Source organism: Petaurus breviceps, unplaced genomic scaffold, assembly GCF_028583685.1.
Source record: "Petaurus breviceps papuanus isolate PSGF00001 unplaced genomic scaffold, PetGlider_PUasm1.0 90579, whole genome shotgun sequence".
In the NCBI taxonomy this organism is placed as follows: domain Eukaryota; kingdom Metazoa; phylum Chordata; class Mammalia; order Diprotodontia; family Petauridae; genus Petaurus; species Petaurus breviceps.
The window spans coordinates 2,970,973-3,043,061 of NW_027187278.1; positions in this window are offsets into that span (position 1 = coordinate 2,970,973).

Below are 72,089 nucleotides of genomic sequence, written 5' to 3' on the forward strand. Positions count from 1 at the left end.
GTGCCCATCATTGCTAAGCACTATTGGGGCATCTAAGTAATCTCATGACTGTCATTACCTGGTTTTTAAGCATCTTACTTATCCTCTCTGGGCCTCAATTTTCTCAAATGTAAAATGTGGGAGTCAGAAAATAAAATAATGTCTGATATCTATTCCACCTCTGAATCTTTAAACCAGTTCTAACATTAAGGAAGCACTTTTGGGCACAAGGTGTGGGGTTTTGCTCTCTAAGGGACTTCTCTGCTCTTGACCTATGAAGGAGGTGCACAGTGGGCTCATTTCTGAGGGATCGTACCCTTTAGTGACAAAGAAGGGATTTTTTTCTCACATATTTTGGTTCATAATTCATCACACACAGGGGTCCCAGGGAAAATTTGGTGAAGTCATTCAGAATGAAACTATTAAGAACTTATTATATTTGACACAGAGTGCTAAGCATAAGGGATACAAAGAAAGATAAAAACTGTCCCTGTTCTCATGAAGCAGGTAATTCTAATTGGGGCCAGGAGAAGAAAAATGTAAAAATAACTGGGTATGTAAAAGCAGTACACAAAATACATGGGAAGTAATTTCAGAGGGGTAGGTACTAATAGCTGGCAGTAGTGGGAAAGGTCTCTTGTAGCGGTTTGGATTTGAGGTCAATCAATCAATCAATCAGTGCATTATTAAGTGCCTACCAGCTCTGAGGATTCAAAAAGAGCCAAAACGCAGTCTTCTCCCTCATGGAGTTTACAATCTAATGGGGGAGGTAGCATGCAAGCAAATTTATTTAATGTAAACTTTATACAGGATAAATAGGAAATAATTAAGAGAGAGGTCACTGGAATTAACATGTCTTGAGGAAGGCTTCCTGTAAAAGGTAGAATTTTACTTGGGTCTTAAAGGAAGCCTAAGAAGTCAGTAGTCAGAGAGGGAGAGAACATTACAGTCTCGGGCGACAGGCAGCAGGAATATCCAGAACCAAGAGATGGGAGAACCTTGTGTGGGACAGTCAGGAGTCTAGTGTTACTGAATTCATTGAAGAGTACATGTTGGGAAGTAAAGTATAACAAGACTGGAAAGAAGAAGGGGGCTAGGTTATGAAGGGCTTGAATGACAAAGAGAGCATTTCTGTTTTCTCCTGGAAACAATAGCAAGCCACAAGAGTTTACTGAGGAGGGGGTTTGTGATATGATTAGTCCTGCATTTTAGGAAAATCACTTTAGTGGCTGAATGGAAGATGGATTTGAGTAGGAAGGAAACTTGACACAGGCAGACCTCCTAGCAGGTTACTGCAATAGTCCAGTAGTGAGATGATGAGGGCCTGCCCTAGAGTGGTAGCAGTAATGGAGTAGAGAAGGGGGCATATTTGACAGATGATATAAAGGTGAAATCAACATGCCTTGAGTCTTGAAGGCAACTAAGAGGTAGAGGTGAGCAAGGAAGGAGAAAAGTTGATGCATGAGAATCAGCCAGGGCAAAGACATGGAGACTGAAGGAAAGTGTTGTTGGATCATACAGTGTCTGGAAGAGTTAAGCTTAATAAAACTGAAAAAGTAGGAAGAGTCTTTAAAAGAACTTTAAATGCCAAACATGGAAGCTGATCCTGAAAGCATATAAAGCAAATGAAATTTACTGAGTAGAGTGATAACATGATCAAGTGTAAATATTAAGATAATAGGCCACAGCAGAGAGATGCACAAAACAGGTCAACAATTAGAATGTTTTGCATTAATCCAGGCAAGAAGAGATAAGGGGCAGAACCAGGGCAAGAATGGCTTAGTAGATAGAAGGGTATATATACAAAAGCTGTTGTTAAATTAGAAACAATATTTGGCAATGGATTGGATATGTGGGATAAGTGAGAATGAGGAGTCAAGGATGATATTGACGTTGCCAACATGGGTATCTGGGAGAATGATGCGTTTGATGGTAACAGAGAAGTACAGAAGAAGAGACAATTTTGGGGAAAAGATAATGAGTTTTATTTCAGACATGTTGTGTTTATGATGCCTTTGTGGATATCAAAGTCAAGATGTTCAGTTGAAGACTCCAGACAGGAACTCAGGAATGACAGCAGAAGTGAATACATATATCCACAAATGACCTGCATAGAGATGATAATTTAATCCACAGAAGCTCCTGAGATTACTGACATAATTCAAAGTGAAAAGAGAAAAATGTGGGGGGCCAAGTCTAATAGATTCATGAGCTTGTGTCTGAGTCCAGAGACTTGTGACTTGCTCTGAGATCAAGGACTCGTTGAGCTATGTCCTTGTCCGGACTTGTTGACTGGTTCGAATCTGGGAGGGTGCAAAGTCCCCGCTGGACAGGTGTGCCATATCTTTCCCCAAGAAGAATATCTGGCAATCAGTATCAAGAAATATTGCTTTGTCTGCTTCAAGCAGTCTGGGTATGCCAGAAGCCGCTTGGTAGTCAAGGTCTTTTGCTGATATCTATATTTAGCTGAGTGCATCTGTGAGAAAGTGGTGATTCTAAGTTCACTGTAAAACTTTCCATGTATAAACAAGAGAGATATATAATCAACCACACTACTCCAATAAACTAGCATTGTTGCCTAAGCATGCTCGCCTAGCCTGACTTTTTTGTTCACAGTCTGTCCTACAACGTTAGTTGCTGGCAGAAAAAGGCCCAGTAAAGAACTTTCAGGAACACCTAGAATTAGTGGGAATAAGATAGATGTACTAAGACTCTTTAGAACACTCTAAGTACAGATGAACCAGGAGAGGACAGTATCATGAAAACCTAGAAATGAGGGAGTATACTGGAGGGGAAGGTGGTCATCACTGTCAAATGATGTAGAGGTCAAGAAGGATGAGGACTCATATCTAAGCTTTCTCAAAGAGAAAAATAAAAAGGTACACAATGTAGATAAGTGCATGATAGATAGGTGAGACATTTATTAAGCTCTTACTCTGTGCCAAGATGAATGCTAAACACTGAGGATTTTTTTTTAAGCCTAGAGTTTAAATTCCAGTGTAAGATGATAAGATATAAAAGGAAACTAAAAAGCATAAAGTTTACATTTTGGTTGGTTGTTGTTCTTTGTATTCAAAGAGTATCAAAATGACACCACTATGTTGGGGGTAAGGTATAGAGTATCCATCTGTGGCTGATGCGACCAATGCAAGCTCAGAAGGCTTTAACGACCAATCAGACAAAAACAAAAGTCAAACAGACAAACAAACCAAAAATTCCACATGAACATTTGGAGTAGATAATTTTTGCATCTCATGTTTGTTTGAGCTGATGTGATTACATTCTAATGAGAGAAGATAAGTCATGAAAGGGAGCAAGAGGGGAGGGATAGGGAGAGAGGTAGAAAATCCAGAGAATCAGGAGAGGAATCAGGGAAGAAGTGAGCCAAGGCTAACCCAGTCACATCTTCAAATGGAGTTTCTAGGCAGTAACTCACAGATGGAAGGTGGGGACTGATTGAAGAAAAGTTATCTCCAGAAGGAGACAGCTAAGGCAGAATCAAGCCAGGATGCAATACAAATTATATGAAGAATAAATATTTATTTCCTATAAAAAAGAAATAATAAGGAACATACAAGACTCACTGCAGATGACTTAAATAAGATTTAGTAACAATTATAACTAGTGTTATAATTTCTTACAAATCTTATACTTCAATCTCATCAATACATGAAACAGTTAAAATAAATACATGGCTATATTTCACCTGACTAATGCACTATCCACATAACTCGTTCATCCTTCTGCCAATGGTCATCTTCTCCAACAGAGAAACTTCCTTAATCAATCACATGATCCACCTCCCCCAAGCCTGTACACATTTTACCTTAAGAATATTTGATTACCTACTAAAAAAGAAAGCACAAAGCAAAAAAAAAGCCGTGGTGGAGGAGGGCAGGGGACCCCAATTGTGAACTACTTATTTGAACCCCTTGCTCTAGCTGACAATTGGGTGTAGTTGGAATGAATCAAATCTCAAAATTGCATGGAACCACCAAGAGATTTGCCGGAGGAGAGCTAGATCTCCTTTTATTAACTAATTTTTGCTTCCTTCAGAGAAAACAAGCAATTCCTATACAACAGCAAAATTTGCTATTTAAAATTATATATGTCTTTCATTGCTAAGCCAAAATATGCTTAGATAGAGAGTTATCCTCTCCAAATTGTTCAAATGTTGAACTAGCTCAAGTGTTGATCAGCCAGAACTAGGAAGATCAACTCTGAACATACTCTATAGGATGGCCTTCATTCCACAATATTTGATCCAATTGTAGCTAAATATAATCTGAAAAATCCAGTCTAAACAATTTATTGTATTGGTGAGCAAACCTTTGTTCATGGAGGTTTAAGGGCCTGACCTAGTTCAAGTAGTGCTAGAAATTGGATTACTCCTTCCTAGATCTTAGAAGTGCTGGGCTCATAGTGTTAGAATTCATTTTCAAATAAAAGTCCATTTACTCTCATTTCCCCTACTGCTTCTACTGAACCAGGCTCCCAGATTAACATGTGTGAAATTGAACATTTTGATATACCAAATCTTAGGTTTTTAACTTCACATGTGTGATGGACTTTTATGGTTTTCTGATGAATGCTATGGACCCCTTCTCACTATAATGTTTGTAAATACATTATAAAATATGCAAAAAACCAATCATACTGAAATATAGCTAAAGTATTTTAATTAATATAGTGCTGTATCTTGTAGTAAAATTGAAAACCAGTCATTTCAAAGAAGTGATGAGTACAAAATATATTTTGAGATATCTACAATGATATAGCATGATCTGAAAATATTTCATTTGACAACAAAGTAATGGGTATTGTTAATATTAATGTTCTTTGTTGCCTGAATTCATAATTGAAAGAAATGCTGAATTCCAGTTAGATTTTAATGAAAATAAGGCTCTCCTTTTTCCCATTCAAACTCATGGACCCATGAAATCTATCCATGAAACCAAGGAGTCCTTGAACTCTGGGTTAGGAAACCTTACAGAAAATAACTTAGTAAGAGATTGTATGTTGATAAAGGGAGAGAATGAAGGAAAGCTAAGCATGGGCTAAACAGTGAAAATATCTTACAGTATAAAGAGCAAAATTATCTGGATCCTCAGTATATGATGGCAAGGCAATAGCATTTGCTTCTGATTAATAGCGTGCAGAGAAAGGTTAAAAAAGCAAATAAATAGAAGCCATGGTCTCTGTCTTAAAAAAATTTACAATGCATTCGGGAAGATATAAAAAAAAAAACACACAGACACAGTCACACAATACATTTATATAAAGTATGATCATTTGCCAAATAATTTATCCATGAGTTCCAAATTAATATCAATATAAATTTATTTGGCAGATATATATGACTGCTGACCAGCAAGAATAGAAATAAATGATCATTATTATCTGATGTTGGCATGACATTGGTAAAGATAGGGAGGACAGTACAAAAATTGTAGGTCATTCTATATTTATGAAGCCCCTGATACATGCAAGGTGGTAGGTGATAATATATTTTCCTTCACATGAATTCACTTTTTCTTTAAATGTCATTCCCCCCACACCTGCCAGTCAGACATATACCTTCTTAGCATGTAGGCTGTATACTCCAGAATCGCATTTAATTTTTCTGCCTTGTTATTTCATAAACTCTCAGTCAAAATATTTTGTGGCCTCTACTTTACAAAATCATTACACACTCTTTTATGTTTCAAATGTCACCACCCTATTTTAGACTGTTGTTGCTTGGAGCATTCTAGTAATATCCTAAATGGCATCCTTACCTGTGATCTGTGTTCTAATATATCTTACATGAATAATCTTCCTAAAATCCTGTTATAATGTAATTACTTCTCAGATCAAAAAATAATGCCATTGACTGCCCATTGCCTACTGAGTATTATCTAATTTTCTTCGCTAAAACATAAAATTCTCTATTATCTTGCTCGAGCCCAATTTTCCAACTTTATTTTCCATGACTTTCTTTTTATGCAGTCTGTACTTCAAACAAGTTGGTCTGCTAATATTTCTTAATTAAATCCCAAGTTTCAATGTCTACATAGTATTCCCTCTACCTGGAAACCTTTTTCTGTCATTGTCTCCTTCATGGTCATAACTCAAGTGATTCTTCCTTCATGAAACTTTCCCTTTTAGGTCCATATGGAGATAACAGGAAATTACTTGTTCTTAAAAAAAAAAGTTCTAGTCTAGTCAAGGTAAGGCAAGATTGATATACCGATACTATAAGGCAGAATGTGATGATAACTTAAGAAAAGTAGAAAGTACTATGAGAATTTAGAAATTGAATTTAGCCCTGAAATAAAAGCAGCCATTATATTTTTATGTAAACTTTGTTTTTTCCCAATACCTAGCAGTCTGCATATTTAAGCATTTACTAACAATATGCTTATTGAATAAATGAATAGATGAGTGAATAAAAATGAGTTTAACCAATCTTTTTTATTATCAAGCAAATATTGAGTCCTAAGACTAGCCAAAATTGGTTTTTCATTGAACACAAATATTTAAGGGAAAAATATAATTTATTAGAATATATTCAAATATTAGATGAAAATAAAATCATGACAAAAGTATGTTTTATGTTACCAAGTAAGATCTCTATGATTTCACTAAATGTTTACTATGTTCCAATCACTGTGCTAAGTATTAGGAATAAAAAGCAAGACACTTCCTGTTGTCAAGGAACTCATATTACAATTAGGGGAGACTATATATATATTAGCTTTCAGCTTCAGGGCAGATAGAAAGACCCTGGAATCCATATTGTAAAGAAGGAGTATATATAAAAAGGCTTAGTATGCTTTGGGGAAAAATGGTGTATCAGATGGTTTTTGCCCAATGACTTTTGGAAAGGGCTAATGGGCTTGGAAGGTTGGAGTAGAACAGAGCACTGGAACATGCTTTATCAGTTACCTAATAAAAGATAAATTTTAAATAGACAAGCCTATTTCTTCAGCACTTATATTCTCGTCTTCCTAATTCTGGCAGTCTTTTTTTTTTTTCTCCCCTGCTTTCCTAATTATGTCTTCTGGGAAAGGAAATATATATCATTCTGGCTTCCAATTTGCATCATCACACTGCCTTCTTCTCTTTAGTTTCTAAAATTACTATAGTAGGGAAGATTTTTACATAGCTACTTCTTTTTAACCTCAAATTTAAGAAAAATCCCAGAGGTTCTAAGTTAGAAGTGCTGGAACATTTATTTCTAGGACAGAGGACAGAAATTAAATGGAGTTGACTGTTCAGGGGACCTAGCTGCGACTGCCATGGGAATCCCCAGTGATCAGTAACAATTTTGGTCATTACAATGTGTAAATTGCCAGCACAGTGCTCAATAAGTCAAGTTTATTTCAGATAGATAATGGAAGAAACCCTCATCCATTGGAGATTTACTTCTTATTCCTCTGGGAATGGAAACAGTCTATGAACATATAACTGATGACTGTCCACTTAACATCTATTAAATTGGACATGCTAGAGTGATGATATTCAGTTTATAAAGAACAATATATTACATTTTAAAATATACCAAGATTCACTGAAGCATCTTTATACAAAAGTGGTCAAATGGGTTAGTAGAATTAAAATTAGATACTAATCACTTAGATCACCTAGCCTTTTCATATCTTTAAATTTGCATAATAGATTGCTTTTTTCCATTTTTATTAGCTAATAATACTCTTATACATTGTCTTTGCCTTCTAAAGTGTACATTCTCAATTTACAGAGTTTTCATGACAAGCATTTCAATAATTTAGTTTATGTAGCAACTAGGAAGTTTTTTTTAAAAGTCAAGAATGGCCATCTAAATCAACATTTCAATCACAGTATATCATGAAAGCTTAATGAAAGGATATCACTCACTTTTGCTACGTAAAACTTTTTACAATAAACCTTTTTAAATTATCTCAAGTATACTAAAAATTGAAAACTGGCCAAATCACCAAGGAGAGGTGGTCAAGGAATAGCCCAATCTTGAAGAAACCAGACTGTGAAACTAAAGTACGATGGAAGATAGACCTTTAAGAGAATGTGTTATTTTTCAATCAATAGCAATGAGCCAATTAGAAGTGAGACTTAAGGACTTATATAATATTAATAAAAATTGGTAAATACAGAAATGGAGGAAAACAACAAGAGCAAGAATAAGAAGAGGAAGAGGAAGGATCAGGAGGAGGAGGAGAAGGAGGAAGAAGAGGCAATAGGAATGCTATTTCTTGGAGGCAAAAGGAAGCTTCAACCTCAAATCCCATTCTTTACCCTCAAAATGACCTCCCTCCCTTTGACCACTAAGTTCTTTACTATGTCATTAACCCTGCACTGGCTTCTTCTGCCTTCCTCATCTTCATGCCTTAGTGAACCAGTTCAACCCTATATTGTAATCTTCTCTTGAATCATTTGCCCTCTTACCCTACAGAGATAGATCTTTCCCTATCAATCCTCATCCCTCACACCATCCATCCTCTGCCTTCACTCCAGCTCACACAATGAGAAATAGAGCTGGGGAAAAACACAAAACTATTTCCAGTCTTCTCACACCTTACACGGTCCTCACATACTATCAAATCCAGTGATAGTGATCTCCTTGCTGATACTCAAACTGGACATTCAGTTTCTCAGATCTAAGTATGTTCACCAGCAACCCTCCATGTCTGGAATTCTCTCCCTCATCTCTGCTTTCCTGGCTTCCCTTACTTTCTCTAATTTTCAACTAAAATCTGACCTTCTATAGGAAACCATTCCTGATTCCCTTTATTTCTTATTCTTTCCTTTAGCTAATTATCTTCATCCTTATATATATTACATCAATGTATATTTATTATTTATACATATGTATCAGCAATGCAATATTCACAATGCCTATGGCAATTATAAATATGCTGATATGGTTATTAATCGCAAAATATACCAGGCTCTCTATATGGGGGATAAAGCTAGAAAATTTATCAAAATACCAAATAACTGAGTCCCAAAAACAGAAAGTCAAAGCCATCAGAGAAGTTATGAAATTGGCACAGGTAGATAAAGTAGAAAGCACCCACATTCTCAAGACTTTAAAACAGAACAGGCCACTTCAGGCAAAGGTCCTCCTCTCCCCACTCACAGCAACTACTCAGCATCCAGGAAGCATGCTCCCAGCAGCTCTGGCCTCTCCTCAGCAGGAGTCCTTAGCAGAAATTCTGGCTGGTTCAAAAACGGGTTCATGCCTCCACCTTGGCCGCTACCACTGCCGCTGCCTCTGCTGCTGCTGGTGCTGCTGCCACGGCCACTGCCAGTCACTGCAGGAACTCTAGCTTGGCTTCTGCTTCCTCTTGCCCCACCCCTTCCTGCTACATCAGCAAGTCCAATGGGGCATGGAAGGTCTTTAAATCCCATAACCCTTACAACATAGTTTCTCACATGATGTCTCTCTCCCATTAGACTTTGAACTCATTAGAGCAGGGACAATGTTTTGTCTTCATTGATATCCTCAGCTTTTATCACAGTGCCTAGCACATAGTAGGTGCTTAACAAATATTTATTGATAATCTAACTTACAGTAAAATTTTCCTTAAAGAGATTAAATGTGAAATCATGATGGTAATTTTTAAATATGTAAATATATTTAAAAACCTCTATTTTCCTTCAAATTTTTCTCACCATCCCATTTTTTCTGGAATATTTTATAATGACAATGATGATGATAATGACAGCTAGTATTTAAATAGGGCTTTAAGGTTTGTAAAGTGCTTTACAAATATTTCCTCATTTAATCCTTACAAATACCCTGGGAGACAGATGGCATTATTATACCCATTTTATAGATGAGTAAACTGAGGAAGATAGAGGCTGGTAAATTGCCTAGGGTCACACAACTAGTAAGTGTCTGAGGTCAGAACTGAAATCAATTCTTGCTGATTCCATGTGCAGAGCTGTATCCGCTGAGACACCTAGCTTCCTATGCCCTTTAATCCTACAATTAAAATCCTTAGTTTGTAATTCATAAATTCCTGTCAACATATTTCAATCCCAAAGAGAACCAAATTTATTTGAAAATATGTTATTCTTATCTGGACATGATGAAGGTTTTTAATTTTATCACATGCATTTTAATTGTATTACCTACATATGTATATATTGTGCTCAGTGAATGTTTTTTTTTAATTGACAGAGTAATGGTAATTCATATTGATTAGGATAGTTTGTCTTCATTTGATAACTCACAGTCTTCTACTTTACATTAGGGGCATCCATAGTTAAAGGGGAGTCCCTTAACTGATATCCCTTAATTTTGGCCAAAGTCAGTAGATAACTGTTCAATGACACTAAATATGGGATGAGAAGTATTGCATGTAAGGGGGATATGTATGTATGGGAGAGAATAGTACTATTCTACTTAACAAAGAGATGAGACAACATAGCATAGAAGATTAGATAACTGGTCTAAGAATTAAAACCAACAACAATCACCTTGGTTTAAGACCACCTTTAGTCACATACTGGCTATTTGACATGAGTAAGTCATACTCTCAGACAATTCTTTAAGACTAAGAGTTGTAAAAAAGATACCAACTGGCATTGGTAGAGGAATATCTTTGCTCTAACTATGAAATCATAATACTCAGGGTGCAAAGAAGAGAAAGGCAGAGAGAGTAGTATCCTGCATTAGCTTAACAAAAGACTTCTATTATATTTAGCATTTCTAAGGAAGAAAAAAAGAGAAATAAGAAATCATGGTGTAAGGAAAGCTATCATAAAGTGTCTGACCTAATTTCATATTACTTCTTTTTAAATCACAGGTTTCCAGCTTTGCTTTATGGTCTTGTTAAAAATAAGAAAATATAATTGATCACAAAACAAAAAATATTTAATTTGCTCAATTAAAAGAAAAAAAACACCTACAAAATGTGTCAATAACCTCTGAGAGTTACACTCATAAGCATTTTAATATGATAATATGTTGCTTGCCCCAAGTCACAAAACATAAAATAGAAAATAGATAATTTATTGGTATGTTATTATTAGAGCTAGGTATCTGAGTATTAAATAATTTACATACCTATTTATCTAATTTATAATATAGATATAGCTATGTAGATATGTAATCAGGAAAATAGAAACTTTTTTTTTCCTTACTAGTACTTTATCAGTCTTAGTGAATAAATCTAGTATATCCTGAATCGTAGCTTTTAAGTTACTTGACCAAAAATTAGCGGGAAGCCTTAGGCAATAAAGTGAACGCTATATCTCCCTCTCTGAACATTGTGATGCCCTAGAGATTTTCTGGTTGTAATGAGTTCATAAAGTCAGCATAAAGACCCACTTTCATTAAGTGATTAAATTAAGGTCTGTACTAATTTTTTCCTGTGTCTTATAATTACTTCAGTATCTTAGATGACAGGTTTTGCTGACTCTTTCTAGTTAGTTTATCCAATATTTTGTTTAAATAAACATTACCACCATGCTTATAAAGATTTTATTATTTTTATATAAAAACGACACATGCCCTCAAGAAACTTGCATTCTGTGGGATAAAATTCCTTCTCATGATAAGTTTCACTTTTATTTTCCAAGCTGTCAAGTGTAACACTTTCTCTATAACATGCTCTTAGTACACTGAGTACATTTTGTATTATATGTTCCTATCTGAAGATGAAGGAAGTAGAAATGGGTAAAGCAGTCACTTAAATGAGAAATTTAAAGTGTTGACAAATAAATATCACTTAGTTGGTTGGCAAGGAAAGGGTACAGGTGATTGATGTTTATATGTGTATATAAATATATGTATAGATAATCCATCTTATAAAGTTTATTATATTTTATTTTGAATTAACAAATATTTATTTTCTTATCCTCCCATCCCACCCCCATCCCTTGCAGGAAATATTAAGAAAGAAAATAAAAGAAAGAAAATACTTTTAACAAGTAGAACTAGAAAATAATGACAGTGAAATTGTTTGGTTTTGTTTGGTTTGACTCAAAGACTCCCCAATAATTTCTGAACATCATTGTTTCCCCTATCAGTCATGATAATGTGAGGATGTTACATGGAAATTAGTAATAGTTATGTTGTTCCTTTCTATAGGAAGCTATAGAGTCACAGTGGGGGAAAAAATAGCATCTACATTAAGTGCATTCAAAAAAACCTTCGAGTCTCAAAATTATCGGTTTTTCTAGTAAACAGATTGCCTCTGGAGAATGGGGGAATCACAGAAGAAGTCACAGACACATGCAATATGAATTGAGAGGTTTTTGATGGGATTGTAATGTCCATTGAATATCTAATCAATATATTATACATTCCAGTTCTTTCTTCTTTTGTTTCAAATTAATTTAAAGAATAAAAAGAAAAAGGATCTGTGAATCCACTCTGTGGTTTTTTTCTTTCATATCTCCATAAAGGGTACGATGGCTTATACTTGCCTTTTGTACATAAAAATCTATAATTCTCATGTGTATTTACAATCTTAAAACCATGATGAAACAGTCAATTTTAATCTATAAAATTATAACTATTATATATGAAATATTTATTGGTCCGAATCTCTGCAATGTTTCCCTTTTGAAACACGCTTTATTGCCCATCAGCCTTTCTATGTCAATACTTTCACTATTTAATGTGTTTTCAAAAACATTTTAATAAAGTTTGGGTTCAACTGAGACCTATCTTTTTCTTTAATGCATGGCAACATTCATAATTGATTTCTTCTGTTGAACAGAAAAATTGGTTACTTAATATCTAGGATGAGGCCTGAAAACTTCTCAAAGAACAGCTCCGTTCTCTTTAGGTTAACACAAGAGCACTAGCAAGTATTCACTAATTGGTAAATGGATGGATGGCCTGGACATGGACTTTGGCCTACAGCTATGAGAGAGAAAGAACACTCCTTTCATTTGCTCCCTACATTATTTATAGTCATTTGTTTTCTCTCCGTGCTGGCTGCATTGCAAGCTCCCATTACCACACTGCTGACTTAGGAACACTGAAGTGCCTGAGCCTCTACATCAGATGAAATGGCCCCAAGTAGCTCAATTTAACAGTCTCTGCAAAGCTGGTGTAACTTGGATATTGTTATGGGCTAATGAACAAGAGTTCTTAAAATTAGATTGAATTAAAAGTTCCATGAGGTCTTCCTCTTCCCCTTTTCAAGGTCTTTTCCAAAATGTAATTTATGTAAATGCCAACTTCCTAATGCAAATACTGTGTCAAAATGAAATAAAGAATTAAGGTAGATTGTGGGGACCCTGAATTATCCAGAAAAAAAGTATATTCTCAGTATCGTTTAGCCTGAATAGAAATGAAAAATATCGATAAATCAAAAATGATTCTAGCAAAATTCAAGCCAGCTTACTATTAAGGAGGTATAATGCAAACTATTACTCTCATAAATTTATCATTATCTTGCTCCATAGTAAAACTTCAAATTCTCTTAATTATTCTCTTTGGGTACCTTGGACACTCTTCAAAGTATTGAACTTGAAACAGCATATTCAAAAGAACCAAATGTAAAGAAACTGGCAATGAAATACTGTTGTAAGCAGCTTGTTTCACCTGAAACTCATTGAAAGTGTCTGACTTAATCTACTTAATAAGTGCATAGACAGGTTTAGTAAAGCTGAGGTCATAGGATGAAAATCACAGGGGGTGATTAAGGGATTGGCTTTCTTTCACTCTTATCTCTTCCTTATCCATCAGCTGGTCTGGCAAGCTCAACCAAACAATAGATTTTGCATATGACAAAATCCTGTGTGTTACTTAACATAAAAGACATATATTACACTTAATGCATTTACAATTTGTTACAGAGTATGCTGATTTAAAAAATCATATGATAAGAGACATGGCCAAATAGGTTAAATTTCAAAACATAAATGTTTTAGGCCACACTCCACCCCCCCACACTTGTACACACAGGTCCCCAACTTGCTATCCCAGACACTAGATACTTTGTGGGTCAGAATCCTCCCCAAACCATAGCTCACAAAACCTACCAATATAGTTATTTTTATTGGTCATCCAGAGCCCCATTTAGCTCAAAGCAAAGTCATTTATTTGCGTTGAACAGCAATAAAAGTAATAACAGTCTGGTACTCCCACCAATACACACATGATCACTGGGAGGAGTAAGTGTGCATAGGGATCATGGGTTGAGTATATATAGATAAGAACCATGAGTGGCCAGGGCACTGATGTCTGGGGGTGATTCAGTTATCCAATACTGCAAAACTGTCAATGTCCTCTGAAGATGTCATTATGTCACTCTGTGCTTGGACTGCTTCCTTTTGGATATTGTTCTCCATTATGCCATGCCAGGAATGCTATTTCTAGCAAAGCTTAGGTATTGAGCTATCTAATTCCCTTCATCACAATCTCTTTAAGTCACAGAATATCTTGAAGACCTGCCTGAACCACCTCTAATCCATCCCCCACATCAAATTAATATTTCTAAAACACCAGACTGACATAAAATTTCATCCATTCCAAAAAGATTATACCTATTATACCTAGATAAAATACAAACTGCTAGTCCACAATTTGGCTCCCACCTACGTTTCAGACATTTCTTATCACTCTCCTTCTTACAGTCATCACTCCAGTCAAAATGTCCTTCTACTTCCCACACATAAGGCTTCATCCTCCATATCTGTACCCTTGCCCCAGTGGTTCCTCCATGTCTAAAATGTACTCCCTACTCCTCTCTACCTCTAAGAATTCTGAACTTCCTTCATGGTGCAATTGCCAAATATTTCCTACAGAAAGCTTTTTCTTATCTCTCTCCTACTCCCCTCCAATTATTAGAACACTCCTCACCTCTTGTTAGAGGCCTATTTCATGTTGCACAGGCTAAGTTCCTATCCTTTACTTTCCCGAATGAAAATTGTTCTCATATGAAGAATATAGGGAGCTTAGAATCTTGTGATTATAATTGCATCCTTATAATTACAGACTCTGATTTGGGTTCTATTCATAGATCACCAATATTTTTTTTTATTTGTCTATGTGTTGGGGTTAGGGGAAAATGTTGAACACAAATATAGCTGCTCCCCTACCTCACCCTCTCATACTTGTGTCAAATACATGTTAATACACAAAGGGTCTAATTCTCCATGCTTAATGAATATTGGTGTTGTCACAGATTGCATTTCTCCTCAAGATTTCAAAAATCCCTCATACAAACCAATACCGTATCAAATTACTCTTTCTGATTCTCTCTCTTGTTCACTCTGTTCATTTCATTCCACCTTTTTACTCTTGAACCACATCCTCATCTATCTTTTACTTTGCTCCTAGATGCTGATGCTATTTTCTGCCAGAAATGTAAAGGAACACGATAAGATCATATCTCAATGTTCCTTAAGTAGGCAAGAACAATGACTGGTAGGCTCAAATACACAATTATGTCTTTGATAGCATCTTCAATGTCTGTCAATTCCAAAAAGCTAAAAAGAGCATTATAGGATGCACTGAAAGAAGTGTATGTTCTGGAAGAGAAATTGATAATCTTATTTTACGATGTCCTATTCTGATGACTTTAGAATAAAGAGTCAAATTCTTGGGTCAAATTTCAGGTGCGATATTTTAGAAAGGATAGCAATAAATCTGAAAACATCCAAAGGAGAATCACCAGTATAAGGGTAGTTGAGATGTTTCCATTGAAAGATTGGCTGCAGGAATTGTGTTCCACCCCACCCCGGAGAAACAAAGACGGAGAAAGCACATAATATGTCTTCAAATATTTGAAGGCATCAAGAATCATAATATCTCCAAATTTGAATGTATGCTGGAAGCTATTTAGCACAAATCTTACTTAACTGAAAATCTCTTCTGCAATGTTTTCATTAGGTGGCCTTCCAGACTTTGCTTGAACATATCAGTGAGAGGGCAACATGTACTTCCCAAGGCAGCTTATTCCAATTTTGCATATCTCTAATCACTGGGATTTTTGTTCCTCAAGTGTGCCTAAAATTATTTTCCTGAAATCTCTGCCCATTGTTCTTGTTCACTGAGATAAAAAAAAAAACCTACTCCCCTTTCTGCATGAAATTTCTAAGCTACTTGAAGACAAATATTATGTTCCCCTTAAACCTTCTCTGATTCAACTAAACATCCCAGTCCATTAATTCTGTATGGTATGGGTGCCATTCCAGTCAATAGTATGATCACTCTCCTCTGCATACCTTCTAATACACCAGCTCCCATACTAAAATGTGCCCACTATCTTACAATACTATTTTCTCTCAATTAAGTATAAGGTGACATTCTTTTGCTTGTTTGTTTTAGTTGTCATATATCACTATCTATTAATTTTAATTTTCAGCATACTAAATTCCCTCAGATTTTTAAAAATAAATTTCTTTCCAAGTATAGCTCTCCTGTATTATAACTATAAAGTTGTTTTATTTTTTGTAATACAAATATAAAATTTAATTCACTAATATTGAATTTCACCTAATTAGATTTATCCCAATACTCCAGCTTGTTGAAATCTTTTTGGATCCCAAATCTATCATGCAACTTGTCAACTGGCCCTCCCAGCTGTGTATCATCTGAAAATTGTCCATTCCTGTCATCTATATTTATGTGTATAAATAAATTTATGTGTATGAATAAAGGCACTGATAGAAAAGTTAAATTGTACTTCTTTGTTCTGGATACCACTTCTGACTTAATGGCCTGAAATAACATTAATTTTTGGTTGTCATTTTTTTTTCTGCTGAATTTAGATTCAGTGTGTAATCCATTGAAGTCCCTACAGAGCCTCTTAGCAAAAAGAATTTTGAACTTCAACTCTCTGATCTTGGACTTGTGAAGTCGTTTTTTTTTAACCACAATTTATAATATCATAGTGACTTAAGTCAGGAGGACTTGAGTTAGAAACCTGCCTATGAAATTTAATAGCTGCCTGTCTCTGAGTCACTTAACCTCTGTTAGTATCAAGGTCTTCATCTTTAAAATGGGAATGATAACACTGTTTACCTGCCAGACAATTCAGCAATTCAGATTTTTCAATATCTCTCTCTTTTCTCTTTCACTTCTTTCTCTTTTTTCTTTCTATATGATCTGTCTCTTTCTTTGTCTCTCTTTTATCCTACCCCTAAAATTATCTCATGTATGACTCATTTCTCATTGCTTTCCATTTGTTATTCAAATACTAGAACAGATGTCACAGCTCTTGACTTACACTGACATGGTCCTGTGTGTGCCTAGTCTACCTTGACATATAGCTTCCATGAGTAAAGTTTTCTTTCATTGTGTTAACAGTCCTGAGGTTTTCACATATTTTTTACTCTTAATTTTTTGCTTAATCATTACTTGATTAAGATTTAATATTTCTGTGATTTCCTAAGAGAATGGCCTCATACCATTGAATAAATAATATTTAATATTTTCTTCAAAGTCCTGTCTTCTGTTATGTTCCTGAAGATAAAATGTACATATCCTATAGATAAAAATGAAACTATCAAAGGACCTGTCTTTGTACCTGAGGCTGCTGTCCAAGTTTTCCCCATTCCCTCACACTCAAATCCCCACCATCCTTTTTTTTTTTTTACTACTTTCACCTTCTTTTATTCTGAGCATATGGATTCTGTGGTTCTAAACCTGTAAAGTTCATCATTAATAACTGACAATCCTTGACTATTCTCACTGATGAAGATCCAACCATCACTAAGCCTTGTTGAGTTTATATGTTATTATTACAATTAATTTAAGGACTGTCTCAATTCTAGGACCATCTCACTGTTAAAATTGAATGCTATTTTCCTTTAGTCTAGTCCTATGTCACAATTTTACAGCTGATGTTTAAAAGTATTTCTTTGTATACCCTATTTGTTGTCATATCACTCACCTTATCACATTTCGCATTTCTTATTTATATGTGTAATGCCTAGCAATATTTTGTTGCAATGAGAATGACTTCAATGATGATGATGATATTTTACAAATTTTAACTTACTACTGAAAATGTAGGGTGCGAAGATCCAGTGATTAAAATGTACGAGTAGTCCAATGTCACATCTATGGTAAGTCTACATCTGGAGCTGCAGGGAAAAATGGTGGGTAAATAGTTGGGTCTAGAGATTGATGCTATGTTGCTACAAAGCTCACTTGTCACATTTGTGGAGGACAACAGTCTGAGCGAGATGGTTAAGAGCTCAGATAACAAGATTTGAAATGATCTTGGCAGTATGGCATGATGGACTTAAAGCAATAAGATGGAATGTAATGGGGATAAATTTGAAGGCCTCTGTTTGGGTGCAAAAAAAAAATCAATTTGTACTAATACCAGAAGGGTGACTTGTTTTGTCAGTTCATGTTGATCACAAAACACAGTCTTTGATTCCATTAATAGAAATGCAGTGCCTGTGTCACAGATAATAATAGTCCCAGTATATTCAGTGGAATTGCTACTCAATCCATATTTAAGGTATTATATTTAATTGTAGGGGCTATATGTTATAGAAGACATTGACAGAGAGGGCACACACAGAGGATAATGACCAAGATAATAAGATGGTTGGGAAAGTCTATGAAGCATGGGAAAAGGGAATATTCAGTTCAGACAACTGAGAACCAAGGGGATGCTTTATAATTCTTTTCAAATATTTGAAAGACTGGCTAAAAGGAGAAGCAGGTTTGTATTGTGTGACTCCAAAGAACTTAGACCAATACTTGTAAGTCTGTGATGTTGTATTCTTTGGTTCCTCAGCAGCCAGAGCAGGAGGCAGCCAATGGTGTTGACAGTGGCAAAGGCTAGGCAGTCATTTGTTACTCAGGCAGCATGCAAGCTCTGTATTCTGTCAAGTTTTTTTTCTGGCTACCTCAATAGTGTTGGGCCATTCCATTGGTGCCTCCTCCTCATTGGATCCTGACCAGGAGTGGGGAGGTTAGGCTGGCATGGGGAACTGAACTAGGCAAACTCTATGAAGAGATTTTATATCACTGGAAATATTCCAGCAGAGGCTAGATCACCACCAGTCAGAGATTTTGACTAAGGATTCCCACACAGAAAGGCAGGCAGAGAGTTGAGCTAGATCACTTCTAACATCCTTTCCAATCCTAAAATGGTATGATTTCCTGCTATCTTCTTCTGTCTGAATAACATTCAAAGGTCATACTTAACTTCCAAATTCGAATTGTTCATTATCCTCTCCAGAACTTTGTTCTATCTATAAACTGTCTCTCTTTCATCTACCATATAATTCTCCAATGTGTCTTTTTCTCTTTGGTCTACAGACATGTATAAATCTCCCTTATCTTTTAAAAAGAAAAAAAAATGACCTTGATGTCTTTTCAAGGTACTATCCTATCTCCCCTTCCCGTGTCTGCCGTAGTTGTTCTAAAGGATTGTCTAAAATCTGTCTTTATATTTTTTTACCTCCCACTTACTACTCGAACCATTATAACATGTTTCCTGTCCCAGCATCTTACTGACCCTGTTCATGAAGGTACAATGTTCAGTTGTTGTCTTTTGGTTTTTTCCATTTTTTCATCCTACCAATCACTGCACTATTTGTTAAACTCTCCGTCTCCATGAGGAGCGATCTTCTGCCCCTGCTTCACACGTACCTAATTCACTTATCTGTTCTTCATTTGCTCCTCTTCCTTTCCAACACCATAAAAGTGTGTTCTTTCTTTGTTTATTTCTTTTGCTTTCTCTGTATTCTTTCCCATGGCTATCACATCCATTTCCACAGCATCAACTGTTGCCTATCTGCAAATATCTCCCAAATCTCAATCTCTAGCCTTGATTTTTCTCTTAAGTACTGGACTCAAATTTTCAACTATCTGCTTTTCTAGACATGGTCATTTGAATGTCACCACTGGTACCTGAAACATATATTCAAAATGGAACTCATAATCTTCCCCAAAATTTATTTTTGGCAATAGAAATACTCTTTCAGAACAAGTCAACAGACAGGTCATACGTCATCAATATAAATTATATTCACTGTGTAAGCAGGCAGCCACCAAAGCTACTAGACCCAGGGGAGAAGCAGGCTGCTTACACAGATGTAGACTCTTATAGAAAGCAGATACAAGGGTTTATTCACCACAACCATCCTGTGCAAATCAGCATCAGTCTGAGAAATCAATATGATGTTACTCCAATACCTCTCCTTTTGGAATGCTGGAAAAGATTTTGAAAGATGTACAATTCAAATATGAGAAAGACTTTAGGTTTCGTAAAAGCCTAGGATTTGAGATTAGGTAAGTTGGAGTGCCTCAGAACATCAGGTTTTCTTATCATTGTATTTTGACTTCTCTGATTGTAAGAATTACATGCATTAGTTGTATCTTGGCCAGGAGATTGAACCACAGAATAGTTTATACAGTCTGTATATGCATCTATAAAATTACTTCCTCCTTAAGTAGAGAGTTTATGAAAATCTGTGAAGATTTTTATGAGCGAAGGGACTTAAGTACTAATTTAAGAGAATTATAAGAAATGATAGACAAGAAGAAAGTGAATGTTTCATATAGTTCTGGCTTCAATACTTTGATGGCTGATATTTAAAAATTGCTACTGGTCTAAGTCATTTTAAGCTTCATAAAAGCTGGAGTTTTGTCTATTTCCTTTCTCTGCGCTCTTCAGCACATTGTGTTATATGCGACACATAGTAGTCCCTATTAAATATTTATTGGAATCAAGGGAAATTTTTCCAAAAATACATTATAACAAAAAAGTTTTAAGGCTATCATTCAAGTATTATAGCTATGATAGTGATTGTCATCTAAACATATTATTCCAAGGTAGGAAAAATAATAATAACCACTTTATAGAGTCATCTCATTTAATGGATGACACATTCAGTGAAAAATAGAATATGGGGTTAAAATGTTATGATAAAGATACTATTTGCTATCATTTCCCTGACAGACTTTTCTCCCCACAGGTTCCCAAACCAGGTGTCATAATCAACTGCTCACTCCTTCTCAACCCCTACATATCCAATCTATGGCCAGATCCTATTTTTTCTACCTTCCTTACATTTCTTGTATGCATTCCCTTCTCACCCCTAATACTGCTGCCATTCTTGTGAAGTCTCATATCCCCTATTTGTGGACTATGGAAATAGCTTTCTAGATGGTCTAACTGCTTCAAGTCACTCCCCCATTCCAGTCTATCCTCTACTCAGTTGTCAAATTAATCTTCCTAAAGTGCAGGCATGACCATATTACCACTCTACTCAATAAACTCCAGTGATTCCCTATCACTTCTAGAAACAAATATAAACTCCTCAATTTAGCATTCAAAGACCTTGATAGCCTAACTCCCTTGTGCATTTCTAGTCTTCTTGTACCACAGTCACCTCATCCCATATATTCTGAGATCTAGTAAAATGGAACTATTTGTTATTCTTGCTCTATGCATATGTACACAAGATATTCCATGTCCAGACTCTGTGACAAGAATTCACTCCCTCCTCATATCTGCCTTCCTGGATTCAAGTCTCATCTAACATCCTATATTCTATAATCAATCTTTTCCAATGTTTCTTTAATGCTAATGACTCTCTCCTTAATCTTAACATATTCCCTCTCAGATTATGAGTTCTTTGAGTTCAAACACTGTTTTTCTCTTTCATATTTATATCCCCAGTGCTTAGCACAATGCCTGGGACATAGTAAGTGCTTGATAAATGCTTGTTGACTTGATCTATATTAATAATAAGAGTGACTTAGTGAATGGACAATTTGAGACTTCATCATAGTGCTTCTTTATTCCACTGTGATGATGAATGAGTTAAAAAAAGGACTCAATCAAATCTTTCATGATTTCCATGTAAAAGCTTGAGATTTTGATATTTAATTTTCAGAGAAACCATTCTTTAATAGTTTTGCATATATTAAGATCTCGGGATCTTTAACCAGGGAGAAAGGTAGTAGAGTACAGGCTGAGATCCAGCTGAACTTTCCCAACATTCCCCACCAATCCACTTTTGAAAAAGCATTAAATCAAATTTTGGAGTGACAAATTCAAAAAAAGGTCAAGGGGAGACATTTTTTCCAGACTAAAACGACTTCGGAGGTCTGCAGGAGAGGTCTGTAAAACCGGTGTGGTTACAGACACTTCTAGTGCTGCAGGTGTAACAGTGGTGGAGCGTGGAGGTAGCTGACAGCAATAACGGCAGCATCTTCGGAAGTTCTCAGTCCAGAGAGAATAAGTAAGAGACAAACAAATGATCAGAAAGAGATTACAGCAGGGGCAGCTAGGTGGTGCAGTGAAAAAGAGCACTGGCACTGGAGTCGGGAGGACCCATATTCAAATCTGGCCTCAGACACTTAACATAAAAAAACTAGCTGTGTGACCTTGGGCAAGTCACTTAACCCAAGTCACTTAACTCCAATTGCCCGTCCTCCCCCCTCCAAAAAAAAAAAAAACACCTGAAAGAGATTACAGCAGACCCTTTGGTTGCAGTTGTTGCAACTAGTACTGACTGGCAACTATTGCCATATAAAATTTTGGGTCATAGTTCCAGGATGGAGAGGAGGGCTTATGATTTGTCATAAGTGGGAAGGGGCTTTGGTCGTAGTTCCTGGGACAAAAGGAACACTAGCACTTGTGGCTTCAAGAAGGCAGAATCCCTTCCTGGATAGGGAAGAAAAAAAATAGAAAAACAGATCTCAGAACAGAAGCAACAATCGTAGTTCAACCACCTTAGAAGGATCAAGAACTTGCAGACTCCAAGAATGAGCTCAGAAAATAGCAGCATGAAAAATCCTAAAAATCCTTGACACAATGCCTTTACATCCCTAGGTAAGCAGTGTCCCACTTCAGTATAAATTTCAAAATTTTTAAATAGGCTGGGAAAACAAGGAACAGAAGAAAAGAAAGGAGGAGAGAAGGATGAAAATGGCTATGACAAAAAGTTACTACAATAGCAGGAAAGACCAAAACATAAACTAAGAAAAAGATAACAACATGAAACTAGCTTTAAGCAAAACCTCAAAGAAAAATACTAATTGGACCCAATTCCAATGATAATTCCTAGAAGAGTTAAAGAAAGAGATAAGAATATTAGAGAAAAAAATCAAGGAAAAGAAATGAGAGTGATTGATGAAAATTATGAAAAGAGAATTAGCATCTTGGTAAAAGAGACATCTTAGAGACAAAAATACTTTAAAAAAATATTATCTTTAAAAAAAGATTTGTCCTAATGGTAAAAAAAGGCACAAAATTTCACTTAAAATATCCTTTAAAAGCAGAACAGCTAAAATGGGAAAGACAGTACAAAAATTCAATGAAGAAAAGCACTCCTTAAAAAGTAAAATTGGGGGGAGCGGGTGGAGCCAAGATGGTGGAGTAAAGGCAGGGACTCACTTGAGATCTCCCGCAAACCCCTCAAAATACCTGTAAAAGTGACTCTAAACAAATTATAGAGCAGCAGGACCCACAAAATTACAGAGTGGAACAAATTTTCAGCCCAAGACAACCTCGAAGGTTGACAGGAAAGGTCTGTTGCACCAGGCTGAGACAGAAGTGCAGTCCAGTGCAAAACATGCCAGCATAGAGAGGGCCCCAGATGACCTCAGGAGACTGAATCACAGGCAGTGGTGGTGATTTCCAGACTTCTCAACCCACAAACACCAAAGACAATTTAGAAGGTCAATAAGAAAAGTTTGTTGGGTCTGTGTGGGAGAGGAGCACAGTTTGGCCATAGCTTGAGGGTGGTGGCAGCTGCAGCAGCCAGGACAGAAGGGGCTGCTTCTGGAGCTCTTGGCACACAGACAGCAGGGGAATCAAGCTGCTGATCAGAGGGAGATTGCAGGGATCTCTTAGCTGGTACTAAGGCAGGATTCTCTTGGTTTGCCCATGCTTTGATCTGGGTGGCAGTCCTGGGGTAAGGAAGAGTGCTGGCTTGGCAATGGAAAGGGAATCCTCCTCACTGTTCCAAGGCAGAAAAGAGTGCCTGTGGTCACTCACAGACCAGAACACAGGCCAGTAGAGGAGTAAATACCTCTCCTTTGAAAATACCACCATAAAAGAACTGAAAATTTATAGGTCCCTAGAAATATCTGTGAAAACAGCTGTACAAAACCACTGAAGCTTGGAACAGTACACCCTCCATAATGGAAACAGAGTGCTGACTTAACAAAGAGATAAAAAGTCAAATAAATGGATGGGAAAAATTGATCAAACAGTGGGGATAAAATCAGACTACAGAATCTTACTTTAGTGACAAGGAAGATCAAAATATATAATCAAAAGAAGACCACAAAGTCAAAGCTCTTACATTCAAAGCCTCCAAGAAAAATATGAATTGGTTGGAGGCTTTTGAAGAGCTCAAAAAGGATTTTGAAAATCAAGTAAGAGAAGTAGAGGAGAAATTGGGAAGAGAAATGACAGTGATGCAAGAAAACCATGAAAAACAAGGCAACAGCTTGCTAAGGGAGACCCAAAAAATGATGAAGAAAATAACACCTTAAAAATAGACTAACCCAAATGGCAAAAGAGGCGCAAAAAGTCAATGAGGAGAATGCCTTAAAAAGCAGAATTGACCAAATGGAAAAGGAGACCCAAAAGCTCACTGAAGAAATTAATTCCTTAAAAATTAGAATGGAGCAAATGGAAGCTAATGACTATGAGAAATCAAGAAATTATAAAACAAAAGGAAAAGAATGAAACAATAGAACACGATGTGAAATATCTCATTGGAAAAACTGATCTGGAAAATAGATCCAGGAGAGATAACTTTAAAATTATTGGATTACCTAAAAGCCATGATCAGAAAAAGAGCTTAGAAATCATCTTTCAAGAAATTATTGATATGCTAGAATAAGAATGGAAAATAGAAATAGAAAGAATTCATTGATCACCTCCAAAAAGAGCTTCCAAAAGAAAAACTCCTAGGAATATTGTAGCCAAATTTCAGAGTTCCCAGGTCAAGGAGAAAATATTGCAAGCAGTCAGAAACAATTCAAGTATTGTGGAACCACAATCAGGATGACACACAATTTAGCAATTTCTACATTACGGATTGGAGGGCTTGGAATATTATATACTGGAAGTCAAAGGAGAAACCAAGAATCACCTATCCAGCAATTCTGAGTATGACCCTTCAGGGGCAAAAAAGAACATTCAAAGAAATAGAGGACTTTCAACCACTCTTGATGAAAAGACCAGAGCTGAATAGAAAATTTGACTTTCAAATAAAAGACTCAAGAGAAGCACGAAAATTTAAAGAGGAAAGAGAAATCATAAGTGACTTATTAAAGATTAATTGCTTACATAACTACATGGAAAGATATTATTTTTAACTACTGAAACCTTTATCAGTTTTAGGGTAGTTGGAGGGAATATATACACATATATACATATATACACACACATATATACACATATATGTATATATGTATAGACATATGCGTATACATATATATACACATACACACAAACATGCGCATATATTATATATATGAGAGAAAGCACAGGGTGAGTTGAATATGAAGAGATGATATCTAAAAAAATAAGGGGATGAGAGAGGAATGTACTGGGAGAAAGAGAAAGGGAGAGTTAGAATGGAATAAATTATCTCACATAAAAGAGGCAAGAAAATGCTTTTACAATGAAAGTAAAGAGGGGGGAGGTGAGAGGGAATGAGTGAACCTTATTCTCATAGCATTTGGATTAAGGAGAGAATTGCATACACACTAAATTGGGTATGAAAATCTATTTTACCCTAGAGGAAATCAGAGGGGAAGGGGATGGGGGGGGGAGGGTGTGTGACAGAAGGGAGGGCAAATAGCAGGAGTGGGTAATCAGAAGCAAATACTTTTGAGGAGGGATGGCATCAAAGGAGAAAAATAGAATAAATGGAAGGAAATATAGTTAGTCTTTCACAACATGACTATTACGGAATTTGCATGACTGCACACGTATAACCTGTACTGAATTGCTTGCCTTCTCAGAAGTGAGTGGGGAGAGGGAAGGGAGAGAAGGTGGAAATCAAAGTTTAAAAACAAATGTTAAAAATTGGGTTTACATTCAAATGGGAAATAAGATGTATAGGCAGTTGGAGCATAGAAATCTATTTTGATGTACAGGAAAATAGAAGGGAAGGGGATAAGAGAAGGAGGAAGGGGTAATAGAAGGGAAAAAAGATTGGGGGAAGGGGTAATCAGAATGCACACCATCTTGGTATGGTAGGAGGGGAGTGATGGGGAGAAAATATGGAGCTTAAAATCTTGTGGAAGTGAATGTTGAAAACTAAAAAATAAAATTAATAAAGAAAAAAAGAATGAAAAACAGAATTGGTCAAATGGAAAAAGTGACACAAAAACTCACTGAAGAAAATATGTCCTTAAAAATTAGATTTGGGCAAATAGAAACTAATGACTCCATGAGATATCAAGAAACAATAAGACAACATCAAAAGAATGACAAAAAAATACAAGAAAATGTGAAATATCTCACTGGAAAAACAACAGGTCTAGAAAATAGATTAAGGATAGATAATTTAAGAATTATTGGACTACCTGAAAGCTATGATAAAAAAAGTACATAGATATCATATTTCAAGAAATTACCAAGGAACACTGCCCCAATATCTTAGATCAACAGTAAAATAAAATTGAAAGAATACACATATCACCTCCTGAAAGAGATACCAAAATGAAAATTCCCAGGAATTGCATAGTCAAATTCCAGAGCTTTCAGGTCAAGGAGAAAATATTGAAGATATCCAGAAATAAAAGAAAAAGTCAAATATTGTGGATCCACAGTTAGGATCATATAGGATTTAGTAGTTTCCATATTAAAGGGTCAGATTACTTTGAATATGAAATTCCTGAGACAAAGGTCTAAGGATTTAAACCAAGAATAACCTACTCAATTAACTAAGTATTATCCTTCAGGAGAAAAAAAATGTTATTTAATGAAATAGATAACTTCTGAGCATTTCTGATGAAAAGACCAGAGTTGAATTAGAAAATTCAACATACAAATAGTACACTCAAGAGAAATACAAAAAGGTAAACATGAAAGAGTGATTATAAGGGATTCAATTGAGTAAAACTATTTACATTACTATACAGGAAGATGGTACATGTAACTCTTAAGAATTTTCTCATTATTAGGGCAGTTAGAAGGAGTTTGTATAGACAAAGGGCATGAAAGTGAGTTGGTCATGTTAGGATGATCTAGAAAAAAAATAATGGTAGGGGTGAAAAATGCACTGGGAGAAAGAAGAGGTTGAATGGGCACATTTTCTCACATAAAGAAAGTGTGCAAGGAAGAGCTTTCATAGTGGAAATGAAAATGGATGGTGGTGGTGATAGTCAATGCTTAGACCCCACTTTCATAAGAATTGATTTAAAGATAGAAGAATACACACACATACATATATTTACAGATATATAGATATATAGTACTGAGGCAAATTTATAAAAATAAGAGCCAAATAATAAATTATCAAGGAATATGAACAGGCAGTCTTCAGAAGTCAAAGTTCCCTATCGTCATATAAAAAATGCCCTAAATAACTATTGTTTAAAGAAAAGAATATTAAAACAATTATGAAGTAGCATATAACACCTATAAGAAATAACAAATGCTGGAGGGGGATGAGAGAAATTAGGTACATTAAGGAATTGTTGGTAGGGTAGAAAATTGGTCCAACTGCTCTGGAGAAGAATTGAAACTATGCCCAAAGGACTACAAAACTGTTCATACCATTTGATCCAGCAATACCACTAGTAAGTCTGTACCACAAAGAGAACAAAGAAAAAGGAAAAGGATCTCTATGTACAAAAATATTTATGGCAGTGATTTTTTTTGTGGTGGCAAAGAACTGGAAATTGAGGAAATAGCCATCAATTGAGGAATGGCTGAACAAGTTGTGACATGTGATTGTAATGGAGTGCTATTGTGGAGTAAGAAATGATGGAGGGAGGATGTTTCAGGGAAAAAAATGGCAAGAACTATATGAACTGATATAAAATAAAGTGAAGAACCGGGAGATCAATATTCACAGTAATAGCAATTTTGTAATTATGATCAACTGTTGATAAATAGAATATACTGATCAAAAGAGTAATATAAGACAATTCCAAAGGACCCACAATGAAAAAATTCTGTCCACCTCTGGTGAGAGACCTGATGGATTCTGGGTGAAAACTGAAGAATAATTTTTTCTTCCTTTATTATTTTGCTCTTCTGTCATATAGCTAATATGGACATATATTTTGCAAGATTTCACATGTATAAGTGATATAAGATCATTTTGCAGGAGGGGTAGGAAGGAGGGATAGAATCTGGAACTTAAAATTTAAAATGGATGTTAAAAATAAATAAATAAATAAATAAATAAAAAGATTTTTTAAAAAGGCCAAACCATTCCAACTCCACATTTTATGGTCCTATGGTGCTTCTTCCAGGGTCTATAATCTATTGATGGCATTAACTGCTTTTGAAATACAAATGAATGAATTATCATAGCCACAAAATAATTCCATGTGCTTTTAAAGGTTTTATTATAACCAAATACTCTATTATCCTGTAGGACAAAGTACAACTCTGTGAACCCACACCTGACAGTTTTGTTCAAAGATCACACAAAGTAAAATTAAAAGTTCTGTTTCAATGCTATTTCTTAGGTGAAGAATGAAATTTTTTTTTTAAGTTTGTATTTCAAACATGGAATTATGACAGAGTGATAGAGGATAGAGTATCATCTAAGAAATGTATAATTAAGAAAAAAAAAGATGGGCTGCTTTTTGTCAGGAATAATGGATAGAAAAACTACTTGCTTTATGGTACCTTTGTGATGTCTTGTAAACATCAAGAAACCCCCATCATGTTGAATAAAGTCATTTCTGTGAGCTTATAGGAAGATATGAACCGCGGTCTAAAAGAATGAATAGGCATGGAAAGTTTTCAATTTGCTCTAATGTACTAATGATTTTTTCATAGATCCCTTTTAATATTGTAGTCAGTTCAGGAGTATTCTTCCAGAAGCTATTCAGGGCTGGTCTCAAAATAGCTGTTGCACTCAGTTCTTTCACAATACTCTGAAAATGGTAGAAATGTTACTTAGAATTAAGTCTTAGTGGAAAGAGTAAGTAGCATCTTCTGCATTACCAGAACTTTAATCAATCACTGAATCATAGAATTTGCAAGTTGGAAAGGATCTCTGTCCATCTAGTCTAATTCAGATAAAAAAGCAATCTATATCATCTATTTCTTCCATTCCTGGAAGTTATTTCTCTTATAGTAAATTATGCCATTCATTCTTGGCTATCACAATAAACTTCTGATTCATATTGACCTCACAATACACTAAAACTCTCAATTATTTTTCAGACCAACTACTATCTCACCATACCTATGTCATTTTATTCTTGTGAAGTTAAATGTTTGTAATCATGGTCAAGAATTTATAGTTGCCACTACTGATTATCATTTTATTACATTTAATCCAATGATCTATCAAGACACTTTAAGATCCTAACTCTATGATCTGCTGGCTTATCTATTGCTGGAAGTTTTGTGTCATTTGAAACTGTAATTAATGATTTTTCTTTTTGGCCTCTTATTGAAAACAAATAAGTACCCTTCTGAGAATTAATACAATGTTGTAGAGTGAACTACATGTAGATACAAAATTCAAATGCCAGTTGCAGTACATCTGTAGTGACTTATTCTATTTGTGACCTTAGGAAAGTCATTTAATATCTCAGTTTCCTCAACTGTAAAATGAGGGGATTGGACTAGAGGATAGTCAAAGTCCCTTCCAGCTCTATTATTATGAACCTATGACCTAAGCCATTCTTAGCAGTTATAATTATGTAGTTGAGCAGTTCACTTTTTAATAGCAATGCTTTAAAAGAATGGGGCACAGAAGGGGTGCCCAAAGTGAGAATGGACAGACCTCAAAAAGGAATTTCATCTAATTCTCCTTTTATAGTGGGTCAGTATTAATGGTGTCATAATTCAATTCTTGTGATAGCATCATTGTGTTACTTATCTTTCATAAATATATAATGATATCTAAGTAATACATCCCTTTTTAAACTTGAAAACAATTTCTTCCTTATTTTTGTACAAGCTGAACTTCAAGTTTACACTGGAATCTTGCTAAAATATATATTTCATTCTTACAAAAGTCTTACTGTATAAATCAATCAATACATATCACCAATATTAATCACTGGATTTTATAAAACTAATGAGCAAATTCAATTAAGTTGAATCATTACTTTTCATCACATAGGAAAGCTAACTATTTGGCTTACTGCATTTTTCACTTTCAGTTGGCTACAATGGCTTGCTTTATACATAGGCTATATAAATTGCATCCCTGGTTCCTACTCAACCAAGTATCTGCCTCATTTTATATTGGACTAGAAATCCAGAAAGAGTTAAGGAAGCACCCAAAATTGAATATTACCCATAAAAAGAATTTGAAGAATTTAGGTTTGTAGGCTGAACTGATGTTTCTTTTTGTGCTCAATTCTGAAGTTATAAATACAAATAAGCCCAAAATTTCTTTTATTTTAAATGTAATATGGCTTTCCTTCATAGTCTACCTTTCTGTTTATTGCCATGTGTTCTCTGATGACTTACAAAACTTCTAAGATGGAGATTCAAAGAGGCTATCATATTTGCTATCAAAAATGTTATTGATGTATGTATGTACTGAACATTAAGTACTGTTGCTTCTCACTATTAATGAATGATTATAAGTGCATTTTTGGGAAAATCACAAAATTAATGTCTTTATTAATAAAGGGATTAATTTAATTTTTATGCAAAACTCAATATTCAAAATATCTTAGATCAGTGATAGGATACATTTCAGCTATTGGGTGCAAAGATTCCAGTTCTTATCTTGATCAAGGTTACACATAATTAATAATGGAGATCTTGGAAAAAAAAACAAAGCATAGAAAGTACTAAAACAAAGAAATAAAAGTACACAGCTAGACAGATGATTTATTTCCACCTTAAAAACACAACAGTGTTATAGCATTTCAGTTTTATAGTTAATAACTATCCTTCAATTTATTTTCATGCAAAAGTTGTTTATATCAAGAATCATTGATACCTTATTTAGATATGCCTCAAGCTTTCCCCTTTTCAAACCACCACCCGTTCTTTAGCAACTGCTCTTTATAAATGTATATGATTGCCTAGCAGAAGAGTTTCTATACTTGCATGACTCATTCTTTTCTAGTAAATACAGAAAACCACTATGAGGGTAATCTTCCATAAAATGAGCTGCCACCTGCTCTCATGGTTTCCCACTGCTAGGTGTGGGGTAATGGGCCAATGGAACAGCTGGGACAGGAAATTCCTTATTAGAAAAGTTTTTGGGTTTTCTCTTTTTGTTTCCTAACAGTACCTCAGCTACTGTATTACAATCTGTTAAAGTGTGACAAAGTGATAAAGACAAGGTTGCTATGATAACTCTGCACACTACCTATTACAGAATGACCTTTGGGTATGAGTCGTAGCTGTGGCTGCACCTGATGAGCAGGCCAAGAATGTGCAGAAAATGTCTATACATTAGTGTACAACTGATCTTAGAAACTAGTCTTAAGGGAAATCAATTAGGAACTTTTAAGTCCTGGTTAGTCTAAAAGGGCTTAATAACTATCTTGTTATACAGGTATGATAAATAATACCTTATGTACATGATGCATTATTTACCATAATTTTATATATTACCTTGTAGAAAGTCAGAAATGAATGTGATGTTGGGTTGGTCATAGAATCATAAAATTACAGATGGAAGGAATCTTGGATCTCATCTAGCACAATCCGCTCCTTTTATAAATAAAGCAACTTCGACCCAGAGTTTAAGTGACTTGCCAATGAATATACAGTTTTCTCAGTAAAATCAATATATTTCTTTAAGCATTTATCACGCAAGGTAGTCAGGATAATAAAATGAGGTAACCTACGTAAATTGTTTTGTAATACACATTTCAGATGTTGTCCTTACTTATAAAATATTTACATTTTGAAAACACTTTCACATGCATTATTTTATACATCTGAAAAAACTTCTTGTTAATGAAATGAGATAATCTAAGGTTTTGTTGTTTAGTCATTTCAGTCATGTGTGACTCTTCATGACCCCATTTGTAGTATTCTTGGCAGAGATATGAGTGGTTTGCCATTTCCTTCTCCAATTAATTTTATTGTTGTGGAAACTGAGACAAACTAGGTTAAGTGACTTGCTCAGGGTCACACAGCTAGTACATGTATGAGACTGGATTTAAACTCATGAAGATGAGTGCCTGACTCCAAGCCTGACACTCTTTTTATTTTTTAAAGAAGAGACGACCCTTGAATCATTTAGATCATACTGGTGAATGATAGGAAATATGACATGTAACACAATACAGGGAGTAAAGTGAGTAAAGGAGAAATCAGGTAAAGTTATTTTTAATAAATTTGAGGAAGAAGATGGTGTTCAATTGTGGCATGATAGGAAAGCTTCATGCATAAAGAGGCATCTAATCCTAGCCTTGAATCACAAAAATTCAAGTTGAATTAAAAAATTCAAAGTTGAAAGTTGGAAATCAGGAGGCAATGCTTTCTAGGAATAAGGGATTTCTTGAGTGATTACAAGGATGAAGGAGTTAATAAGTTAATGTCATGGTTCAGCTAATAAGAAAATAATAAGATCATATATTGAGAGATGGAAGACATTTTAGAGGCCATATAGGCCAAGTCACTCCTTAGGAGACAAGTCATCTTGACCCAGGTCACACAGGTAGTGTCAGAAGGGGAACTTCAACAAAGGTCCTTTCACTTCAGAACAAGTACTCTTTGCACTGCAGTATGATTGTATCCTAATAAGAAGGTTTGCATTTCTATTCATGACTTAAGATAACAGGACAGATATATGACCTTTTGGCCAAGAACAATAATACATTTTATCAGGGATAAAGGGATAAAGGGAAAAATGGAAAAAAAAGAAACAAATTTTTTATGCTTGAAAATATGAAAATAAAGGATAAAAGGGAAGATAAAATGGGTTATATACATCATCCTCCAAGACACTTACCACAGAGGCATATCATAAGCATACCAGAAGGAGAATATCAATGGGTAGAATCAATAGTTGCCAAGAGATAATACCCTAGAAGCTGGGACAGTAATAAAACTCATCTGAGGATACATAATATGTTGATTCATTCTGAGCTTATGGTCAAGTAAATCCCCAGATCTCTTTTCACAAGAATTATTGTCTATTAAACTGTATATAAATATACAACACACACATATACACACATACATATATGTACATATATAAATAGTATATACACACAAAGTACATTCAAAGTAATTTATACTTTTATAAAGTGTTTTTTCTTTAATACAAATAAAGACTATGAACTTATTTTACTAAATGCCATCACATTATATTTGATGAACTGATCCAATTTAACTACATATTTTTATAATTCTAAATATGTATATGTATATGTAGTGTATGTATATACATACACATATGTAATTCTAATTCTTTAATATTTTTAATTCTGGAATCTAATATATTCTCTATATCATATCACTCTCTCTAAAACATAATTTTCATCTTAAATTTTGAATGTGTGTCATTTATATTTTTATCCAATTTATTTTTAAAAAATATTTGAAGACTATAGGCCACAGACAGAGGTCTGTCACTCTCCATTAGAAACTTTCCTTCAGGTTGACATCAATCAATGTTTTTTGAGTTTTGTATCCAGTCATTGCCTCCCAACTCTTCATTACATCTGTCACTCACAAAAAGTCTTTGAATTATATGGGGATAATAGGTAGCAGAGTTAGGAGGAAAACTGCCACTTGGAGTTACCTAATTATTGTTTATTTGTTTGTTTTGAGACTTTTTCTACTATTTTTCATTGCTCCTCCAATTGTATAAAATAATGTTAGGAAGTTTATTCTCTAACTCTGAAGATGTTTACCCTTAAAGAATAATTCCTAAATTCTCCTTGTATTTCTTTGAATGAGCTTTGGAATTGAGATACTATAAGAAATCACTCACTTGGTCATTTATGGCAAAATTATACCTCTAATCTGTTTGAGGGGATCTATCCATGGAGCATCGATGATATGTGATTAAGGGAGAGACAGGAAAGAGGAAGCATTTACAGGAATTATCACCTTGAAGAAAAGAAAATTCCTGAACCCTATATAATTATCACTTTTCTAGGTCTCACTTAAAAGAAAAGCTACCATAAAATTTGAAGCTATAAAAATTAGGATTCACTACAAATTTAGAAAAGATTAAATTATCAATAATTTTGACTTGGTATTCTCAAAATTCTCAAAAGTTTGGCTAATGGAAAAGTAACATTAATTGGTTTGATCTTTATAAATATTTTGCTTTTTTTTGAATGAATACATTGATATGTTATAATGGAATTTAAGGTGTGACATGGGAGATATTGGCACAGGACCACCCAATATGGCATGCCCTCATCAGAAAAGGTGCTGTGTTCTATGAGCAAAGCAGAATTGAAGAAGCTCAAAAGAAAGGCAAGATACACAAATTTAGAGAATCTATCCCAAATGTTCTTATGGACTATTTTTGCTTGACGTTTCAAGCTTAAATTGCTCTCATTATCCACAGTCAGACACATCATAACTTGACTCTAGCATAGTTGATGTCATTTTGGTCCTCTTTAAGAATGAAGGACAAGAAGCAGGTTGATATGATACCCTTTCTGCAAGACATTACTTATTAAAGAAGAAATAGTACAATTAGTCATGTTCTTTTCAACATCATTGTATTTTTCTTTGGAAGATTTACATGTTTTAAATGACTTCATTATGGGGAAAAAAACAGATGTTTGTGCTAGCACAGATATAACCTAATGCTGTATGTATACATTCATTTTTTTTTGTACAAACACATTTAAATGACAACTGCATATAGATATAGCATCAGTGTTGATTTAAGAAATACATTAATTAAAAAGACTAATTGCCATTAAAGTATTATCCTATTAATGACTAAGAAGCATCTGTTTCAGTTGCTGGTCTTCAGTCACTGAAATCTGTGATTTCATTCATTTACGTCTCACTTTCAAGAATACAGTTTCCTAGGGGCGGCCAGGTAGCACAGCGAGTAAGAGCACCAGTTCCAGTGTTGAGAAGACCTGGAGATCGAATCCCAGGCTCAGACAGTTAGCACCCACCCAGAAACACCTGGCCGTGTAACCTTGAGCAAGTTACTTAACCCCAATTGCTTAGGGGCGGCCAGATGGCTCAGCGAGTAAGAGCACCGGCTCCAGTGTCAGGATGACCTGGATCAAATCTGGGCTCAGATACTCAGCACCATACCCAGAAATAACTGGCTGTGTAACCTTGAACAAGTTACTTAAACCCAAATGCTTTAAAAAAAAAAAAAAGAATACAGTTTCCAACCCATCCATGCCTGAATATACTTTGTGAATCTTGTTTATGTCCATCTCAGGTAATTCATATTGGAGACTTTCCTCATATTCTCCTGACATCTCAGTCATGCTTGTGGAGAAACTGAGGCTTATGTATCTGTCATCTTTTCCCTTACCATGTCACCAACAATCTTCTTTTTCTCACAAATTTCCTGACATCATATTTTATTCCTGTTCTTCAAAGTCTTTCGTTTATTATATATCATATTATGCTCACACTCACCATAGGTATTGATACTTCCCTGTGGGTGATATGCTTTTCAGTTCTTCAAATACTCTTCTGTTTTTTATCTTACAGTCATATAACTACAGTAGTAGAATGTCGGTATTAAAGAGATGGGCCTTTTTTTCTGGGAGAAATTTGAGGTAATATACCACAACTTGGTCTATTTCCAAAGATAATTAAGGGGGGGGGAAAGAACCTATATGTTTTAAAATGTTTATAACAGCTCTCTTTGTGGTGGCGAAGAACTGGAAATTTCAGGGATGACCATGAATTGGGGAATGCCTGAAAAAAGGTGTGGTATAAAATTTTAATGGAATATTACTCTATTATACGATATGGTGATCTCAATGATTTTAGAAAAACATGGAAAGACTTGTACAAAATAATGAAGAGCAAAATGAACAGAACCAGAGAATATTACATACAGTAACAGCAATATTGTCTCAAGAACAACTTTGAGTGAATAAGTTATTTTAACTATTTGAAATATCCAAATTAACTATAAAGGACATATGAGGAAAAATGCAATCTCTGAATCCAGAGAAAGAATTGATAAACAAAAGCATGTTTAGAATAATTTGACATATATGTGTATGTGTATACACATACTTATGTATAATGGTAGCCATCTCTAAGGTGAGGAGACAGAAGGAAAAAAAAAGAAATTGACATGATAATCTTGTTATTTATTTGAAAGGAAAGCAAGTGGTACAGAAAAGATTTATAGTTTCATATGCAATCACATTTTGTTGTACTATGTTATAGAAATGCTTGTTTTATTCCATAAATTAAAAATTAAAATTTGAAAATAATATTTAAAAAAATAACTTTGCATTTATCTAAAGGAAATCCAGCCTACTTTAATTTCCCATAACTCTGGATCTGGCTCATTGTCCATTTGAATTTTCTGTAACTGATACACATACTGAAAGACACAGATTGTCCATAAAATCCCATGGATTGATTGATTGATTGATTTTTATTGTCTATGGGCAATTGACCATTCCTTGGCTTTTCCTAAGTGGTTGGTCAGGCCAGACTCTTTTAAGTGATTATGTATCTCTTCCAGCTCCATCAATAAGAAAACATGATACTCTGGGCAAAATGAGGTATGCCAGCAGAAGCATCTGGAAGATTTAACCATCAATAGGAGACCCATCTTCAACTTGGTCTCTGTTCCAAAGCACAATCATCAGGTTTGGAGAACATATATCTCAGTGTTTTGTGTCACATCTCATAATGGTGAGCAGAAGGTTCAAATAAAGTTACCTCTCTTATTTCATATTTTAGAGAATCTTGAAGGATATTGCTATATAGATGCCGTATGTATACTTGGTCAAATTGCTTTTTCTCAACTTCATTCTCTTTTAAATATTACTTATACTTTACACATTGTGTGTGTGTGTGTGCGTGTTAGTGTGCATGCATCTGATAACCATATCTAGTGGATATATTGGAACTTCATTGCAAATTGGCTTGAGAGATATCCATTTGTTTGCTTCTTAATTATAGCATATTGCACTTTTCTTCTTAAGTGTTACAGTGGATAGAACACTAGGTCTGGAGTCAAGAAGAGATAAGTTCAAGTCTGGCCTCATATATTCTCTAGCTGCATGACCCTGGGCAAGTATCAACCTCTGTTTTTCTCAGTATCCTTATTTGTAAATTGAGGATAATAATAGCACCTACTTCCCAAGTTGTTATGAAAATCAAATGAGATAATAATTATAAAATATTTATCACAGTTTCTGACATGTTATAAGCACTATATGTTATCTATTATTATTGATTGTTGTTTAGTCATTTTTCAGTCATTTCTGACACTTTGTGAACACAGGTCACACAGTGAAGAAATATCTGAGGCTGAACTACAACTTAGGGGAAAAATGTTCTTTTACGTACAATTTTTCCCCAACATGTGTCTTTTTATTGTTACTTTTTTTTAAAGCAATTGGGGTTAAGTAACTTGCTCAAGTTTACACAGCCAGGTGTTTCTGGGTTGGTGCTAAGTATCTGAGCCCAGATTCAATCCCAGGTCTCCTGACTCTGGGGCCGGCACTCTTACTCATTGAATCACCTGGCCACCCCTTATTGCTACTTTCCATATTTAACTCTGAATATTCTGGATCCTTCACATAAGGCCATAGAACTAGGACTGGAGTGAGGAGGCTATCTAGTAGAATTCCCTCATTTTACACATTAGGAAACTTTGAAGTAGTGATTCAGTAAGGTACCAAAGAGCACACAGTTAGTGTGTCAGAACTATGGATTGAATATTGTTCCTTTGTCTCAAAATCAAGCTCTATGTTCATTTTATCATGCTGCTTTGTATCCTGCTGGTTGGGAAAAAATAGTAGCACCAACACAGTAAAGCGATAGAGTAGCATCTGAACTATTTTGCTATTTACTTGTTTTTCAGTCGTATCTGACTGTGATTCTACTTGGGGTTTTCTTGGCAAAGATTCAGGAGTGGCTTACCATTTCCTTCTCCAGTTCATTTTACATATGAGGAAACTGATGCAAACAAGTTTAAGTGACTTGCCCAAGGCCACATATCTAGTAAGGGTCTAAGTCCAGATTTGACAAAGACAAGTCTTCCTGGCTACAGGTCTGACACTCTATCTAGCAATGATCATTTAGCTGTCTATAATTATGATTTTTCTGATTAAAAGAATAGGATTTTGTTTAAATATTCTATTCGATATTTTGAAAGGAACCCTGGGGAAATATACAGCATCATTTCAAGTAACTAAGAAACATGATCTTCAACAAATCACAAAATATATATTTAAGCACTTTTCTAATTTGATTATAGGCAGCTAGGTGAGATACAGATCATCAGTAATGTGGAATCAGTAGATTCAGCAGAATAATGAAGCCAGGAAGAAGGGAGTGAGAAATAAAAGGAAAGTAAATGAAGGCAGTAATGGTATATGCCTTTCTACTGGGAGTTTGGTGTGAAGTAAGGGAGGTGGGTGAGATAGCAAATGAACATCAAGTGAGGAATTTTTTATGAATCGGAGAGATATGGGTTTAGGTAAAAAATGTATACATAGAGAGAAATTAAGGATTAGAGTGAAGCATCATTTTGGGAAAAAAAGAGGATTATATCCTGATCATAGAAAGGAATGATTTCAAAGATACAAAATGTATTGGCTTCAAAAGTTCATATTACCTCCTGCCTCCTACTGAAATGAATGCCTGTATATGACTTTTAAGAGATGAAAGCAACAAAAATAATTAATATTTTTCCATCCATCACTCATTAGGGAAGAGAAAAAAAAAACTTTCTCTGTAATCTGTGCTAGTCTTGGTGGAGCAATGTCTTGCCTGTTGCCATGAACCTTTACTTTGTAGATTTACAGCACACTTCAGGGTACAAAAAGTTGTGATTTGGGGTAGAGGTGATGAATAATGTTACTGCTTCTGAACTAGCAGAAATGGACTGTTGGGTTGCTGATTTCTACTTGTTCCTATATGTTCTTCAATAAACATTTCTAGGCTTATAAGTATCTCCTATAAGTCATTCCTAGCACCTTATAATTTGAAACTGAGTACTGATTTGATGCTCTGTTGGCTGACACACCAACATTACTCCTGGTCTATCACTGACCCAACCTCTTTTCTCTTTCACAACATGCACTGAAGATATTCAATCAATCAATCACTCAGAACCCAAGGTCAAGCAACAAATAGTGTGCTAATTGCTAATATGAAAAATATGAAGTATCAAAGATCTACTACTCTCAAGGGACTTAAATACTGAAGGAGAGTGACTACCACATCTTTGTTCTAGATAAAGTAGTATAAGAAACGAAAGGGGATAGTGAGTAGATATAGAAGTGAGTATACAACATTAATGAAAAACAAATTCCATTTTATGAAAGAAAATGAAAAGAAAGAATTTACAAAGAGAATTCGAATTGCATTATCATTTTTTAGTAATCTCATAACACTGAAGATGAACAAATAAAAAAAAGGTGTATAAACAAAATACAAAGAAAAACAAAACTTCTAGCAATATTGAGAAATGATATGCTCCATAAGAGATTGGGGAGCAGAAAATGCCTTTTTATAACTATTTCACATTAAAGGAATAACTCTGGATTGAGGCAAAAATAATAAAAAGCTCATTGAGAAATAGATGTTGTCAAGATTTTATAGCTAAGGGTGTACCATAAATCTTGGAGGTTCCATTGAGATCCAAAGCAGTTACTCCAGGACAGCATTATAAGTGCTAGTTTTAAAAATAAAACTGAGCTGGGGCAAAGCACTTGAAAATGACTTTGAAATAAGATTGTTTCCCATTATGGGTTGACTTAAAAATTCTAAGATTAATAGGAACTAAATATTTGTTTCATTATATAATATCCACATGCCTGGAACAATTTCATAAATAGCAAATAATCACTTTTTTAATGATAGTATAAAAATGACAGGACAATTAAGAAGATTCAAATAATCAAAACAGACCACATTCTGCTATCTTTGTCTCTCTAATCCATACGTTCCTATCTGTCCTGTCTTTCAGAATGGGTATTTAAGGAGAGCACCAAGGCCAGCCATGTTTAATTCCATTCCAGGTTGCTCTATGGACTTTCTCTACCACACCCCAGAAATCTCTTCATCCTGGAACTTCACCCAAATCTACTTGTTGTTAATACCCTCTGATCCCAAAGCCTCTTCTTCTAATTGGATGTCTCCTGCCAGAATTTCCATTTAAAAGGAATGGTCAGACTAACTCTATCGCATTCCTTTTGGGGCTATGCTCAGGCCTTTCTCTCTCATGAGCTTGGTACCTTCAGCTTCCCGACTCCTCACTTTCAGCTTTCTTTTTTTGTGTTATTTTCTTCTATTAGTATGTAAACTTCTCAAGTGAACCATCTTTCTATTTGCATTGTCAGTGCTTAGCACAGTGCCTGGTACATAGTAAATTCTTAATAAATGCTTCTTGACTAACTGAATAAATGACTGATTACAGCTTCCACCTGCTGAGACATTGGGGTTTTAGTTCTTCTAGCTCTGTAATTTGCACTTGTCCTTCCCAACCCATACCCCTAGGCTGCCTCTCCAGGATTATTGTTTTAGGTAACAGTCATCCTTCATTTCACTCTCTGCTCTCTGGTCATCTCAAAATCTCAGCATCTTCTACTTCAAGAGCCACCGGCCATTATCAGATTATGTCTTTCATTAATCCCGGGGGGCGGGGAGGGGGGAAGCAAGGGAGTAAGCATTTATATAGCATCTACTATGCACTAGACATTCTTTAACATAATATTTCCTTTCAACTTCACAACAACCATATTTTGCAACTGAGGAAACTAACATAAACAAAGATAAAACATCTTGCTCAGCAATTTAGCAAGGCTCAATTTTAAATGCAGATTTTCCTTGACTCTAGGCCAAGTGCTCTATCCATTGTACCAAAAGTTTCTTCTTCTTGTTGTTTAAATCTAAAATCTCTTCAACACACAATCACCACCCCTGTGCCTTTCCAGGTCTACAAACCTCTCTGAGGCCACCACTCCCTTTAGAGCACATTCTCTTCCATTAGAAACTTCAGCTTCTTAGAGGCAGGGCTTGTCTTTCTTTTCTGTTTTGTTTTGTTTTTTCTTTATATAAAGCACTAATGCCCTTGGCACGAACAAATGAAAAATCACTGATTAACTACTTACTATATAACCAAAACTTTGCTAATTGCTGGGGTATAAACATAAAGCAAAAAAGGTCTGGACGCTCAAGGATTTATATATATATATTGCTTTTTGGAGGGTAATTGGGGTTAAGTGACTTGCCCAAGGTCACATGCTAGGTTTTGTGTTAAGTGTCTCAGGCCGGATTTGAACTCAGGTCCTCCTGACTCCAAGGCCAGTGCTCTATTCACTGTGACACCTAGCCATCCCTGAGGATCTTATATTCTAATGAGACAGGTAACACTCTAAAGCAAGTGGCCAAGGAGAGGTACGTCTGTCCGCATCTTTGTGGGGAAAGTAAGTAGGAGCTTAGGGAAGTAGATTAGCATACCCTGTTTAAGGACAATAACAGAGTTTATTTCATCAGGGTTCATCAAGTTATCAAAACTAGATGGGGAGGGTGGCCAGGTAGCACAGCGAGTAATATCACTGGCTCCAGTGTTGAGAAGACCTGGAGATCGAATCCCGGGCTCAGACACTTAGCACCCACCCAGAAACACCTGGCTGTGTAACCTTGAGCAAGTTACTTAACCCCAATTGCTTAGGGGCGGCCAGGTGGCTCAGCAAGTCAGAGTACCGGCTCCAGTGTTGGGATGACCTGGGGACCAAATCCAGGCTCAGATGCTTATCACCACACCCAGAAATAACTGGCGTGTAACCTTGAGGAAGTTACTTAACCCTGATTGCTTAAAAAAAAAAAAAAAAACTGGAAGGGGAAAAGGGTGGAGACATTTACAAAGTAACTAGTAAGGGATAACTAATGTTTTACTGAAACAATCTTCCATGAGAGACTGTCACCAATTAGGATGGCAGACCCTAGGTGGAAGTCATCATTTGCCACCCACTATCTGCTCTGCTTGGTTTCATCTCCATCATCTTTATCATGTCCCAACCATAATAAACTAATCTCAGGAAATCCATCATCAAGGAGATTGCTTTCAGCTCTGATACTCATTGCGCCTCAATGCCTTCAGTGTTTCTTGCCTCTCTGATTGGAGAGTTGGAGGGCAAAGCATAAAACTCTCCCCAGAGCCTTTCTTTATAGAGGGCTCATAATTCACACCATCTCTTCATTTGCAATCAACTTCTCTGTTTAGTTTCCAATCATCATTTTCTTCATCATTCCCCTGCACCAGATAATCACTGCGTCTAGTCATTCATTTTCAGTTTCCTTTTGATATTGTTTTCCCCCATTAGATTGTAAGCTCCTTGAGAGCAGAGATTGTCTTTCTTTTTCTTATTTGTATCCCTTGTATTTATTAGCAATATCTGACACATAGTAGGCACTTAATAAATAAATATTCATTGTATCAAATACTATCATATCCAGAGGGGGAAAGACATTGCTGACGAGAACATGTAGCGAAGTGAAACATTGCTAGAGTTTTCCTAAAATATTGGTTCTTGTCTTAGTGACATAGTAATTGCTTAATGAATGCTTTTCCATTCATTCATCTTCTGAAATTTTATTGGTTTGCCTCATCTTCCCAATGAAGTGGATGTCAAATTACTCATGCATTTCCAATCTGTCAATTTTTTTAAAAATATCCTTCCAAAAGTTTATCACAGAATATTCATGCAGCATGGTAGGAAGGCCATGGGCAAAGGCATCCCCACTTTAATCTGATTTCAAAAGGATATTAGGAAAGCATAGTCTGGATAGTCTGAGTATCCAGGTATTATTCTAAGTTTTCATTTCATTAACAACCAATCTTACTTTTCACTGACAATACCCTTTGCTCCAGTTCTGCTTAGAATTTCTTTAGTTGTTACACTTTCAAGTCTTCTCACATGTATTTCTGATCTCTCCATTACCCTCTGCATAACATTCATTTTTAATTCTTCAGATTATAGTATTTTATGAGTCACAGTCATACAAAAAATAATGACAAAATATTTTTATTAAAAATATGGACCTTATTCTTAGGAAGCATTTGGGATCATTAAAGGAATTTTGTAATTCCCAAAAGTCAGTACAGTTTATTTATGATTGAGAGGGTTAAGCATATCTCAATTTAAAGAAAAGTTAGCAATAAAATACTTTGTACATGACCATAAGAGACTGAAATCCAATGCCTCAATAACATTGGTAAATAAAAGTACCATTAATGAAAATAAGCTAGTAGGAATTGATAGTATTGCCCCCAAATTGAAGATATAGCTGAAATTAATACATTATAATTTTAATGTCATGAATTCTTAGCACACCAGAACAAGTACATACATTAAATTTAGTTAATTATGTTTGTCATTCTCACTGATAAAAAACCATTCGGAATGTTATTTTATATCTAGCAAATTTGGAAATAATCGATCTTAAAGAAACTGTGGAAAGACAGGCACTCTAATGCACTGTTCATGTTTAAAAAATAAAATAACTATAACTTTTGACCTAGAGATCTCAGAACTAGGCATATCCTTAAGAAGGTCAAAGATACTTTAAAAAGAAAAAGAAAAGGTTCCACATACACTAAAATATTAATGGTATCACAGGGAAACGAAAAACTGGAATTTAAGGAATGTTGTATTGTACAAAGCAGATGACCACTGATTTGGGTCATTGCTAAATAGATTGTGGTATATGGATATAGCGGAATATTACTATACTCTAAGAAATGATAAATATGAAGAATCAGAGAAATGTAGAAAAACATTTAAGAACTGATGTAGGCCGAGATACTCACAATCAGCAAAAAGCATGCAGAATGACTACAATACTTTAAACTAAGTCTGAACAACATATGCCCAGTGGTTACTTACAGTCCACCTATTATGCACTCTATCTAGTTTTTCACATGACCCTCTGCAACCAACCATCATCAGTCTGTCTCTAGTTACTTTTACATGGGCAATTGAGCCACTACAAACCTATCTGTGGCAGAAGTTTAGCTTAATTTAATTTTGGCCCATATCTACTACAAATTCTGCAGATCTGCTTAAAAAAAAAGATGAATGATGATGAAATGAAACTAAAGACTGTATATTTATATTATAATGACCAAGCTTGGCCCCATCAAAGAATTGGGAATATGTTTATTCCTTCTTTACAGAGGTATGAAATGATTGGTATAGAATATCAAACAACTGAGGTGCAATTGGGTTTGATTAAACTTTTTTGTTGCTGTTGTTTTCTCTTAAAAATGTCTTTGTTACATGAGATAGCTTGCTGGGATTGACAGGTAGCAATGATATATCAGGAAAAAGATGGTGTAAAAATGAAATATATGAACTGGCAATTTAAAAAAATTATCCCCAGTGACAAATGAATGTCAAACAAAGCAAGATGTTTATGTGGTAAACCTGGGAAAAGAAGATGCAATGATCATGTGAGAAATGTATGAATGATCTTACTTTATGGAATATATATAGCACTAAATTTAAATAGCAATATAGGAAATATTTTAATAAGCCAAATCACTTAATATTAATACAATTACTTGTTATTGGCAAGTATTTGTGAATGAATATTTTAGAATAGTAGATTTTTATCCAGATCTCTACTTCTATTAGTGTAGGGATGCTACATCTGGGGAAAAACAACTATTTTGTGAGTTATAGTTTCAAAAAAAGGCCTGGTGCATTAGACCATTAAGACTTGCACAGGTTAATACAGATATTCAGTGACAGAGGCAGGTCTTAAGCTCTCATCTTCTTGACTTGAGGCCTAGCTTTCTCCTCACTAGACCACACTGCCTAAGTTCAAAAAATAAAAGATAGCCCTTTAATAATGTTGATATTTATTCCCCAAGTAATCTGTTTCATAAGATTAAATTTTAATTTATTATGTTTTCCTAAAATTTGTTATGCCTATTATACTGATTATATACTAATAATAGCTAGCACTTATCTAGTATTTTAAGATTTTCAAAGTAAATTTAAAATATTATCTCATTTAATACCCAGAACAACTCAAAGAGGAAGCTGTTATTTATGATCCTATTTTTACATATCAGAAAACTGGAGCAGAATAGGTTAAGTGACTTGGCCGGGGTCATACAATTTGTAAGTATCTGCATCTGGATTAGTACCCAGATATTCTTGACTCCAGGTAAACTGCTTTGTCCACTCTACCATGTAGCTGCTTAAAAATTATTTGATATTTAAATGAATGAAGCTGAATAGTATCATTTTTGGATTCACTCAAGGTAGGAGTAATTTTTTTTAAATCTACTTCTTTATGCCATAAATTTCATGTGGAATGGTGTTAAGGACAATAAGAATCATTTCTATAACTTTGCTGTATAAGTTTCTTTGAAAAATGTGTAGATATCAATATGCAGTAAACAGTTTAGAGTATTTGAATTCAGATTTAGGTAATAATGGGAGTTAAGGCTTTGCTACGGCATGCAAAATGGTTTGATTTGTCAAAAAAAAAAAATCATTCCTTTCCCTTTGTCTTAAAAATGAAAGCATCTCATGTCCCAGACAGGGGAAATAAATTCCAAGGTGAAACATGGATTGGCAAATCCTATCCTTTTTCTAACAATTTTCTTGGTCCTCATTTCCCTTATGATTGAGAAGGGAAACACTTGTTCTAGATGCCTAAAATGCTGTCTTATAAACTATTAGCCATAGAATCACAGAGTTTAATTAAAGAATGAGAGATGCACTTATCCTTTTTTTTCTGATGCTATTAGCCAGTACTGCTTTGCATATTTGCAGAGCCATCAAAATTAAAATAGGAGTAGATGCTATCTCTTCTAATAAAAAAAATAAAATAAAATCATGGGCATGACGGGCTTTGGTGAATGGGCAGAATTCGGGGCAGCTAAGTGGTGCAATGCATAGAGTGATGGAGTCTGGAAGACCTGAGTTCAAATAAAGTCTAAACCACTTTAATTGTGTGGCTCTGGACAAATTATTTAACTTCTCCTTGCCTCAGTTTCATCAACTGTAAAATGGGAATCCTAATAGCTCCTACCTCCCAGGGTTGTTGTGAAGATCAGATTACACATCTGTAAAGTGCTTAGCCCACACCTGGTATATAGTAGTATATTCCACTTTCTCTAATCCTTCTCAAAAGCATCCTTTAAATCTGTATTTTCAATCACCCACTAGAATATTCAAGACTTTTGAAGATTTTTAAATAAAGCTTTTCATAGCTAAACTGTTTGCCTTTGTTTCTCCTTTCTTCAAGGGATATCATTCCGAGCCTGCAGTATATTTCTTCTGTCAATTTGCCTATTCCTTTCACTTCTGGCCCAATTACATTATTATGTGCTCTGTAGTAGACTGCAAGCACTCAGTGAGCCACATTCTCCCAGTTACACAAGCTGTTTCATGGCAATAGATTAGGTATTGCTAACAAAATGCATTAATATTTTCATCTCCTTTTAACATGCATTTTATTAATGATATTTTCCAATTTCAAGACCTTATTGACATCATGACTTCTCTGATTATTTGAATTAAGGAGCTTTTTTCTCTGAAATGACCTCGGTTCCTTACTTTTGCAATGGTTCAATAATAAAATATGTCTGGCAAGGGATAGTGTACAGTTTATGATTGCTAATAGAAACCATTTCATGTGCATTCTGAAGCAAAGAAGCAGTCTTGGCTACATTTACACTAGAACAATTATCCAGATGATTACACTAGTCAGGAAATGCCAAATTTGACTGCTTAGATAGGCATTTTTCATTGTTCTGTGGTGTGGAGCAACAGAATGGGCAAGAGAAAAGGAGAAGAATGGAGAAATAAAAGGAGAGTATTATCATCTCCATATTTCACATAGGAAAGGAGGCTCAGAAAGTTCAATATACACCTAATTAAGTTTCTGAGCCAGAAGTTCTTCAAGTCAAGAAGTTCTGATTTCAAATCCTTCCTCAGATACTAATTATTTAACTCTGGGAAAGTCACCTACTCAGTCTAATTTCCTTTTCTATAACATGAAGGGGTCAGACTCAATTACCTCTAAGTTCCCTTCCAGGTCTAAATCTATGATCTGAATCTATCCTGGCTTTGGGCATGCTATGATCACTTAAGATGGAAGCACCTATGTAGGAGACAGCAGGGACCTGTTTCTCAGAGAAAACACTCTGTGCTATTCTATCAAGTGGACGGGAGCAGATTTTTTCTATTGGCTGAATATCATGAACAAGGTGCATCTTTAAAACTTCCAGACTGCGATGGTATCTCTTTTTCTGGCAGCATCTAGAGAGTGGTGGTTTTATTCATTCAGGCATCGTGCCTGAGCTGGGTGTGGAGGAAAGACTATATATCCCTTGTCCCTTTTAAATCCTGCAGTCCCAGCCCCAAGAATCAGGTATGGGGTTTTATTCTTCTTTGTCCATTCAAGTTTCAGGTACAGGGAGCTTGATCCATGGCAACCTTAAAGGCAGGATTCCAGACCAGATGTTGCTGCCAGGCCAGGAGAGAAGCCCCGAGAAGCCAGGGTACTGAAACTTGAGACCAAGGGGACATTGGACTTAGAACTTGCTGAACATGATTTTATAGGAATTCAGTTAAGCTGTGAATCTAAGCCCTGTCTCCACCCCAGATACTGATATGACATTAGGGGAAAATTTGTCCCTCTCTAGGTACTGGGGCAGATGTTTTTATATTTCTTCTTGTTATGCATCTGAAGTAAATATTTCTTTGTAAAAGCTAATCTGCCTTAATAGAACTATAGTGCAGGGAACCTTTTAGAAAAACACTGTCACTGAGCTTGAGTTAATGGCAGAGAGACTGAACACCCCTAAAATCTCTTATGTGTACCAGAGAACAATGAGGAAAAGATGAAATGTAAGGTACCTGACCTCTAAGTAGTGAGGGCCTGGACAGTCAAGGTTATATTACCACGTGACTCCAAGTTAATACTCTTTCCTCTGTGTCTTGGCATCAATTTCTTCATCACATAAAAAATATTCATAAAGTTTCTTCTATGTGTACAATACCATGATTCAGATGGAGAAAATTATACTGTTAAACATGACAACTTCCTCGGCCTCAAGGAATTTGCAGGCTAGTGGATTATCCTTCCAATGGATTAAGGATTTTTTTTTTCAATTTTGGTCCTAAGCTCTCACATTATTATTGAGGGTGGGGATATTCACATAATGACTTAAAGACCAGGTAATCATCTCTTTTTTTGGTCCTTTTGCCTCCATTATAGAAAGAAAACACTCTGAAATTCTTTAAAAATAGTGTATCAGGAAGACATAGCATGACACTGTGATCCATAAAAGGATGCTGCTGATCTTTGTTAGTTATCCACAACATGAATCTTTGTAAGTGTTACTCTTCTCAACACCTTACCACTCAGGGAAACTTTTGAGTGTCATTTAATCCACTTGAAGATGATTGTAGAGACTATCAGATTCATTCGACTGATGCATGGGACCTAATGCTGTTTTTGTGCTGTTATCACACACTTCTCAGGATGTGTATTGAATTACGAAATTAGAACCATGGATCTCTAATTACAGTGTATTTACTTGGTTGTTAAAATTAACATTTTGTGATGAAATGAATTAGTGCCCATTATTAAACTGTGTAATCTAAACATTTGCTAAGAAATTGTGAGGTAATTATGTTTTATAAAATGAAGTGTGGCTAAGAAGAAGCTGCATGGAAATAATATTCCACAATTTATAATGCAAAGAAAGGGTTGTGAAAAGACAGTTTGAAGCCTTAATTTAAGAATTTCACTCCCACTGGACCTGATACTCATGGATTCTGTCACAATGACTTTAACTCAATAATGGTACCATCAAATCTGGAGTCACTTATCTTATTTTGAGTAAACTAAAAGGCTTTTAGCCTGCATCCATGGGCAATCAGACAGCCCAACTTTTTAAAAGACTTCCTGTCATCCAGCAAAACTGCACTGATTACACTTCATAACTGTGAACAGCAGCAACATTAGTGCATCCTTTGGTGTATATGTTGTCTGAGATGTGATGAATGTTTTGTGGTCTCTATGCTCCCCTGGACACAGGCAGAAAAGCCTATTGGCTAGAGGACAAGGTTTGAAGTTGGGATGACCTGATTTATGGTTATACCTCTAACACATTGTGTCTGTGAGACTCTGGGTGAGTCACTGAAATTTTCACTTTCCAAAGCACCTGTTTAAGACTATATGTTGGGGCAGCTAGGTGGCACAGTGAATAGAGCACTGGTCCTGGAGTCAGGAAGACCTGAGTTCAAATTTGGCCTGAGACACTTGACTCTTAACTAGCTGTGTGACCTTGGACAAGTCGCTTAATCCCAAATGCCTCACCTTCCCACCTCCAAAGAAAAAAAAGAAAAGAAGAAGAAAGACTGTATGTTGTAGCATTCTTATTAATCTCTATTTCTAAGGAGATTTTCTTACCAGGTATTCCCTAGACCAGGAGTAGGCAAACTGCAGCCTCGAGGCCACATGTGGGTCCTCTGGGTCCTTAAGTGCGACCTAAACTTCACAGAACAAATCCCTTTAATAAAAGGATTTTTCTGTAAAACACCTAAGAACCTAGGAGGCACATGTGATCTTAAAGCCCCAGGTTCCCCACCCCTGCCTTAGACCAGGGCTTCTTAAACTATGGGTTCTAATGCTATATGGGGTTTCAAAAAATTTGGCAACAGTAAAAGGTTTCTGAATATGAACAAAAATTAATTTAAAATCAAATGCATAATGAATCCAAGGTGTTTCTGGCAGTGCTTGCCCGTGTTGCAAAACTGCACAAATTCACTGCAAACTTGTTCTGAATAGAAATTATGTGCACTTTGCAGGAATGAACGCTGACAAAATGTAAAAAGGGGTCCCGAGTAGAAAAAATTTAAGAAACCCTGCCCTAGACTTATGAAATCACAGTTTCATACCTTCCTTCCCCACCTACCCTAAAAATGAATGAATAAACAAATTAATTAATAAATTCCCTTTCCTCAAAGAAGGAATAGGTTACATAGGGGTAAGTAATTATGTCTATTTCATCTTTACACGTCCATGTGGGGTTTTTGAAAGAAGGATAACTCTCTCCCAATGTACTAAGTGTCTAATACTAAGAAACTATAAGATCTAACAAGGTCTGAGGTCAGCAATATGTCTGATATTCTAAACAATCATCTTCAAGATGATAAAATGACTTTAAAATTTTTCATAGGCAGCACAGTTGTTACAGTAAACCATAGTACAATGGAAACATAGTTTAGTTTAATGTACCAAAATAGTCATGAATCAATTTCCCTATCAGTAAAATGAAGGGACTGAAAAAAGTTGCCTCCAAAATTTCCCATTATGTCTATATTTATGATACAAAATTATCCAGTCAACAAGAATTTTTTTTTATTTTTTGCTTTTTTGGAGGGGGGAAGGCAGAGCAATTGGGGTTAAGTGACTTGTCCAAGGTCACAAGGCTAGGAGGTGTTAAGTGTCTGTGTCCAGATTTGAACTTAGGTTCTCCTGACTCCAGAGCTGATGCTCTATTCACGACACCACTTAGTCACCCCATCAATAAGCCTTTTTAAGGCACATATTATATCCTAGGCTTTGTGCAGTGTTAGGGATACAAAGAAAGACAAAAATATTCATTGCCCTAAGAACCCTATTTTCTAGATGTCTCTGTGTCATTTTCTGTCTCTCTCTGTGTATTTCTCTCTTTCTGATTTTTCTCTCTCTGTCTTTCTGTTTCTGTGTCTCTCCTCTCTCAGTCTCTCTCTTTCTGTATCTGTCTCTCTGTCTCTCTCTCCATGGCTTCCTCTAAATCTAATTAGCAGCTCAAGTAGGAGGGAAGGAGAAATACTATCAGAATATTGTCTATTAAAATTGTCATGCCTTTTGAGGAATATTATATAATTCTGACACATTTGGAACAGAAACATATTTAGGTGATGGAGGACAGTCATTAAAGCAATATTTTATTCTACAATCTGATTTTGTGATCAATAAACAATAAACATAATGGAATTTTATAGTCTTTGTTACTTTCCTTTTCTTACTTTTTCTTGGACTTTGAAGATGTGATATATATAGAATAAAATTTGTGAGAGTCTGATGAGAAAACATCCTGCAGCTGACTTTCTCATTAAAAAAAATCTATATATTGAGGCAACATGGTTCAGTAGAAAAAGAGTATATTGGGAATTAGAAGACCCAGGTTCTAATCTCTGTTTTATTAATTACTTTTTTTTTTAAAGTAACTTGCTCAAGGTTACACAGACAGTAATTTCTGGGAGTGGTGCTAAGCATCTGAGCCTGGATTCGATCCTCAGGTCATCCTGACACTGGGGCCGGTGTTCTTACTCACTGTACTACCTGGCCACCCCTACTAATTACTTTTTATGTGACTTTGAGAAAGTTTATTAATCTATGTGGGCTTCAATTTTTTTAATTTGCAAAATGAGGAAGCTAGACTTTATTATCTTGCCTTTCAAGAAAAGTATCCAGGAGGGATTTTGACTGATAGAATAAAAAGGTAAGCAAAGACACATTAAATAATAAATAGCCTGGCTTTTTAACAAGGACTGTGCTTCAGTTCTGTCTTTGTATTTGACTCTGTTGTTACACTTTGGCAAATCATCAAGACTGCTTTGCTTCTCTCTCTCTGGCATTTAAAGACCTTTGCAATTTGGCCCCTTCCTACCTTTAAATCTTCTTAAACTTTTCTCCCATTTATACATTTTAAAAGCCTGAGAAACTAGACTTTCTCTTCCTCACCCATAGCACTCAATCTTCCAACTCCTTATCATTGCACTGTTCATCTACCATGCCTGGAATACTCTCTCTTCTAATTTCTTCTCTCCTACTTTTCCCAGCTTCCTCAACACACAGGTCAAATTCCACCTGTCTTCTACTTCTCCCCACCTAGTGCCTTTCATTTGAAATTACTGCCCATTTACACTGTATATATCTTGTACTACATAGTTATTTGCATGTTGACTTGTCTATTAGAAGGTAAGATCTTTGAGGGTAAGTACATTGCTCCTGTCTTTTTTTTTTGTCCCAATTACACAGTTACATACTTATTGTATGAGCTTGATAAATGCTTGTTTTTTTTTTTTTTTTTAAAGCAATCGGGGTTAAGTAACTTGCTCAAGGTTACATGGCCAGTTATTTCTGGGTGTGGTGCTAAGTATCTGAGCCCAGATTTGATCCCCAGATCATCCCAACACTGGAGCCAGTGCTCTTACTCACTGAGCCACCTAGACGCCCCTACGCAATTGGGGTTAAGTAACTTGCTCAAGGTTACACGGCTAGGTGTTTCTGGGTGGGTGCTAAGTGTCTGAGCCTGGATTCGATCCCCAGGTCATCCCGACACTAGAGCCGGTGCTCTTACTTGCTGTGCTACCTAGCCACCCCTTGATAAATGCTTGTTGACTGAGTGACTAATTGAGGATGGAGATATAGAGAAATGCCTTTTTAATTACTTAACCTGTTTAGATTTTCTAGTTTTGTGAGTGTTGTTGCTGTTTCTTTTAGTTTGTTTTCTTTTGTCCTATTTTTAGTATTTTTTATTAAGAAAATCCATTCTTTCTGTAATCATTTTTTAATATTTCTTTTAATGTTCTGGAAAGAAGGTAGAATGCATATAATAATACTAATATAATTTATATAGCACTTACTATGTGTCAGGCACTATACTAAGTACTTTGCAATTATTATCTCATTTTATCACAAAAATCTTGAGATGTCAGCACTATTATTGTTTCTTTTTATTATAGATGAAAATAACTAAGGCTAAGTGACTTGCCCAGGGTCACACAGTGACCTAGTGTCTGAGGCCAGATTTGAAATCTTCTTGACTCCAGACCCAGCCTTCTATGTACTCTGCCACTTAGCGACCCAATTTAGTAGCATAGCCTCAGGTAGCATTTGGTGCTAGGAATGTTGTGTAATTCAAAGTTTGAATTCAGAGAACTTGGGTTCAATATTGGCAGTTTATAATTATGTAAACTTAATTTAAGCATGTCCTCTCCTTTTGCCTCAGCTTCCTCATCTCTTAAATCAAGAATTTTGACATGGTTGCTCTTATGGTCCTTTCTAGCTTGAAACCCAGAAACCTACTTCGTCAAAACAAATGAACAACAACAAAAAACCTTCTTTTGGTTGTTACCAGGTTTCAAATTTTCTGCTCTCTGTAGGCTTGACTGTATTTGCCAATAAGCTTTACTTGCATTGACAACAGAGCAGTGTAGAAAGGAGTAGCTCTTAGAGGTCTCAGCAATTCTTCCTAAGCAATTGCTGGTGCCACTCAAACAGAGTCAGGAGTTCAAGACTTAATGCTCTAATAAAGCCATACATCCCAAAGTGAGTCATTTACAATGATACCGCATCATCAGTAAAGTGAATCCAGATCTCCTATACATTACAGTGAACAATTTCAAAACTCATCTCCCTACAGCGCTCCAAGTGAAATGGAGCTGAATAGAACAAATCCTGATTTTTCACATTTACTGTTATTAAAGAAAGGAACAAAGTAGTGCCAAGGGGAATGAGAGAATAAAGCTATGGCTATTCAGTTGTGAAGAAAGTAAATTAATAAAACTAACCTCATTTCTTTTGTACATGCTCTCAGTAGATGCCCCTGGAGAACAATTCCCTTTATAGCAAAGGGTAAGGGTGGGGAACAGAGTGTGTAGTCTATAACTAGGGCTTTTTCACAGTAATATTGGCACTTGGTGTATCATCAGGAACAAATACGTTATCCTGTTTGTCATCCATTGCAGTTTCAGCTATCCCTTGCTCAATTTCTTTTCCTATAGATTATACCTTTTCTATCACTTTACCAGAAACTTTGGCTAATATTATCTTTATGTGAAATACACAGAATACCAATCCCCAAGGGAGTGGAGGTGATTAGGGGGAGAAAATACAACGACCAAACACAATCATGTGAGACCATTCAAGACAGATCTTTTTGTTTACTTAATCTTTGGAACACATTATATTCTGGCTTTATATGAAATATTAAATCCATCTTTAACTCTCACTGTCCATAAACTAATGCAGTTGTGGTAGGAAAGTCTTTATATGTTGTGACAAAATGAACAACCTCCAGGGTGCTCATCTTCCATGAGATGGGTTTTTCATTTCAATGACTATCTGAGTGATGAATGTACAGATTTTTCTTGGCTGCCTCACTTGCTGTGTCTCTGCCTTTATTTGACAGGGATTTAAAAAATTAGCACAATATCATTTAATAAATTGATGTGAGATGAGAATGAATTTCAACTAGCTACATGGTGACTTCTAATTTGTGAAGGAAAATGGATTCCATAGCCTTACATCTCATACATTCAAGGGTTTTTCCCCTTTGCATTCCTATACTACCCATTATTCTAGTAAACTTGGGTGACAGAATTTATTCAGATTTCTTCCTGAATTGAGAGAGTTAGAAGATTGTAAATAAAACATGTCTCATTCCAGAAAAAAAAATGGTTGTGTTTAATGGAATAAAGAGATATTATAAGTCTCAGTTACCTTATTACTAAAAACTTCTGTCTAGGAATAAAATCTCTTGTCTCGATAAACAAGTCCAGGTAGAATTCCTGTCACCAGATCCCTAGTACAGTTCAAGAAGTTTGTAAAATTTCATTTTTCTTTAAATAGATAGCGACTCAAGTAATTTAGAAAAAAAAATTGTTCTTACCAAACTTTCAAAATTATTTTATGTGAAAAAAATCACATTAAGAAAAATATAGATTTAGAAAATGTCACATACTTTCCAACTGAGGTTTCAGATGTGAATTTATATAGGAAAAAAAGTTAACCCCGCTGTCTAACCTGTGGGTTGGATAAATTCCTATATTTCTGAAGGATGGTGAAGCTCTTTTCCAGGTCATTAGGTTATTATAAAATAGTGCACTAATTCTTAAAGCTTAAATCCTGGCAATAAACACAAAGAAGCTTCTTAGAAGTATATTCATTACTGTTAACAATAACAAAAAAAAATAGCAGGCAATTATAGAGTACTTTACTATTTGAAAAACACATTGTATACCTTATCTTATTTGATCCTATATTTCCAGACTGCCACAACAAGAAAGATTTCTTGGCAGATGAACACCCTCTAAATTCTTCAGGCTGTGAGCAAAATAGCTACCACTACCTCTATCCTGCTTTAGCATTCTCTAAATTTAAGGTCATTGTCTAATTGATTAACCCACAGTGGGGTGGTACTATATAATATTACCAGGTGTATACTAAAATACTTTATCAGTCTAGTGAATCCCATGGACCCAAAATAATTGTATTAAACATAAAACAGAATACATAGGATCATAAAGTAAAATAACTGTTTTGAAATAGTTATAAAAATATTTATTAAAATTATTGTGGTCAACATTCCAAAATTTATGGTATGCAGCCAAACAATATTTAAGGGGAAATGAGTATCTCCAAATGCTTACATCATTAAAAGAGAGAAATTAATTGGGCATGAAACCAAAAAAATAAAATTAAAAAAAAAACCTAGGAAAAGAACAAATTTAATAGCCCTAATTAAAAACCAATTGGAAATACTAAAAATCAAAGGAGAGATTAATACAATTGAATGTAAGAAAATCATTGAACTAATAAATAAATTTAGGAGCTGATTTTATGGGAGGAAAAAGCAAAAAAATGGATAAATCATTGATTAATTTGATCTTAAAAATAAAAGAAAACTTTTCAGCATCGAAAAGGTGAATTCACCACAAATGAAGATGAAATTAAAGCAATTATTAGGGGCTATTTTTCCCAATTATATGCCAACAAATCCAACATCTAAGTGAAATGGTTATATACTTATAAAAAATATGAATTGCCCAGATTAACAGAAAATGAAATAGATACACAAATAACCATATCTTAGAAAAATAAATTGAACAAGCAATCAATGAGGCCCCTTAGAAAAAAATCACCAGGACTAGATAGATTTACAAATTAATTCTTCCAATCTTTTAATGAAAAATTAATTTAAATATTACATAAGCTATTTGGAAAAATAGGCAAAGAAGGGGCCCTACCAAATTCCTTTTATGACACAAATATGGTACTGATAACTAAAATAGAAAGAACAAAAACAGAAACAAAATTGTAGAAATATAGAACAATTTCCATAATGAATATTGATGAAAAAAATTTAAATAAAATACTAGCAAGGAGATTATAGAAATATATAACAAAGATCATACACCATGACCAGGTGAGCTTTAAACCAGAAATGCAATGTGGTTCAATAGGAAAACTATCAGCATAACTGACGATATAAATAACAAAAATAACCAAAAAAATCATATGATTACTTCAATAGAAGTAAAAAAAAAAAGCTTTTGACAAAATATCACTCTCATTTCTATTAAAAAAAAAAAAAAACACTAGGCGGCCAGGTAGCACAGAGAGTGGGAGCACTGGCTCCAGTGTTGAGGAGACCTGGAGATCAAAGCCTGGGCTCAGACACTTAGCACCCACCCAGAAACACCTGGCCATGTAACCTTGAGCAAGTTACCTAACCCCAATTGCTTAGGGGCGGCCAGGTGGCTCAGTGAGTAAGAGCACGGGCTCCAGTGTTGCGATGACCTGGAGCAAATCTGGGCTCAGATACTCAGCACTACACCCAGAAATAATAACTGGCCCTGTAATCTTGAGCAAGTTACTTAACCCCGATTGCTTAAAAAAAAAGAATGGCTGAACAAGTTGTGGTTTATGCATGCTATGGAATACTATTGTGTTGTAAGAAACGAGGAGCAGATGGACTTCCTATTTACCTTGAGAGGCTTATACGAACTGATGCTGAGTGAGAAGAGTAGAACCAGGAGAATTTTGTACACAATCGTAGACACAAAGTATGTGTGATGACCAATTTTGATAGACTGGATTCTTCTCAGCAATGCAGTGAAATAAGTCAATCCCAAAAGACTCATGATGGAGAGAAATGTGTGCATCCAGAGAAAGAACTGAGTTTATATCCAGATGGAAGCAAAATACCTGATCTTTTTCCTTTTCTTCTTTGGTTTTATGTCCTCTTTACCATTTTTCATTCCATCTGATACAATCCGTCTTTATAACCTGACTAATGTACAATGTGAAAGTATTTACAGATCCTATATTTGACTATATGCTGCCAAGGGGGGGGGGAGGAGAGGGAGGAGGACAAAATGTGAAACTCAAGGAACTGTGGAATTGAATCCTGTAAACTAAAAGTAAACAAACAAATTAATTAAAAAAAACACTAGAAAGTATAGGAATAAATGGATCTTTCCTAAAAATGATAGGTGATATCTTTCTAAACTATTAGCAAGTATTAACTGTAATGGAGATAACTAAAAGCCTTCCCAATAAGATCAAAGGTGAAGCAAGGATGCCCTTTGTCACCATTATTATTCAATATTGCACTAGAAATGTTAGCTATAAAATTAGAGGGGAAAAAAATTAAAGAAATTAGAACAAGCAATGAGGAAATAAAACTATCACTCTTTGCAGATGATATGATGGTATACTTGAAGAACCCTAGAAAATCACCTAAAAAAATTGAAATAATATGCAACTTCAGCAAAATTGCAGAATACAAAATAAACCAACATCAATCATCAGCATTTCTACATATTAACAATGAAACACATCAGCAAGGGACAGAAAGATAAATTTCCATTTAAAATAATAGTAGAAAATATAAAATACTTGGGAATCTATCTGCCAATATGAACACAGGAACTATATAAACCTAATTATGAAACTGTTTCTACACAAATAAAATCAGATCTAAGCAACTGGAAAAATATTAATTGATCAAAGGTAAGCAAAGTCAATATTATAAAAATGAAACTTCTACGTAAACTAATTTACTTTTTCAGTGCCATTCCATTCAAACTCCGTTTTTTAAATAGAGCTAGACAAAAATAATAACAAAATTGATGTGGAAGCACAAAAGGTAAAGAATACCAAAGAAATTAATGGGGAGAAATGTATAGAAAGGTGGCTTAGCCATATCAGATTTCAAACTGTTTTAAAAAGTTGTAATCACCAAAACAATCTGTAACTGGCTAAGAAAAAGAATGATGGATCAGTGGAATAGTTTATGCACACAAGACAGAGTAGTGAATGACTATCATAATCTACTGTTTGAAAAACTCAAAGATCTAAGCTTTGGGGAAAATAATTTACTATATGAAAAAAATGCCAGGAAAAATGGAAAGCAGTTTCACATAAACTAGATATAGACCAATCTCTTATGCCATATGCCAAAATAAGATCAAAATGGGTCCGTATTTTAGATATAAAGGATGATAGTATAAACAAATAAGGGGAGGACAGACTAGTTTACCTGTCAGATCTGCAGATAAAGGAATATTATGACTAAACATGAGATAAAAATGGATATATTATGTAAAATATAAAATAATTTCTGTAAAATACAAAATAAAGGGGATATAATATGGATAATTTTTATTTCATTAAAGTGTTTACACAAACAAAACCAATTCAATGAAGATTAGAAGGAAAGCAGAAAACTGAGGAAAATTTTTTTATAGCAAGTTTCTCTGACAAAAGCTTCATTTCTCAAATATATAGAGAAGTCAAATTTATAAGAACACTCATAATTCTCCAGTTGATAATTGGTCAAATGATATTAATAGGCAGCTATCAGATGAAGAAATCAAAGTTATCTGTAGTTACATGAAAAAATGTTCTAGATCACTACTGACTGGAGAAATGCACATTAAAACAACTCTGAGGCACTACCTCACATCAATCACAATTGGCTAATATGATGGAAAAGGACAATCGGTAAATGTTAGAGAAGAAAATTGGGACATTAATGCATCATTGGTGGAGTGGTGAATCCAGCCATTCTGGAGAGAAATTTAGAGCTATGCCATAATGGCAATTGAATTGTTCATACCTTTTGATGTAGCATTACCACCACTGCTAGCTGTGTATTCCAAAGAGAACATTTAAAAAAGGGGGAAAGCACCTGCATGTACAAAAGTAATTATAGCAGCTCTTTTTGTGGTAGCAAAGAGTTGGAAATTGAGGGAATGACCATCAAATGAGGAATAGCTGAACAAATTGTGGTATATGAATGTAATAGAATACTATTGTGCTATAACAAAGGATGAGCAGGCATATATCAGAAAAAAACCTGGAAAGTCTTACATGAATAGATGCTAAGTGAAGTGAGCAGAGTCAAGAGAACATTATACAAAGTAACATCAACATTATATGATAACTGAGAGTCAACAGCCTGACTGAGGAAAATTCCACCTTAAAAAATAAACTAACTCAAATGGTAAAAGTGGCTCAAAAAGGCAATGAGAAGAAGAATGCCTTAAAAAGCCAAATTTGCCAGATGGAAAAAGAATCTCAAAAGTTCACTGAGGAAAATCATTGCTTCAGAATTAGATTGGAGCAAGTGGAAGCTAATGATTTTATGAGAAATCAAGATGCTGTTAAACAGATCCAAACAAATGAAGGCAATATGAAAATATATCATGGGAAAAACCACTGACCTGGAAAACAGATCCAGGAGAGATAATTTAAAAATTATTGGACTACATGAAAGCCATGATCAAACTAAGAGGCTAGAAATCATCCTCCAGGAAGTTCTCAAAAAAAACTGCCCTGATGTTTTAGAATCAGAGGGCAAAATAGAGGTTTAAAGAATCCACCGATCACCTCCTGAAAAAGATCCCCAAAAGAAAACTCCTAGGAATATTATAGCCAGGTTCTGGAATTCCCAGATTAAGGAGAGAATATTACAAGCAGCCAGGAAGAAACAATTTGAATATTGTGGAAACACAATCAGGATAACCCAGGACCTGGCAGCTTCTACACTGAGGGATCTAAGGGCTTGGAATATGATATTCCAGAGGTCAAAGGAGCTGGGATTAAAACCAAGAGTCACCTACCCAGCAAAACTGAGTATCATATTTCAGGGGAAAATATGGATAATTCAGTGCAATAAAGGATTTTCAAGCATTCTTGCTAAAAAAAAACAGAGTTGAATAGAAAATTTGACATTCAGATACAAGAAGCAAGAGAAGCATGAGAAGATAAAAAGGGAAAAGAAATCATAAGGAACTTATCAAAGTTGAACTATTAACATTCCTACATGAAAAAACAATAATTGTAACTTGTGAAACTTTTCTCAGTAGAAAAATGTGTATGTATACACACACACACATAATTATGTCTATATAGGAGGGTATATGGGCATATGAATACATATGTGAATTTGTGTATATATGTTTACAGGTATGCATAGATAGAGGGCACAGGACCAATTTAACAGGTAGGGATGATACTTAAAAGGTTAAATTAAGAGGTGAGAGAGGAATATAATGAGAGGAGATGGGGAGAGACAGAATGGGGCAAACTATCTCATATAGAAGAGGCAAGGGAAAATGGTTACAATGAAGAGGAAGAATAGGAAGGCAAAAGGGAATGGGTCAACATTATTCCCATTGAATTTGGCTTGAGGAGGGAATGAAATACACACTAAATAGGGTATCTCACCCTCCAGGAGTGTAGGGGAGGAAGGAGATGAGAGGAGGGATGATGGAAGGGAGGGGCAGCCTGGGGGGGGGGGAAGGAAGTTGGAAGCACCCACTTTTGAAAAGGGACAGGATAAAAGTAGAGAAAAGAACAAGTGGGAGGTGGGATAGGAGGGAGGGAAATATAGTCAGTCTTTTACGATCTATCTATTATGTTATTGTTTTGCAAGAACCACACATGTACAACCTATACTGAACTGCTTATCTTCCCAGTAAGGGTGGGTGACAAGGGAGGAAGAGAATGAATCTGGAATTCAAAGTTTTAAAGTCAAATATTCAAATATATATACTATTATTAATACTATTTTACATGTAATTTGGAAATAAGATATATATACTCTGGAGCATAGAGATCCACTGGAAAAGTTGAAAGGGGTATGGGAAAAAATATGGGAGAGAGCAGTTTGGAGGAGGGCATATCCTGTGGGACTGCTATTTTGGGGAGGTGGGTAGGGGAAAAACGGGGAGAAAATTTGTAACTGAAAACCTGGCAGAAATGAATGATGTATATCAGAAGTTAATAAAGCATTTGAAATAAAAAACAACATTATATGATTATTAACTATCATAGACTTAGCTCTTTCCAATGAGATCCAAGACAATTCCAACACATTCACAATGGAACACGTTATCCAGAATCAGAGGAAGAACTTCTAGAGTCTGAATGCAGGTTTAAGCACAGTATTTTCACTTTCTTTGGATTTTTGTGTGTATGTATGTATGTGAGTGTGTGTGTGCTTCCCTTTTGTTCTGTTCCTTGCACAACATGACTAATGTGGAACTCTGTTTAACATGATTGCACATGTATAATCTGTATCAAGTTGCTTGCTGTCTTGGGGAGGAAGAAAAAGAGAGAGGAAGAAAAATTTGGAACTCAAAATCTTATAAAAAATGAAAGTTAAAATATATCTTTACATATAATTGGGGAAAATTCTATATACATTAAAATAAAACAACTCTAGATTATGGAGTTGAAATAGGACTTCCGCACTGCTCCCACTTCCACCTCCTCCAATACATGTTAAAAAATAACTTTAAACAAACTTTAGAGTTACAGAACCCACAAAGTGACAGAGAGAAAATAATATCCCACTGAAGACAGCCCAGGAAGCAGGGAGGAAGTGGCCAGTGCAGTACTCTTGAAGCAGAGCCCAGCCCCATGTGAGGCTGAGGTTTTAGCTTTAGGATGGCCTGACCAGCCCTGTATACAGGGATGTCAGGAGAGTAGATCACCAGCAGCTGTGGCAGTTGCCAGAATTATCAACCCATAAATGACAATGACAAAGTGAGAGGTCAGTGAACTTCGGGAGCAGGGGTCCAGGAGTGCAGTCCAGCCTCTGCCCCCAGAGGGAGAAGAGGTGCTGCAGCCATGCAGCTGCTGAAGCATGGCTGCTTCTGAATGCCTGCCCTGCAGATTGAAGGGGCCCAAGTGACCAGTCTGAGGGGTAACTGCTTTTGCTTTAACCTGCTTGGATATGGATTGCTGTCTAGGGTGGAGGTCTTGGGGTGCGTGACCAGTGTGCCAGAGCATGTGGAGGCTTCAGAGAGGGCAGCCAACTAATAGTTCCAGCAGTTAAGAAAACACTAGCCATTTGTAACAAAGCTTCCCTCTCTGGAAGCAGAGTTCTACTGTGGCAAAAAGCTCAAAATCCAAGTAATTGAATGGTAACATGAGAAAGCAAAGGAAGCAAAGCAAGCAGAGCAATCCGACATTAGACTCCCATTTTGGGGACAAAAAGGATCAAAGCATGGAATAGGAGGAAGACAACAAAGTCAGAACCCCTGCACCAAAAGCTTCTAAGAAAAATATGAACTGGTTATAGGCCATAGAGAAGCTTAAGAAGTATTCTGAAAACCAAATAAGAGAAGTAGAGGAAAAGTTGGGAATAGAAATGAGAATGATGCAAGAAAATAATGAAAAGAGAGTCAACAACCTGACTGAAGAAAACAACACCTTAAAAAATAGACTAACTCAAATGGCAAAAGAGGATCAAAAAGGCAATGAGGAGAAGAATGCCTTAAAAAGCCAAATTTGCCAGATAAAAAAAGAATCTTAAAAGCTCACTGAAGGGAATAACTCCTTCAGAATTAGATTGGAGCAAATGGAAACTAGTGACTTTGTGAGAAATCAAGATACAATTAAACAGATCCAAACAAATGAAAAAATAGAAGGCAAGGTGAAATATCTCACTGGAAAAAACCACTGACCTGGAAAATAGATCCAAGAGAGAACATTTAAAAATTATTGGAATACCTGAAATTCATGATCAAAAAAAGAACCTAGAAATCATCTTTCAAGAAATTCTCAAGGAAAATTGCCCTGATGTTTTAGAACGAGAGGGCAAAATAGAGGTTGAAAGAATCCACCAATCACTTCTTGAAAAAGATCCCAAAAAGAAAACTCCTAGAAATATTATAGCTAGATCAAGGAGAAAATATTACAAGCAGCCAGGAATAAACAATTTGAATATTGTGGAAACACAATCAGGTAACACAGGATCTGGCAGCTTCTACATTGAGGGTTCAAAGGCCTTGGAATATGATATTCCAGAGGTCAAAGGAGCTGGCATTGACACCAAGAATCAGCTACCCATAAACTGAATATCATGTTTCAGGGGAAAATATGGTCATTCAATGAAATAGAGGACTTTCAAGCATTCTTGATGAAAAAAACAGAGCTGAATAGAGAATTTGACATTCAGATACAAGATGCAAGAGAAACATAAGGTAAATAGGGAAAAGAAATCATAAGGAACTTATCAACATTGAACTATTTACATTCCTACATGGAAAAATGATAATTGTAATTTATGAAACTTTTCTCAGTATGAGAATAGTTGAAGGGAATAAAAATGTGTGTTTGTGTATACACACATACATACATATATATGTCTATGTAGGAGGGGATATAGGTGTATGAATACATATGTGAGTGTGCGTATATATGTGTACAGGTATATATAGAGGTCACAGGACTAATTGAATAGGAAGGGATGATACTTCAAAGGTGTAATTGAGAGGTAAGAGAGGCATACAATGAGAGGGGAGGGTGTGAGACACAATGGAGTAAATTATCTCATATAGAAGAGGCAAGGAAAAACTGTTACAATGGAGGGTAATAACAGGAAGGCAAAAAAGAATTAGTCAACCTTACTCTCATTGAATTTGGCCTAGGGAGGGAATGACATACACACTAAATAGGATGTCTCACCCTACAGGAGAGTAGGGGGGAAGGGTATGAGAGGGGGCATGATGGAGGGGAGGGCAGGTTGGGGAGGGAGGGAAGTTGGAAGAATACCCTTTTGAAAAGGGGCAGGATCAAAGTAAAGAATAGAACGAGTGGGGGGGCGGGATAGGATGGAGGGAAATAGAGTCAGTCTTTCACAATATATTCACAATGGAAAGGTTTTGCATAGCTACATATGTACAACCTATATTGAATTGCTTATTTTCCCAGTAAAGGTGAGTGATGATGGAAGAAGGGAAAGAATCTGGAATTCAAAGTTTTAAAATCAAATGTTTAATATATATATATATATATATATATATATATATTATAATTATTATTATAATATTACCTACAACTGGGAAATAAGATATACAGTCACTGGGGTATAGAGATCCATCTTGCCCTACTGAAAATCTGGAGGGGGTATGGGGGAGGATATTGGAGAGAGAGCAGATTAGGGGATGGGGTATACATTGGGATCACTGTTTTGGGGTGCTGGCTTGGGGAGAGATGGGGAGAAAATTTGTAACTCAAATTCTTGTGGAAATGAATGATGTAAACTAAAATTAAACATAAAATTTAATTTAAAAAAAAGAGAGAGGATTGGAAAAAAAATAAAACAACTCTGAGGTTTCTCCTCACACCTATCAGATTTGCTAATAGGATGGAAAAGGAAAATGACAAACACTGAAGAAGATGTGAGAAAATGGGGAAACTAATGCACTATTGGTGGAACTTTTAACTGATCCAACCCTTATGGAGAGCAATTAGGAACCACTGTTCAGAAAGTAACAAAACTATATATGCCCTTTGACCCAGCAATAGCATTACTAGGTCTGTATCCCAAAGAATTAAAAAAAAAAAAAAAGAAAATGGCCTATACCTACAAAAATATTTATAGTAGCTATTTTTGTGATGGCAAAGAATTGGAAATTCAACACCTGGCCACGTAACCTTGAGCAAGTAACTTAACCCCAATTGCTTTAAAAAAAAAAAAAGAATTGGAAATTGAGGGGATGTCCATAAACTGGGTAATGATTGAAGAAACTCTGGTGAATGATTATGATGGAATATTATTGGGTTATAAGAAATTACAAGCATAATAGTTTTGAAAAACCTAGGAAAACTTATATGAACTGATAGCAAAATGTAATGAGCAGAACAAGGAGAATAATGTATACAGTAACAACAATATTGTAATGATGAATTGTTAATGATGTAGCTGTTCTCAGTAGTACAATGATCTACAACAATTCTGAAGGTCTCATGATAAAAAATTATATCCACTTCCAGAAAAAGAACTGAAGAATCTTGAATGCAGCCTGAAGTATACTTTTTAAAACTTTCTTTATCTTGGCTTTTTTTCTCTTTTCTTTTCCAACATGACTAATATGGAAATATTTTTTGCATCATTGCACATGTATATCTATCTCAAATTCCTTGCTCTCTCTCAGTGAAGAGATAATAGAGAGGAGAGAGCATTTGGAACACAATTTTTTTAAACAACAATTGTTTAAAAAATCAACATGCAGTTGGAAAAAAAGTATCTTGGTTGAGAATTATTGAGCAATGTTGTAAGTCTTTCAAAGATATTTCTCATAGAATTATTGTTATATAAATTGTTTGACTGTAAGAACTCCATGACTCAGTTGTACATAGCAGAAATTTTCCTCATTGCATATCAACCGCCTATGAATTCCCATTTCAGAACTGGGATGTGTGTGTGATCTTTGAAAGATGGCACAGAAAATTGGTAGAGTTAAAGCCTTCAAAGACTGAATTACTAGTTCCAAGACTAAATAATGTACAATGAAGTGTGTGTAACCAGGAAGTTATGCAATAACATTGTAAAGACAAAGTTTTGAAACACTTAAGAACTTGACACAATGTTCAACTATGATTTCCCAAAACCAGTAAGTGATAAATCATATTACCCCCTCCTGATAGAGATGGACTAAAGATGTAGAAAGATGAATACTTTTTCCTATCATGCCACAGAGGAATTTGTTTGACTTGACTATGCATATTTATGACAAGGATCTTTTTTCTTTTCTTGGGGAAGGGGTAGGTGGGAGGAAAATAAAGTGGAAAAAAAAGTAACAAAATTAATTTTAGGTGCTACTTATATCTGTGATAGTTCCTGGGGAGTCAGAATATTCCCTAAGTGAGTCATGCATGGCTCAAATTGCATCATGACCAGAATAATTTCATCTAAATTTATATAGAAATGCTGAAGAGGAAAAGGATGATAATGATGATTATTCACAATTGTCTAGGTCTTTACAATTTATAACATTCTTGCTTCTTAAGAACCTGATGAGCCACATAGTGCAAAGATTATATTATGTTTATAGATAAACAAATTGGGACTTCTAAAAGTAAAAAAAAAAAACAGAGAAGGTCATACAGCTAATAAGGGCTGAGGACATTATACAAAAATTCATTCATTCAAGAAGTTTTATGTATTGTACTGACCACTGGAGATGCAGAAGTTAAAAAAGAAACAGACTCTGACCTAAAGGAACTTGTCTTTGAAGGGGAGAAAGAATACATACAAAGATCAATCAATATAACATGTTGGGCAAGTTAAATAAAAAATTAATTGATGCTAAGGGATTAGAAGGTTGGGAGAGGCATTTTACAGGATGTGAAACTTTCAGTGATCCTGAAGAGAGCTGTGGATTCTACTATAGGGAAGAAGCACATTGTAGAAATAGAGGCAGTGACTGCAAAGTCACGAAGTTAGGGATGGAATGGACATTAATTCAGGGTTCTTGTCCAGTTCCTCATATATCTGGCTTTCTTGCATTTATAAGACAGATCACGGCTAAATGGGGTGGTATAGTGGAAGTGAATAAGTATTCACTGAGTAGTACCTACTATGTACTATGTCTCATGTGAAGTATTTTAAAAGTATTATCTCATTTGATTCTAACAACACCAACCTGGGTGGTAGGTACTTATTAGGATCCTCATTTTGTAATTGAGAAAATTGAGGTTGACAGACATTAAGTGACTTGTCCAGGATCACACAGCTAGAAAATATTTTAAGCTAAATTTGAACTCAAATCTTCTGGACTCTAATCCCAGTTCTCCATCCACTGAACCACCCAGCTGCATAGAATATGTTTGATTGAATAAGTCAGTTTATCTGAAAAGTAGAGAGTAAAAAGAAAAATTATATCACTAGCTAAGGATAAATTAGAGTTATATTATGAAGGCCTTTAAAATACCAGTGGAATTTGCTTATTTTGGATCAGAATCAATTTGGAACCACTGAAGTTCCTTAGGCAGGGGTGTGATATAATTCTAACTGTACATTAGGAATAAAATGCCAATCACACTTCCCCTTTATGTGATGATGACACTTCATTTTCACTGTACAATGTGTTAACAAATGCAATTTTGTGTTCATTTTTTTCATACACTCTGAGATTCCAGTGTCTATGTCTTTTTAGACCCATAGTACCTACCTCGTACATCATGCTCCCAGAGCACCTATGATAGAATCTTGTAATACTAGCTGTTCTTTTAACATCTGGCCAATAATCAAAGGGGAAAAAAGGCAATTAATAGTTCAACTCTCATATACTTTATGAATAAGGTGAGTATCTAGAGGGTACAAGAAAAGGCTACTGAAAAGATTTTTTTTTCCTATTTAGTGGATTATTGTTCAGTCATTTCATTTCTGTCTAACTCTGTGTGACTCCATGTGGGGTATTTTTGGCAAAGATACTGGAGAGGTTTGCCATTTCATTTTCCAATTAATTTGACCGATGAAGAAACTGAGGCAAACAGGGTTAAGTGACTTCACCAGGGTGACACAGTCACTGTCTGAGACTAGATTTGAACTCAGGTCTTCCTGACTCCAGGCCTGATGGTCTATCTACTAGGCCACTATGTAGAGGATAGGAAGAATAATAAAATGAGCATACAGGCAAAGAAAAATAAAACAGGGGGAGATGTCTATTTTTTAAAGAGAAGTAGATTTTACTGAAATATTCTTGCTACTAAACATGAAAAATACAACAGTAATTCCATAAATAAATTTTGTATGATGGTATATTGTTGTGCAGCCATGGGTACTTCTACACAAATGAAAATATTTTTCCTCATTGTTGGAAAGTAAAAAGTATATGGCATATTCAGAAGCAAGAGCAATGTCACTCTACTGATTCTGAAAAATATTGCCACAGCAAGTTTAATTTTGCACCATGTGTGTGGTAAAATGAATATTTATTTTGTGAAAAAAACTTAAAATAATATGTAATGCTCTTTAAAAAGCTTTATGATTTCTATAAGAAAGCAAGTTATATGAGGAGTGGAGCCAAGATGGTGGCATAGAAGCAGGAAATTCCATGACCTCCTCCCACAACCACCTCAAATACCTGTAAAATATGACTCTAAACAAATTTGAGAGCTACAGAACCCATAAAGTGACATAGAGAAACAAATCTCTGGCTGAAGGCAGCCTGGCAGGCTGACAGGTTCACTGCAGCATGCTGGAAACCTAGGGCTATCCTGAGTGAGCTACGTGGTTTTGGCCCCAGGAAAACAATAGTGGCCAGAACAGACTTTAGGTGAATGAATCACCAGCACCTCTGGTGGGTTCCAGACTTTTCAACCCTTAAATGCCAAAAAGAAAGTAAAAGGTCAGTGCAGAACTCTATTGGAAAGGAAGAGCGCAAACTGGACACTGCCCCCAGGGCGAGACATGGCAGAGGCACAGTGGCTGCTGCTGGAGTATCTGTCCTGTGGATGCATCAGGAGCTCTAGGCTTACAGATTGTAGAGGGACCAAGTGGCCATTCAAAGGGTGATTACTCTTGCTTTGACCTACTTGGATCTAGGTCGCTTTCTTGGGTGGTGGTTCTGGGGTGAGAAATGCCAGTTTGCCATTGTGGTGTCTGTAGAGAGGGCACCCTCCTCAGACCTCTGACAACATTTGTGAAAACCCCAGAGATTTGTGACAAAGCTCTCCTCTCTGGAAGCAGAGTTCTACCATGGCAAAGAGCTCAAATGTCAAGTAATTGACTGGCAATATGAACAAGCAGAGGAAACACAAACAGACCATAGAATCTTTTTGGGGGGACAAAAGGGATCAAAGCATGGAACAGGAGGAATACAACAAAGTCAGAACTCCTGCATCAAAAGCTTCCAAGAAATATATGAATTGGTTACAGGCCATAGAGGAGCTCAAGAAAGATTTTGAAAATCAAGTAAGAGAAGTGGAGGAAAACCTGGGAAGAGAAATGAGAATGATGCAAGAAAATTATGAAAAGAGAGTCAACAACCTGACTGAAGAAAATAACACCTTAAAAAATTGACTAACTCAAATGGCAAAAGAGGCCCAAAAAGCCAATAAGGAGAAGAATGCTTTTTAAATCCCATCAGGCCAGATGGAAAAGGAATTTCAAAAACTCACTGAAGAGAATAATTTCTTCAAAATTAGACTTGCACAAATGGAAGCTAATGATTTTATGAGAAATCAAGATACTATAAAACAGATACAAACAAGTGAAAAAATAGAAGGCAATGTGAAATATCACACTGGCAAAATCATTGACCTGGAAAATAGAGCCAGGAGAGATAATTTAAAAATTACTGGGTTACCTGAAACCCATGATCAAGAAAAGAACCTAGAAATCATCCTTCAAGAAATTCTCAGGGTGGCCAGATAGCACAGCAAGTAAGAGCACAGGCCCCAGTGTTGGGATGAACTAGGGATCAAATGTGGGATCAGACACTTAGCAGTCACCCAGAAACACCTGGCCGTGTAACCTTGAGCAAGTTACTTAACCCCAATTGCTTAAAAGAAAAAGAAAGAAAAGAAATTCTCAAGGAAAACTGCCCCAATATTTTAGGATCAAAGGGCAAAATAGAGGTTGAAAGAATTCACCGAACACCTCTTTAAAAAGATCCCAAAAAGAAAACTCCTAGTAATATTATAGCCAAATTCCTGAGTTCCCAGGTCAAGGAGAAAATATCACAAGCAGCCAGGAAGAAACAATTTGAGTATTGTGGAAACACAATCAGGATGACAAAGATCTAGCAGCATCTACACTAAGGGATCAAAGGGCTTGTAATATTATATTCTGGAGGTCAAAGGAACTGAGATTAACACCAAGAATCACCTACGCAGCAAAACCGAGTATCATGTTTTAGGGTCATTCAATGAAACAGAGGACTTTCAAGCATTCTTGATGAAAAAACCAGAGTTGAATAGAACATTTGACTTTCAAATACAAGAAGTAAGAGAAGCATGAGAAGGTAAACAAGGAAAAGAAATCATAATGAACTTATCAGAATTGAACTATTTACATTCCTACATGGTTAAATGATTGTTGTAACTCATGAGACTTTTCTCAGTATGAGGATAGTTGAAGGTTATATATATATGTGTGTGTGTGTGTGTGTGTGTGTGTGTGTGTGTGTACATATATGTTTATATAGGAGGGTATATGTCCATATAAATACATATGTGAGTGTGTGTATATATGTGTACATGTATACATAGAGGGCATAGGATTAGTTGAATAGGAAGGGGTGACACCAAAAAATATTAAGAGGTGAGAGAATAATATAATGAGAAGAGATAGGGAGAGATAGAATAGGGTAAATTACCTCATATAAAAGAGGCAAGAGAAAACTGTTACAATGGAGGGGAAGAACAGGAAAGGGAATGGGTCAACCTTACTCTCACTGAATTTGGCTTAAGGAGGGAATATCATACACACCAAATTGGCTATCTTACCCTACCAGAAAGTAGGGAGGAAAGGAATAAAAGGGGAGTTAATAGAAGGGAGGTCAGATGGAGGGGAGGGGAGTTAGAAGCAGACACTTTTGAAAAGGGACAGGGTCGAAGTAGAAAAATAGAATAACTGGAGGATGGGATAGGATGGAGAGAAAAATAGTTATTTTACATAATATATCTATTATGGAAATGTTTTGTGTAACTACACATGTATAAACTATATTGAAACTCTTTTCCTCCCAGTAAGGGTGGGTAGTGAGGGAAGAAGAGAAAGAATCTGGAAATCAAAGTTTTAAAATCAAATGTTAAAAAATTCATACATGGATACATACATATTTACATACATACACACACACATATATATATATATATATATGTTTGCATGCAACTGGGAAATAAGATATATAGGCACTGGGGTATATCTTGCCCTACTTGAAAGTCAGAGGAGGAATGGGGGAGGATGTAAGAGAGATCAGATTGGGGGAAGTAGGATTGCTATTTTGGAGTGGGGGATAGGGGAAAAATGGGGAGGAAATTTGTAACTCAAAATTTTGTGGAAATGAATGTTTCTGGGAAAATAGAAAGAGACAAAGACAGAGAATGAAAAGAGAGACACAGAACAAAGAGTCAGAAAGAGACAGAGAGATTGACAGAAGACTTTGGGAAAGGAAGAAAATCCAGTATCTCAACATTTCTTAATTTCCAGTTTCCTTTCCTAGAATGTGGGCAATTTTCCCTTGGGTAAAACTGAAGATTCTCTCTCCCTTTGTTGAACTGATCTTGCTCCCAGTTGGAAAGTTCATTCATTCTGCTTATTGTAGAAAGGATTCTAGTTTAGTTTTCAACTAGAACAGATGACCCTTGAGGTCCCTTCTAACTCCAATGTTCATTTTCATTCTATCCACTGCATCTTGAAGTCATATTCAAAACCTCTTAACTCTAATGCCACTTTGGACCTTTTATATGACATGAAATTTTACATATTATTTTATTTCATACATCTCAAATCTTTCACCACAGTCATCAATAAATAGCAATTTTCTTAGGTAGGAGGACCATATCTTGCTCATTTTTCAATCTTCTTCAACTAATATAGTCCCTTCTATAGTAAGTGATTTATAGCATTCAAAAAAGTTATGATGAATGAATGACTGGCAATTGCTGTAGTATTCAGTATATATTTTCTTCTACAAAATGATAGAGTCTGAATTTCTTAGATTGGACTGTCTCCACACAAAGGAAGATGTAATATTTCCCATGGGACCAGACTGTTGGGCTGAATGTTCAGGGGTGAAAGACCATCACTGTTCCTTTTGCTAATCTGTAAAAGTTCAGGTTACT